At 36.6% G+C, this 72,089-nt stretch overlaps 1 protein-coding gene across 1 annotated transcript; it reads right to left on the bottom strand.

Moving 5' to 3' along the window:
• Window positions 1-38,497: 38,497 nt before the first annotated feature.
• Window positions 38,498-71,513, bottom strand: LOC128213975 (peptidyl-prolyl cis-trans isomerase E-like). The gene is made up of 12 exons (XM_052920123.1): window positions 71,447-71,513; window positions 63,084-63,182; window positions 61,793-61,836; window positions 59,992-60,018; window positions 59,176-59,257; window positions 57,525-57,625; window positions 52,856-52,982; window positions 51,192-51,271; window positions 50,434-50,539; window positions 49,865-49,940; window positions 39,892-39,958; window positions 38,498-39,394 (listed from the first exon to the last, which is right to left on the bottom strand). The coding sequence occupies exons 1-12, from the start codon at window positions 71,475-71,477 to the stop codon at window positions 39,326-39,328; spliced, it is 909 nt and encodes a 302-aa protein (XP_052776083.1). The 5' UTR covers window positions 71,478-71,513; the 3' UTR covers window positions 38,498-39,325.
• Window positions 71,514-72,089: the final 576 nt, after the last annotated feature.

The following is a 72,089-nucleotide window of genomic DNA, read 5'->3' as shown; positions in this document are numbered from 1 at the left end:
ATGTGGTGATTTAGGAGACTGTGTGTTAAGAAAAAGGACACTTAATGTGGTGATATAGGACACTTATTGTTGTGATGTAGGACACTCTATGTGGTGATATATGACACTTAATGTGGTGATATAGGGCACTTAATGTGGTGATATAGGAGACTCAATGTGGTGATATAGGAGACTCAATGTTGTGATATTGGACAGTTAATGTGGTGATATAGGACACTTGATGTGGTGATATAGGACACTTAATGTTGTGATATAGGACACTTAATGCGGTGATATAGGAGACTCAATGTTGTGATATAGGACACTCTATGTGGTGATATAGGACACTTAATGTGGTGATGTAGGACACTTAATGTGGTGATATAGGAGACTCAATGTGGTGATATATGAGACTCAATGTTGTGATATTGGACACTTAATGTGGTGATATAGGTCACTCAATGTGGTGATATAGGACACTGTATGTGGTGATATAGGACACTATATATGGTGATGTAGGACACTGTATGTGTTGATATAGGAGACTGTGTGTTAAGAAAAAGGACACTTAATGTGGTGATATAGGACACTTAATGTTGTGATATAGGACACTCTATGTGGTGATATAGGACACTTAATGTGGTGATATAGGGCACTTAATGTGGTGATATAGGAGACTCAATGTGGTGATATAGGAGACTCAATGTTGTGATATTGGACACTTAATGTGGTGGTATAGGACACTTGATGTGGTGATATGGGACACTTGGTGTGGTGATGTAGAACAATTAATGTTGTGATATAGGAGACTCAATGTGGTGATATAGGAGACTCAATGTTGTGATATTGGACACTTAATGTGGTGATATAGGACACTTGATGTGGTGATATAGGACGCTTGATGCCGTGATATAGAACACTTAATGTTGTGATATAGGACACTTAATGCCGTGATATAGAAGACTCAATGTTGTGATATAGGACCCTTAATGTGGTGAAATAAGACACTCAATGTGGTGATATTGGACACTTAATGTGGTGATATAGGACACTTAATATGGTGATATAGGAGACTCAATGTAGTGATATATGAGACTCAATGTTGTGATATTGGACACTTAATGTGGTGATATAGGACACTTAATGGGTTGATATAGAACACTCTATGTGGTGATAGAGGACACTTGATGTGGTGATATAGGACACTTAATGTTGTGATATAGGACACTTAATGCGGTGATATAGGAGACTCAATGTTGTGATATAAGACACTTAATGTGGTGATATAGGACACTTAATGTTGTGATATAGGACACTCTATGTGGTGATATAGGACACTTAATGTGGTGATGTAGGACACTTAATTTGGTGATATAGGAGACTCAATGTAGTGATATTGGACACTTAATGTGGTGATATAGGTCACTCAATGTGGTGATATAGGACACTGTATGTGGTGATATAGGACACTGTATATGGTGATGTAGGACACTGTATGTGTTGATATAGGAGACTGTGTGTTAAGAAAAAGGACACTTAATGTGGTGATATAGGACACTTAATGTTGTGATATAGGACACTCTATGTGGTGATATAGGACACTTAATGTGGTGATATAGGGCACTTAATGTGGTGATATAGGAGACTCAATGTGGTGATATAGGAGACTCAATGTTGTGATATTGGACACTTAATGTGGTGGTATAGGACACTTGATGTGGTGATATAGGAGACTCAATGTTGTGATATTGGACACTTAATGTGGTGATATAGGTCACTCAATGTGGTGATATAGGACACTGTATGTGGTGATATAGGACACCGTATATGGTGATGTAGGACACTGTATGTGTTGATATAGGAGACTGTGTGTTAAGAAAAAGGACACTTAATGTGGTGATATAGGACACTTAATGTTGTGATATAGGACACTCTATGTGGTGATATAGGACACTTAATGTGGTGATATAGGGCACTTTATGTGGTGATATAGGAGACTCAATGTGGTGATATAGGAGACTCAATGTTGTGATATTGGACACTTAATGTGGTGATATAGGACACTTAATGTGGTGATATAGGAGACTCAATGTTGTGATATTGGACACTTAATGTGGTGATATAGGACACTCAATGTGGTGATATAGGACACTGTATGTGGTGATATAGGACACTGTATATGGTGATGTAGGACACTGTATGTGTTGATATAGGAGACTGTGTGTTAAGAAAAAGGACACTTAATGTGGTGATATAGGACACATAGGACACTCTATGTGGTGATATAGGACACTTAATGTGGTGATATAGGGCACTTAATGTGGTGATATAGGAGACTCAATGTGGTGATATAGGAGACTCAATGTTGTGATATTGGACACTTAATGTGGTGGTATAGGACACTTGATGTGGTGATATAGGACACTTGGTGCGGTGATATAGGACACTTAATGTTGTGATATAGGACACTTAATGCGGTGATATAGGAGTCTCAATGTTTTGATATAGGACACTTAATGTGGTGATATAGGACACATAATGTTGTGATATAGGACACTCTATGTGGTGATATAGGACACTTAATGTGGTGATGTAGGACACTTAATGTGGTGATATAGGAGACTCAATGTGGTGATATAGGAGACTCAATGTTGTGATATTGGACACTTAATGTGGTGATATAGGACACTTGATGTGGTGATATAGGACGCTTGATGCCGTGATATAGAACACTTAATGTTGTGATATAGGACACTTAATGCCGTGATATAGGAGACTCAATGTTGTGATATAGGACACTTAATGTGGTGAAATAGGACACTCAATGTGGTGATATAGGACACTTAATGTGGTGATATAGGACACTTAATGTGGTGATATAGGAGACTCAATGTAGTGATATATGAGACTCAATGTTGTGATATTGGACACTTAATGTGGTGATATAGGACACTTAATGGGGTGATATAGAACACTCTATGTGGTGATAGAGGACACTTGATGTGGTGATATAGGACACTCTATGTGGTGATGTAGGACACTTAATGTGGTGATATAGGACACTTAATGTGGTGTTATAGGACACTTCATCAATTTATGCGGTGATATAAGACAATATGTTGTGATTTAGGACATATTAATTGTGTGATATAGATTCAGTATCACATTATGTGGTGATATAAGATAGTTTTCGGTTGATGTAGTGATATATGACACTAAATCAGTGTGTGTGGTGATATAGGACAGCTTATATGATAATATAGGACAGTTCATCCGTTTATGTAGGGATATAGGATACTTTATATGGTGATATAGGACAGTCTGTACGGTACACAAACGGCTTGCTACACGCAAACCACATATCATTCTTTAACCAGACGAATTTCCATTAGCTTTTTATCGGACAAAAAATAACACCCTGTAAAAATCATGCAAATAAGTCATTTTGTTAAATTTCAACTTTGAGAAATTTCCATTATTTTGTTAAAGCATTGAACCGTCGAAGACTTCGTTGTAATATAACATGTCCAATTTTAAAGTATTAGCTAGTAATTTTCATCCTAGTTCAAATTTATGACAAAAAGACGAGTTAATCTTGTTAATAATGGATTTCGGTAATACTAGTACCTTTAAGAGGCTTTCACATGTGGACATAGTGTTACGTTTACCCTTTACCCATACGAGTTCGACCCGGCCTATTAACAAGACATTAAAACTGTATACGACAGATTATTTGGTTAATTTGCAGCACCATATTCGAATCGGAGGAATTTCGTTAGTGCTTACTTTTGGAAAGATTAAAGAAAAACTGCATTCTCGTAATGGTTGTATATGCCACCGCAACATAAAATTAGTGTGTTTTGGCATTTTCTTGTTTGTCCATAAGCTGAAAATGGTTGATAATGATACATGATAGTTATAAAATAAGTAAAACATTGAGACTTTTTTAACAAACTCAAATGAACTTATTGAACAATACTACACTACGCTATATTAAATATAAATAAAGATATAAGATTAACAAACTATTTCTTGAAAAATGTACACCACAGAAGAGATGACTCTCCACCCCACAACCCCCCACCCACCCACGCCACCTTGCGGCATGATTCCCTTTGACTGACTCAGACATATTCTTAAATAAAAATCATATTTTATTATTATACCAAGGAAATTAATTCTTATTTCCCAAGAGATGAATCTAAAAACTCCGATGTAGCCAAAGTGTAAACATGGTGTTCAATTGGGTACGTAACTAAAGCACGAGTTGCCCGGGGTAAACAAAAATACTCTAGGCAATATTACCTATCATAATGGTAATGTGTACCAAGCACCATAGCGCTACTTCTAAAACTGTTGAGAGTAGTGTACTTCTTATACTACAGGTGGCAGAAACTGTAAAAAACACTATATTTAAAGGCATGTTCTCAATGACAAGATAACCATGAGTCACGAAAAATACGACAAGTTCTACAACCCATTATGTTGCTAATGTGTACCATACACCACAGCGATAACTCTAACTCTGTGGGATCTGTGGAAGTAGTCCAACAGACTGCCAGCCCAACCACCGGACTAACCTTCTGTGTGACTGGAATACAACCCCCTTCAACTTTGTGTGTGAGGTATAACAGACATGGTGAATACGAGTATCCTTTCATCACCGCAATTAACCAATTGAATACAACACATGGACCAAAATAAACTTTTAAAAAGTAAACCATGTAATATTGACAAAAATAACAACCATAGCTCCATTGCCAAAATAAATAATCCAGAAAATAAGTCTTAAGGCAACACAAACATAAGAATTACCACGATATATTACCATACTTACTGTTTGAAAAACTATATGCAATATAACACGCCCTGTTTTGGTTTTCGTAATAAGTGTATTGTTGTTTTGTACATCTGCCATGTATGATTAACTGCACTCACACTCTCAGTTGCTGTTTGACGAAAAACACACAACCACAAGAAATGTTTTGGTGTCCCAAAGGTGATATCAAACTCAGACATTCACCAATATCAACAGAAGAGGCAATACCATTAGCTTTCTCGCGTTGACATGTTGCGTCTTGCATGTGATTATGTAATCTGTAACAGTATAACTCAGACAATATTATACCTCCGACTAAGTGTGCAAGAACATAATTGGTCAAAGTATTCCCCCGACGCTAGTAAAGAGAAGTTATTTTTCCTCGTAAATTGCCTAAGAAACATTAGTTGAAAACAAACAATTTCGCCTGCTACAAATCGTATAAGGTGTGCCACAGGGATACATATTTGGTCCGGTGTTGGTTATATATATTTTTTTATTTTTTTTATTTTAATAATTATTATTCAATACTACACGGATCTTGTTGCAATATACTTAGCATTGACTGTCAGCTACAATGTATCCTGAACTTCGAGGTTGATTGTTGCGAAATATTTGACATGTCTTTACATCCTAATTTGAATGTTAATGTGCAGAAACTGTATGTTTTACAATCCGTAGATACGTCCATTATTTGATTATTGCTGTCATGTTTGGTGCAAATTGTCATATCAATACAGTCTTTGAGTGGTTGGCAAAAATGTACTTAAGAAACCAATGCCGTTGCCATCCAATGGATTTATATAAGAGTTTCCAATGCTTAAAGGGTGCACGACAAGGGCAAATGCACTACAAACCCCGCGTTTATGCAGTTTTTGCTCAACGCCGCGATTTTTCCGCGGACGTTGTTTTTTAATCATTTTTCACGATACCCCGCGATATAAGCATAATCACACGCCACGTTTATTTCTATGGTTTGCCCCCTCCCCCCGCCTCCCCAAGTCGAGTCAACGCTATACGCGGCGTTGCGAAGGGTTCATTAACGGTAATTAACGTTACTAGATGTTTTCACACAAAAGTCTAATTTTTTTTTGTTTCCGGTCGTCGTATAATTCAAGTCATTTATTTTAAACTCTTACGAGCTCTAATCCGTAATCTACAAATCAGTTGGTTCGTACTTAGTTTACTTTGTAACTGTGAAAGTTTTCAGACGCTATTGCCATCTTATTTGTACTAAGCTTAATTTCGAATGACTCGTTAAACTTGAAAGTAAATAAATAATAATTTAAAAAAAAAAACAGCGTATAAGTTTATGATATTTATTTTCGGTGGTTATTAGCAGCTAGTGGCGTTTAGGGGAACTTTCCACACGAAAACGAGACAAGTAGGCCTTCAATCAAGCGCTGTGAACTTGGGACGCGCCAAGTCAGTTTTAATCGGGATTTTCCGAAAATCTCTAAATAGTAACATACATAAACAAAAATCACAATTCAACAAAAACTTTGCGCAGTGATAACTTGTTAAATGAAAACCAAATTCAATTTTGTTTAGTAAGTTTTGACACTTAAAAAAACTTATAATAAACTCTGCTCTTCAAATAAAGACGCGCGAAAAAAGAACGGAGCTACTGTTGCAAACTCTTCCAAAAGGCGTGTAGGCCTTTTCGCAGATGTATTTCAGTATGAATTGACATATTACAAAAATGCTTTAACAAGTACTCAATATTCTAGCGACCTATTCATCAAATGTGGGGGATGAGATTGTTTATTCTCGAAATTGGGTGAACGCCACTCGGCGAGCACGGAACAATTTACAATCCTCTTTTTATACCCGCGGCACCTAATAAAATACCTGCATGTCGCGGTAAGCCGCATCGATACGCGTACCACTACGTTGGCTACCGCGGAATATATCCCCGCGATTTACGAGATGACACAATCCCGAAGGCAACGCCTTTTTTGCGTGAAGAATTTAATAAAGCAACATGAAAGTGTCAAAGAACATATCTAAAGCAGAGACAAAATAAAATACGAAGTTTGGTAAAGGAACATCAAAACAAAACTGTTGGAAGGAAAAAAAGACAAATAGTATGAGGAAACGACGTAAAAAAGAGAGTTCTAACTGAAGTAAACTTGATAATCGAAATAATATCTGTGAAACTTCAGAAGATTTAAATCTAGTTTTGAAAAATTGTTAAATCTAGTTATTGAAAATAGTGCGAACCATAGTGATTTTGACATTCAATCTAGCTATCCGGAATATCAGACAGCAGAATATATGAATGCAGAGTTTACCACAAAAGAAATTCAATTAAAGCCATGGAATTGTTAAAGCTGTTGGTATTGACAATATTGCCATTAAAGTACTAAAATTTGACAAGCTTTTAAGTGTTATGTATACACATTTTTATAAGATGTTTTAAATGTGTAATTACACCAACTGTAAAAATAGAGTATTAACCCTGTGCATAAATCTTCCACAACAGATTCAATAGACCCTTTAGAGTCCAGTGGAATAACGATAACTCCTGCTTTCTTTAAACTTTATTGTCAACTTTCAAGTTTAATATAGAAATAACGCTTGAATAAACAAAAACGATATTGAAGAAGCAGTGCTGATCATATTTCAGCTCGAACAAGCATCATTGAAACTCGAAAAAGGGAAAGCCAACCAACATTTGCTGCGTTTATTGACTTTAAAAACGCGTATGATGCAATCGCCCGAAAAATTCTTTTCCCCATACTACATCATCTTTGATTGAAGGAAAACATATATAATGCCATAACTTCACTATATTAAAAAGGTTATTCGCTGTTGTGTAAAACGGAAAATCATTTTCACAGGAACTGGTTCAAAGTAAATTATGGCCCTAAGCAAGGATGTAAATTATGAACGATACTTTTTAATCTTTACATAAATGATCTCGTTATAAAGATTAACATACCAATTGATAAAGAAGGAGAAAAGGTATCAATACTTTTGTATGCAGATGTCTTATGCTTTTATCAGAAAATGAGAAAGACTTGCAGTAATTATTGAATGGTTTAAATAGTAAGTGTATAACTAACTAAATGAACATAAACGAGAACACATATACTAGAATCCTTTCAATGCCTATAACTGTGTCTAAGTTTTATTGTGGGGAAAAGAAGATGGAAATAGTAAATGAATATACATACCTCAGACTTTTACTTACAAATACCAAACTACAGCAGAACAGCTAAACAAGTGGACAAATCAGCGAACATCGCATTGGGCGTTCTCATTTGAAAAAAAAACAAAGTCTTTTGATACTTTAATATTAACATTTTGAAATTATAGTATACCTTTGTTTGGAGTTCTATTAGTTATGGCGCCGGAATATGGGGATAAAGATATTTTATCTGTATCACCAGTATGCCGCTACGAGCTTAACGATAGTTCATGGGGGGAAGTATTCCCTAAAAATGGCTATTGAAGGAGATTGTGCTTGGACACTTGAATATATTTAACAGTGGTAATGTGTAACCAACCTATTTTGCCTTTTGAAATCGATGAATAATACACGTATCAATCGTATAAGTCATCGTGTATTCAAATGGGTTGAACATCAATCTGGAGGAAGTAGTAAAAACTTGATATTTAAAGTAAAAAAACTATTCTACAAACACATGAACTAAAAAACCAATTTGTATCACCGTCATTAAAGTCTACACAGAAAATTACAGACTGAATATACTGAAATGTGGGGAAATGGAATGGATGTTGTTATAAGTCGTCGAAGTGGACAAGGGCGTAATTGCACATATAGAACTTTTAAGAGACATTTTAACTTAAGAAAATTTAAAAAAGCAAGAAACAAAAACATATTTTTACTTTCAGACCATGAACTATAGTGTAAAAGTAGCATGTACTTTGGCTTGTGATTAATTAATGTAAAAATAATTGTTGCCAAAACCTGCGACGACATAATAACTTTGAGACACTAGAATGTATAAACATTTTAAATAAAATTTAGTGTTTTATAAGGTTTTAGCCTAGTCATTTTATGAATGGGAAGAGTTATCTCCACCACTCATCTAAATACTTTTAATGCACATATAATTTTAATACAAATATTGTTTAGCATGCGTCTGTTACAATTCTATATAAGAACGGCTCTTTGCTTAAAAGTTACAAATGTGTATGCTTATTATTATGATTCTATATACGTTTTGTTTAAACAATGTATATATGTAAAGAGGTAGACTAAATATTGTTTGATTGTTTAGTTTGTAAAAAGATTTATCATAAATGTTTCAACAATTATTTTGGCTTGGCCACACAGCAGATGTTTAAAGGTACTGCAATCATGCCAAACTTGTCAGATAGTACGTAGGGCTCATTTACAGCCTATTTAATGACCCTTTATTAAGATCATTATATACTGTGTTGGTTCTTTATCTAGATCCAAGTCTGGGTCTGAATAACTTATGACGTCATGTGTGCTTCAACACAGTTCCATAAAGCTATTCCTTTAATGAATATAAAAACCATTACTTGTCAAGGCTCTTATTAGTATTTCACATGTGTTGCTCTTAAAAAACCAGTTCAACCCGAGCAGGAGTCAAACTGTATGTCCAGAATTTTTCCAACAGGTCATGGACGAGTTAGGAATCAAACAATAAAGGTCATCAGCTTATCACCTGAAAGTCAGGGAAAGAATTCATCCGGCATGGAAAAATATAGATTACACCAGAAAATTATGATACGTTTAGCTGTTTTGACATTTGAAAAAGACGAGGACATCCATTTCCTAGTATTTTCAAGTTTCTAGTACAGGAGCCTATTGGTTACATCCCTTTCGAGTTAGTTAGTACGTTTAGGTCAAACTATTCGTATACAATTAAGACTTCTGAAAGTAATTTTGTTTCAGTTGTATATTTCTGGCTTCAGAAACAAGTTTACAAAGGCATATGAGGTTGCTCGGTCCAATATCAAAATCCCAAAATGCGAGATGAAACAAATGTATTAGAATGCTAAAGAGTGGAGTTTTAAACCTGAATAATCACTATCATTGCTCTTTTTTATACCTGAAAAACCATTCCAGGTTAATTTTGGTCCAAAAACTGTCTATAAGAAAGTCAGTGACCTTAACTATGTTGTAAACACTCCTGGCAGGAGTTAACAAAACGAATGTGTCATGGTAACATGTAAAAAGAATACATAGAGCTCTTTGAATAAACTAGTGTCAGTTGTAAACTCGCATAGGAAAAATATATGCTTGGATCAGAAAACAATTGTGATAATATTGGTCATTCTGATCCTGGTTCAGCTAAGCTGAAAACTCATTCTTAATAATCTAGACCAGAAACTTTATCAGCAAAAAGGGATGAGCTTGTACACTTGGTACTTGATTATGAGGACTTATTGTTTAGGACTGATAAAAAAATCAGGATGTCGTTGTGGAGTACATTAAACCAATAAGTTATTTAAATAGTTTTATGCCAAAACCAAATGAGACATACCGAATGTGCACAGACGGTAGTGAATTGTGTGACTAAAACGGACTCATTTCTCATACCGAGAATTGAGAGCATAGACAAAATGTAATAGCCAAAAATAAATAACTAAATTTGATCTTCTCATAAGATTCTGGCAAGTTCCACTTACAGACCCTGCTAAGGCGATATAAGTCTTTGTAACACCTGATGGCTTATACGGTATACCGGCACAATGTTAAGGCTTTGGGGGATGGAAATTCGCAAGCTTCTTTTCAGCGGCTTGTAAATGTGGTGATATCTGGTTTTGGAGGTGGTGACGCATACAGCGATGATGTTATCATTTACTCAAACATTTTGAATGAACTTCTGCCAAAAAAAGTACTTTGTTAATCAACATTTGTATGTTAATGTTTCATGTATATAATATTCATGTCAAATAATAAAATATTGTTGTATAAAACATCTGTTTTACTCATCCTTCAAACTCATTCTATAACATGTAATTTCCAAGGAAAGTTATTTCTCATAAAACTTTCTTTTTTAAGTGGGAAGTGTTGCATGCATATGCATGTTAAATGCAGAACTTCAGTGTTTAACTGTTTAGTTTCATTGTTAGGTGACCCAGATTCATTAAAGTAGCATATGTTAAACGGTCAACATATTTGTACCCAATGAGAAGGCAGTATCACGGGCCAATAAATGGTTTATAAGTCAGTGGCAGTATACTTCAAACAAGCCAATAAATTAATTTCAGTAAATCAGGATATTCAATTAAATCAGGTGATACATTATATATAAACAGTTGCTGACCCACTTGGTGGGTGGTTTTCACAATAGTATGTAGACCACAAAGAAGGTCAAATGTTATTCGTACGTGCTTACACAAAATTACATTTATTTTTGTAAGTATAAACTGAGGTCCTTTAACCATTACGCAATATGTCGTACCAACATATATATATTGCTTAATGTATTGGAAATAACCTCTCACATTCCAAAAAAGCAAACCCATTTGTAACACTAGAGAGTGTGCCATCATTTGTTAATTTCTTACTGAATTCAAATGGCACATTTCACAGCAATGTAAATAGCTTTATAGCGTGTTATGAAACATCAATACGTATTTACGTAACTTACCAATAGTTACATATATAAGCTTTATAGCTCCTTATATAATGGAAAAAGTGAAACTACTTAATCTGACTTAAGGCTACAAAAACGTAGCGATGTCATACTAATAAATTATATTGCAGTCACATAAAAACAAGACGAATTTTGATGCAAAAAAAATCAAAGTCGCTATTGAATAGATTTAAGTGTGAATATATATCTAACGAGTGATTGAAAATGAACTGATAAATAACATATTAATCCAAAAGAGTGACATGTTGTAACGTTAAGATTAAATAAAACACGTATCCCTCATGTGGCAGCCAATAAGTCATTTCGCAGTAAATGTCTGCGAGACAATTTTTAGGAGACATGTGAAAAATATTCTATACACGTAAGGTGAATATCTATTTGCACAATCGCCTTCTTTGAGTTTATGTGCAAGGCCTTTTTTACACTTTTTTGCCGTAGCCTGTTCCAGGCTACTTCCCACAAACGATGGACCCTGTTTTTTCTTCCCCAAAACAGCTTCTGAAATTTCCCATTTTGCAATATTACCATAGCTTGACTTATAACCATTTTCAAGAAAACCCCTGGAGGGAAATGGCATTTTAATCTTTTAAATGGCGACCAGAATAATGATGATTAACGTACTCAATTTAACAACAATGGCAAAGAAAACCTGACGTTGTCAAACAAACAACATTTGTACTACATTGTAAATATATTAATGATTGTATATATTATGAAATGAAATACTAGATGGAGTCCCTTAACATCAGCAAACGGAAACGTACAGTTTCTAGAGACATTATGCCGAAAGCAAAAACATATGTATTATTATCCATTTTCTACTGAACTTGAATTACGGAAATGCTTGGTTCAAAAAAGAGGTACTCTGCCTTGTCTAATACTTTATATGTGTGATCATATGTTCTTGTTCGGTTAACTCATCGGAAAACCTTAAAGCTGCACTCTCACAGATTGAGCGTTTTCACAACTTTTTTTTATTTTTTGTCTTGGAACGAGCCAATTTTTGCGAAAATCAATGCTGACAAAAAAATAGATCACAGATTTTTATATTTAACTTCGAAAATTGATGTTTTATGCATTTTTTCTTAACCGTTAGTAACGGTTTAAGCCATAAAACATTAATTTTCGAACGGAAATATGAACATCTGCGATCTGATCTTTTGTCAGCAGTCTTATATCATTGGTTTGCAGATATTTTTCGCAAAAAAATGCTCTTTCCGAGATAAAACATAACAAAGTTGTAAAAAAGGTAAATCTGTGAGAGTGCAGCTTTAAAGAGTGGAAGTGTTTGAATAATACTTGGCCAGTTACTTTGAATTTAAATGAAATAAAAAAAGTTTGTGTAATTATATTTTCTGTTTATAAGTCTTTTTGATGTGTTTGAAGTTTTTGGCGGACCCGATGAAGTTGCTGCAGGCATAAAGGTAAGTGAAATACTCATTTGCAACACAGTTTAAAAATCAACGCTAGTGTGATATACAAGTGTCCTTCTTAAATGATCACTATTTCAGAATTAAATATGTGGTGTTTCGTATTATTGTCACTAAGACACGCTAGCAAATAATAACTGGCTGGTTGTTCTGTTATCAGAGAGGCAACTCCTGGAACGATACTTAAATCTTAGATATCTCCAATCATAAGCTTAAGGTTGTAGGCTAAAACTCAACATTTCCATTTTTTTAAAGAAAATGAATGGTCATTTATTTGATTTCAAACTTTAAATTATAACAAAATCACATATTATTTTCTGATACATGTATACTAATAATGTTTGTACAGTTATTTTCATTCCATCAGTGATTACAATGTTCCCATCCATTTCTAAGAGTTGCTAATGACGTCAGTGTGAAATTCCGACCAATCAATTTCCTATGAAAGTCTTGACTACTTAATCGGTTTGTTAATTAAGCTTAGTCTTAATGACATTTCAATGAACATCAAGCACTTTATATATATTCATAAATGAAAATTCAGTTAAGAACAAACACATTTCCAATTCTTTAGTTAACGTAAAAATGAAATTTTCCCAATTTGCGACCGATTAACATTTGAGCAGGTGAAAGTCTCATTCCTACGGGTGTGTTTCTATGATCTTACATTGCCAAATGTGGTAATTGTAAAATATATTGAGAATAAGCCTACAGCCATAGACTTAACAGTTACAGGGATTTAAAAGTCAAGTAGCTTCCCAAGAGTTGCCATAGCAGACCAATCAAGATATAGCAAACCAGTTAGTTAGTAGTCAATAGAACGGCTTAGAGCATAGTCACGATACAACTGCTGATGAGAATATGAACTTGTTATTCTGTATTATTAGTGTTTTTATGACAATAATACGAAACTCAACAATTTAAAAAATGACATTCTTTGTTTGTTTTTGACTTGTAGTGTTTTTAGTCGGCTCTCCCTTCATTATGTAAATATTCAAACCAAATTAAGAAAAGACATGACAAGACAAGTGAACATCGACACATTACGTGGTTTGACGTTTTCAGGAGAAACGAGAGTTTCAAACCGTAATTACTTACTTTTGCTAATGAGAGTGCTTCCATAATCGTTTCCTCTGTCTGAATAATGTTATAACTTAATTACAGTGATTATGCTCCAGCCAAAAATGCATACGTGACAACTGAAGTCTTAAGCACGGATTTAGAAATAACAGCTTCCTTCGTTCAGTCAAATGGAAAAGAACTTTTCAAAAGGCATAAATTTCTAGTCTCTTGCACAAGTTGAGTACAGGTGGCGAATAAGACATATATCACAGGGAAGATTTATAAATGACTTTTTAGCCATGTTTAAATCTACACTGATGAGAACGTACAATTAAAGTGCACAAAGAAATAACATACAATACGATGTGATTATCTCATAAAAGTGAGCGTAATAAAACTGGGTATATGTCTGGGAGCGATTTCGAGAGAAAATGGAGGAGATAATTTTGTAGTACTTCTGAAAATCGATCCTAGGTGCGAAATCACTCCTATGATTCGTGATGGAATGGCCCCCAGTACACATTGTTTCTTGCTGTTTAATACAGTTTCAGTTCTGTTATTGATTTAGCTCGTCTAACTTGTCAAAGCAGGTATTATCGGGGTATTGAGGTAGTCTTGGTGTTGTCGGGCTATTGAGGTAGCATTGGTCTTGTCATCGTAGGGCTATTGACATAGTTTTGTTTTTATTTTTTATTTATTTATATATTTTTTATTTAATTTTTTTTTTTTATTTTTTTTTTTTATTTATTTTTTTTTTTTTTTTTTTTTTTTTTTTTGGGGGGGGGGGGGGGGGGGGGCTATTGAGATAGCCTTTGTGCTGTCGGGCTATTGAGATAGCCATGGTGTTGTCGGGTTATTGTGATGGCCTTGGTATTGTCGGGCTATGTCGGGCTATTGAGATAGCCTTGGTGATGTCAGGTTATTGAGATAGCCTTGGTGGTGTCGGGCTATGTCGGGCTATTGACATAGCCCTGGAGTTGTCGGGCTATTTAGATAACCTGGGTGCTGTCGGGCAATGGAGATAACCTTGGTGTTGTTGGGACATTGGGATAGCCTTGGTGTTGTTGGGCCATTTGGATAGCCCTGGTGTTGTCGGGTTATTGAGATAACCTTGGTGTTGTCGGGCTATTGAGATAGCCTTGGTGTTGTCGGGCTATTGAGTTAGCCTTGGTGTTGTCGGGCTATCGAGATAGCCTTGGTGTTGTCGGGCTATTGAGATAGCCTTGGTGCTGTCGGGCTATTGAGATAGCCTTGGTGTTGTCGGGCTATCGAGATAGCCTTGGTGTTGTCGGGCTATCGAGATAGCCTTGGTGTTGTCGGGCTATCGAGATAGCCTTGGTGTTGTCGGGCTATCGAGATAGCCTTGGTGTTGTCGGGCTATCGAGATAGCCTTGGTGTTGTCGGGCTATTGAGGTAGCCTTGGTGGTGTCGGGCTATTGAGATAGCCTTGGTGTTGTCGTGCTATTGAGGTAGCCTTGGTGTTGTCGGGCTATTGAGATAGCCTTGGTGTTGTCGGGCTATCGAGATAGCATTGGTGTTGTCGGGCTATCGAGATAGCCTTGGTGTTGTCGGGCTATTGAGATAGCCTTGGTGGTGTCGGGCTATTGAGATAGCCTTGGTGTTGTCGTGCTATTGAGATAGCCTTGGTGTTGTCGGGCTATTGAGATCGCTTTGGTGGTGTCGGGCTATTGAGATAGCCTTGGTGTTGTCGGGCTATTGAGATAGCCTTGATGTTGAACAAATGAGAGCACATGAAATAATCCAGTCAATTCCTTTAACTGTGTCTAAGTTTTATTGTGGTGAAATAGTAAAAGAATAAACATACCTTGTTCTGTTACTCACATATATCCACACTACAGCAGAACAGCTAAACAGGCGGACAAATCAGCGATCAGAGCATTCTCATTGGAAAAGACAAAGCCTATTAATATGAACATTTTAAAATTATATGATACCTTTGTTTGGAGTTATATCAGTTATGGCGCCGGAATATGGGGATTGAAATAATTTAACTGTATCACCACACTGGCTGTATCACCACAGCTTCGAGCTTAACGAAGTTTCATGGGTGTGGGAAAGTATTCCCCGAAATGGCTATTGAAGTAGATTGTTCGTGGACACCTGTATTCCAATATTAAACAGTGGAAATGTGTAACCAATTTATTTTGCCGTTTGAAATTGATGAATGCTCCACGTATAAATCGTACAAATCACCGTGTATTCAAATGGGTTGAACATAAATCTGGAAAATGTTGTAAACTGGGTAATTAAAGTAAAAAGTATTCTACAAAAACATGAATAAGAAAACCATTTTATATCACCAGGTAAATATGTCCGTAATTATACTCTACATAGACAATTACAGACGGAATGTACTAAAAAGTGGGGAAATGGAATGGATATTGTAATATAAGTCGTCGATGTGGACAAGTGCGTTATAACCTTCGCACATATAGAACTTTTAAAAGACATTTTAATCCAAGAAAAATATATATAAAAGATAGAAAGAAAAATTTCTACATATACTAACTTGCTATTGCTCAGACCATGAACAATAGTGTAAAAGTGTGATGTATCATGGCTTGTGAATCATTAATGAGACAATAATTGTTGCCACAACCTGACCGACATAATAACTTTGAGACACTAGAATGTATATACATTTGAAATGAAATTAAGTTTTTTACAAATAGGAAGAGTTATCTCCTCCTCTCATCTAAATACTTTTAATGTACATATAATTTTAATACAAATATTGTTTAACATGCGTCTGTTACAATTCTATATAAGAACGGCTCTTTGCTTAAAAGTAACAAAACAAAAACAAGATACAATAATCTTTAACGTCGGGCATATGTTAACAAGAAACACTAGCTGATTGAGCTATTTTCCGACATGAATAACAAACATACATAACATATCAAATCATTACAAAGAGCTTGTAACCTGGAAATAGAAGCATATAGTTTAAAATAGGTTCAAATATTGGAACAAGTATTTACAAGAGCTGTTCCTTATTGTATTCATGCATACAATTACAAAAAGTAAGATGAATTAGAGCATTGAAAACAGTTATTACATTAACAAGTTATGGAAAACAGCTACAAAAAAGTATACACATTATAACATATCAAGAAGTATATGTAACTTTAACTGTAGACAGATTTGCCTTAAATGGTTTCTGTAATAGAAAAAACAAATGTGTATGTTTATTGTTATGATACTGTATACGCTTTGTTTAATTATATGTAGAGAGGTGAGACTAAATTAAATTATTGTTTGTTTGTTTAGTTAGTAAAAAAAGAGTTAAAATCATAAAAAAAATCCAACAGGTCATGGACGAGTTAGGAATCAAACAATAAAGGTCATCAGCTTATCAGCTGAAAGTCAAGGAAAAAAATCATCCGGCATGGAAAAATATAGATTTCACCAGAAAATTATGATACAGTCAAACTGTTTTGACACTTGAAAAAGACGAGGACATCCATTTCCTAGTATTTTCAGGCTTTAAGTACAGGAGTCTCTTGGTTACATCCCTTTCGAGTTAGTTAGTACGTTTAGGTAAAATTATTCGTATACAATTAAGACTTCTGAAAGTAATTTTGCTTCAGTTGTATATGTCTGGCTTCAGAAACAAGTTTACAAAGGCATATGAGTGTGCACGGTCAAATATCAAAACCTGAAAATTCTATCATTGCATTTTTATACCTGAAACTATTCTAGGCTAGTTTTTGGTCCAAACACTGTCTATAAGAAAGTCAGTGATCTTAACAATGTTGCAAACGAATTTTTCATGTTAACATGTAAAAATAAAACATAGAGCTCTTTGAATAAACTAGTGACAGTTGTAAACTCGCATAGGGAAAGTATAAACTTGGATCAGAAAACAATTGTGATAATATTGATCATTCTGATTCTTGTTCAGCTAAGCTGACAACTCATTCTGAACAATCTAAACCCGAAACTTTATCAGCAAGAAGGGATGAATTTGGACACTTGGTACTTGATTATGAGGACTGATTTCCTGATTATGATTGATAAAATCAGGATGTCGTTCTGGAATAAATTAAACCAATGAGTTATTTACATAATTTTATGCCCAAACCAAATGAGACATACCGAATATGCACATACGGTAGTGAATTATGTGACAAAAACGGACTCATTTCTCATACCGAGAATTGATGAGTGATTAGACAAATAATAGTAGCAAAAAAGGTGACTTAGTTTGACCTTCTCAGAGGATTCTGGCAAGTCCCACTTACAGACTCAGCTAAAGAGATATCAATCTTTGTAACACCTGGTAGCTTATACGGTATACCGGTACAAGGTTAAGGCCATTTGGGATTGAAAACTCGCAAGCTTCATTTCAGCGGCTTGTAAATGTGGTGATATCTGGTCTTAGAGGTGGTGGCGCATACAGCGAACATTTTGAATGAACTTCTGCAGAAAATTTGGGGTTTTCGGTCGACTCACTGAAGCAAAGTTGACCACCAATCTAGAAAAAAGTGAATTAGGTCCCGTTTGTAGTGTGTTTAATCAACATTTTTTCGTTAACGTTTCATGTATATACTATTCATTGTCAAAAAATGAATTATTGCTGTTTAATGCATCTGTTATACTCATACTCTATACTCATTCTATAACATGTATTTTCAAAGGAAAGTTCTATCACATTATAAGTATCTTCCATGGCCGAGAGTGTAATATAGGTTCATTCCCACCCGAGCGTAGGGTGTTTTGCGGAAACGTGGTTTACCGAGTTTCCGCAAAACACCATGCGCGAGGGTTGGGATGAACATATCTTACACGAGCGGCTATGGTAGATGCCTTTTCTCCCACCTAAGTTGAACAAAATTAAGTAAAATTGTATTTTTTGCTGGAACTCATTTGTGCTTAGTGAAACTAATTGCGTATGGATATGCGATAATTCGTGGTTGATATGGATATGCGCGCAGTGATTCAGATTATGTTAATAGTCAAATCGGTCTTTTAATAGTTCTAAGGAGAGTGAAGCATTATTTCTTGAAAGGTGCATGAAAACTGTTTAATGGTGGCATTTGAAGCGATAAATAATTAATTATCGTTTTAAATATATCCACAAGACAAGATTTCCATGATGCTGTAAACGACAGTCTTCAACAAGGGAGGTTATTACAATGTGGTGACCATTAAAAAGGAGTTCCATACGGGCATTTTATCTTTGCCCGTGGGCAAGATAAGAATTTCTAGCATGGTTAAATTATTGGATCTGAGGTGGGAGAAACTTTCTTTATTAAGAGGGGAAGTGTTGCATGCATATATATGCATGTTAAATGCAGAACTTCGGTGTTTAATTGTCTAGTTTCATTGTTAGGTGACACAGACTCATTAAAGTAAATTATGTTAAATGGTCAACATATTTGTACCCAATGAGAAGGCAGTATCACGGACCTTTAAATGGTAAATAAGTTAGTGGCAGTATACCTCAAACATACATTAATTTCAGTAAATCAGGATATTCAATTAAATCAGGTGATACATTATATATAGACATTTGCTGGCCCACTTGGTGGGTGGTTTACACAATAGTATGTAGGCCACAAAGAAGATCAAATGTTATTCGTACGTACTTACACAAAATTACATTTAAAATACATAAGTATATTCTGAGGTCATTTAACCATTACGTAATATCTTGTATGGACATATATGTATTGCCTAATGTATTGGAATTAACCTCTCACACTAGCTTTATGGCGTGTTATGAAACATCAATACGTATTTACGTAACTTACCAATAGTTTCATATATAAGCTTTATAGCTCCTTATATAATGGAAAAAGTGAAACTACTTAATCTGACTTAAGGCTACAAAAACGTAGCGATGTCATACTAATAAATCATATTGCAGTTACATAAATACAAGACGAATATTGATGCAAAAAAAATCAAAGTCGATGCTGAATAGGTTAAAGTGTAAATATATATCTAACGAGTGATTATGAACTGATAAATAACATATAACCCCAAGAGAGTGCCATGTTGTAACGTTAAGAGTAAATAAAACACGTATTCCTCATGTGGGAGCCAATAAGTCATTTCGCAGTAAATGTCTGCGAGACAATTTTAAGGACATATAAAAATATTCTATATACGTAAGGTAAATATCTTTTTGCACAATCGCCTTCTTTGAGTTTATGTGCAAGGCCTTTTTACCCTTTTTTTGCCGTAGCCTGTTCCAGGCTACTTCCTCAAACGACGGACCCTGTTTTTTCTCCCCCCAAATGCTTTTGAAATTTCCCATTTTCAGAAAAAAAATCCCAACAAAAGCAAAATTAAAATATTTTTGAATAAATAAAAAAACAAACATACTCTGAACAATGTTCCAGCGCATTATGACATACCAAATTAGTCGCTACCTTACGAAACAGGAAAACAAATGTAATCAAAGTGCTGAAAGCACTGATGGACTAGGGCTTCATTTAGGGGAATGTTGACAACCATGTTCTAAGCATTGACAAAATCGGCTCACATCACAAGGGGTCACTGTTTGATGGGCTAGCTTAAACTTTAGACTAAAACTGCTTGCAAGCTGCAAAGGAAATTTGAAAAATCTAGTTAATAAGTGTGCGTAGAGTGAGGGTGTGTGTGTGTGGGGGGGGGGGCTAATGCGTTAAATCAGATAAAGTCATAGTTCTTTTGAATTTCTCAAAGTCGTTAAATCAGACTTGCAGTTTCAGAGAAGATTTTCAATGATGTAATAATATACTATATAGAAAACCTGTCACCTCTTTTTCAGGGGAGCTTTAAACCACAGGGCCATACTTTGTAAAAGACATCTACATTGTACACCTATGTCAGACTGCATACACAATGCTATTAAGAAGTAGTTTTTATTTAAAAAGTGAAGAATTATTTTCTACCTCTTAATTTGTGCTTGGTATTCAATTCATATAACATGTTACCATGATAACTTAGTGCTGTCTATGAATACTAAGCACTGCCTTCTGTCTAATGCTATTCATATTACTGCTGCAGACTTTTGTACATAGCAAAGCAAGTTGAGTAGACTAAGATGAGATGAATATCGTTTTTAAAGTATGAAATATTGAAATGTCTTTTAAATACTTTGACCATCAAATTTCATAACATGGTGTCAGCATTTCATCACACTGCTAGTGAGAATGGAATACCAAACATAATTTTATTCTTTGCTATATACCCATCATCAATCCACATGCAATACATATCACAAAATACTTTAACCTATATTCCGCTCCAGTGCAATACGGCCATATACCACTCTTGTGACGTCACGTCATAACAAAAATGTTGCGCAATATTAAATTGACGTCATTAAAGCAATGAGTGCATCCTTAAAATGAAATTTATTATGCAAAGATGTGGCTTCTAAGTGATCTAACCAGTAATGTATATAATAAAAGTGTTATTAGTACTGCGTTTTGATCCGGATATGGCCGAATGTCATATTTGATTCTGGTAGTTTTTTGTAGATTTTGATTTTACTCGGCTTGTGCCTTGTGAAATCCGAATCTGCAAAAATCCACTTGAGTCGAATACAACCTCCTGGATCAAAATGCAGTACTTATAACCCTATTATGTACAAAACCTGTTACCCCGTGGACATAGCATCTTTAACCCACAGGGCCATTGTAACTTTGAACAATCATTGTAAAAGACAACTACATACAAGATGCTTAAGGAAGTAGTTTGGAAAAATTAAGAATTATTTTCTTCGTCTTAATTTGTATGCATTAGATAACTCAATAAATGCAGCAGTTGGCCATTCTTGTATTGTCCTCTGTCACTGTCCTGATAGCTCCCTATCTCAATAGAAGCAAAAGGTTGTAGGTTCATGATTCTCCTGGTCCAATATGTCATACAGAAAGAAGATGTTGAATGTAGAATCAAGAAGCTTTCTTTTCATGGACTCCAAATTGAATAGTACTGTAACATTTGAAGTGCCAAGAATTTTTTGGATTCCTAGGCAATAGGTATTAGGTGTTGCAGTACATTTGGCAAATACTTTTCACCCGTCCTTGTAAATCTAAAAAGCTTTCATTTCGCAAAAGTAGGTCATATAACTATATTAAGGTTGCTAAATCAGAGTTTGAATAATTCTGAAAACTAGATGTGCCTTTAATTGCAGCAATTTGAACTCCAACTCATAATGTCAATTAAGCTGGTTAAGCAATACTGCAGTTCCTTAGTGTGGGCATTGCTTTATTTACTTGAATAAACAAGCAGTTCTTGCGTTGGAAAGTACAATGTATTAACATGCATTTTTCTTGCCCTGACTCCATCCAAGCCTTAAATCTTAGATCAACATGTACTTGGGGCTAGTGTAATATCAATGAGAACTATAAATTATGTTCAATTTAGTGCCACTTATGATATTTCATTCCACATACAAAAACACTAACATGTTCTTTAAAACCAATATCCTATGTTATGATAAAACCATTGCCAAGTTGGTAATTTGAAAAGACAAGAAAGTATATCTGGTCAGGGTTTGACATAGTCTTTCTAGACAGCTGGACTTGTTTTGCAGTTACTTTGAAAATCTTCAAAAGCTAAACTGAACAAGAGCAAAAAACTCACAATACCAAAAGGGTTTTTAAAGACTTACGAGATCATTCTCACATCACCTATACCATTAGTTCTTATCTTCAAACTTAAGTCAACATAATAATTAATGTTTTACATAAATATTGCAATGAATAAAACATATTGCAAGAAGTGCCAATAACATAGCAATCAAGTATGATCACTATAGGCCTAAACATGAGATTTCAACGTTTTCCTGATAAACAATAAATAATTTTACTTAACAATTTTCTCATTATTTACACAAGCTGAAGAAATGGTTTCTTTTTGAAAACTTCACATATTTCAAGGCTTTTATCATTCAAACTAACATTTTGCTTGTTATTTCAATATTCAATGATTTTGTAAACATTCATATTAAAATGATGGTTAAAATGAACATTCATGCTAATCATGCCTACCAAAAGCACCTGACTGACCAATCAGTATCCAATTTTGGCAGGGCTTATTGGTGGTTCATTGAAATCAACCAAGACTTCCCACAATCTGCACTGATCAACAGTAGTTAATGAATTGTTTCAATTGTTCTTATTTTCATAAACTTAGAAAACAACTGCAATGAATAAAATTTATTCCTCATCACTGAGAGAAAATTTAAAAAAAGAACGAAGCCGAGTCACATCTAGTAGGATATCAAATCCTACAAATGTATTCATCATTTTATAAAACCGTAATTAGTAAATGTTAAATTTTTGAAAGTCTAAAAAGTTTCATTCTTTTGTATATCAAAGAACATTTGTGTGTATTATTTTGATGATATTTTGTGATTCATTTAATTTCATTCTTGTTTCATTTAGTGTTCAATCAAAAGCTTTCTTGTTCACATTTAAGTGCAAGAAAAGTCACTTAATTATGATCTGAATAAATTCATTATAATGTAAGGTCACATAAAGGATATATTGTGCTTTTTAAAAATAACATTTTTTCATCTGTTTAAAATTATGTCAAATGCAGTGCATTGAAATTTTATTAAGAGTTTAAAGCTGCACTCTCTCACATTGAACGTTTTGACAACTTTTTTTATTTTTTGTCTTGGAACGAGCCAATTTTTGCGAAAATCCATGAAAACCAGTTATATAAGACTGCTGACCAAAATTTAGATGACAGATTTTTATATTAAAGTTAAAAAATTGATGTTTTAAGCATTATTCTTCAACTGTTAGTAACGGTTTAAGCCATATAACATTAATTTTCGAACGGAAATATGACAAACTATGAGCTGATTGTTTGTCAGCAATCTGATATCATTGTATGAAGATGTTAACGCAAAAATTTGCTCTTTCCAAGACAAAAAAAAGTTGTAAAAACGGTAAATCTTTGAGAGTGCAGCTTTAAACTATGACAGGAATAATTCAAGGGAATGATTTTTTGTGATTTCTAGCATTAAAATTGTCTGAATCGCATGAAATTTATAAATTATGTAAGGTATTCTTACATTAGTCACACTTTTTGAACTTTGTGCTGTCTTCTTTTTGTTTGTCTCAAATTAATACAGCATTGGCTTCACTTGTTGTTTATGAAAGGGACTGTACACCAGATTGGCACCAAAAAAGTTGTTGTTTTTTCTGTTTACTCTTTGATATCGTTATTGTAAATAAAATATCAAAATGAAAAAAAATTGCAGTGAAGTGTCGTATCTACTATGCTATGAAGACTTACTTTTACTGGGTGGAATTTTCCAGATGTATACCTAACTCGCTAATATCATGTAATAACATCAACGGCAGATCACACATAAGGAATGAATTCTACTCGGTAGACATACCTAGTAATCTTTTTTTAATGGAAAAACACGAAATAACTGCTATTAATAAATCATTTGTAAACTATGGGGATCATCAATTAGTAAGTTTCAATGCATTAATTGTACACATCGATACCAAGTTTATATCAATTTTCTACAATTTTGTTTAATTTTTTGCTTTTTCATCATTTACTGAGTACAGCCCCTTTAAACTGTACCTTATAATGTCTGTGACTTATCAAATATTTAATAGTAATGGTCTACAACCAAGATTTGTTTTAATTATCCAGGTTTCAAACTGCATTGTGTATGCGATTGGAAAGGTAATCTTGAAAGCTCACTAAGTATAATGTTTACAAATAACATTCACCCTGCAAGGTACTCATATTTGGATGATACATAAAGATTTGCACAGTCATTTATGTATACTTGCATTTATTGATACAGGATACCTTTTTCAAATCTTTGATTTAGATTGCAAAGTATAACTTAAATAAATATATATTCTTACCTTTATCTGAATACACAAGCTAAGCATCAGTCAATTGTAACCATGCCCCCCTCGGTCCCGAAATAGCGGGGACTTTTACTTTCGGTCCAGCCAACCCCAGCTAAAATCCCCGCCCTGCGAAGATAATATGATGGTAAAGTCCCCACCAAATGCCCGCGCACCCAATTGACATAAGGTTCAGCCCCATCCATACTGTATTTTCCGGGAAGACCCGGCACTGCGGGGCCACCTGAAAGGTAAAAACATGGCCCATTTCGCAGGCTATCCCCGGTATACCTACGGATATGGGAGCCGTGGTTACAATTGACTGGTGCATAATGATCCATAGTGATCCAATCTCATGCCAAGATGATTTCTGGTCTGAAATCGCGAGGTTAGTTATTCTTAAGCATAAAAAAGCCTGGACAGCATTTGAGAAAGACTGTTGTGAGGTTAAATCTTCATTACTTCACTATTCCACAACATTGGGTGATAAGGGAACTTATATTAAATATTTTAATTTTTTAATTTTGTTCCCTAAACGCCACAAGTCAACTGATTAATTAATACAAATTCTATCTCCACAATATTCGGCACTGCATTGTTAAATAAAACTCAAAAGTTACACTTGTAAATTATTTAACCAAATACCTTTCCCTCAAGTATTTCACAAATTTATATTGATCTATCAACAACAATGCATCACCATACTGTATCTCTGACTGATTTTTGATTTTCATTCTTGGCTAGAAAACAAAAAGTGAGCACAAAGTGTCTTCAGAAAAAGAACTTGTAAAGTATGCACCAGTCAATTTTAACCACGCCCCCCCCCCGCCCCCAAGGGAATAGCAGGTACTTTGACTTTCGGTCCAGCCAATCCCCGGTAAAATCCCTGCCCTGCGAGAACAAACTGGTGGTAAAATCCCGTGAATAACGTCCCCGCACCTCGGGGATCTAAGGTAAGAGGAATTTCCTGATATATTTTGAGGGAAGACAAAACCACCGCAATCACCCGGCATTGCGAGGACACTAGTTCTGGCTTCCATAACTTTAATGTTGATATTTATTTTTTTGATTTTTACAACACGTCCAAAAAGGTAATATATAATGTGTTCGCTGAAGTTCTTTAGCTACGAGGACAACTGAAAGGTAAAAACACAGCCCTTTCCCCCCGGTATATCCCCGAGGGGGCCGTGGTAACAATTGACTGGTGCATTATAAGAGAAGAAATCAAAATTGAGCATGCAATATTGTTTTATCAATGGCGATGGCTTATCACCATATCATTGAACAAAATGTATAAGGTAATTATGTACTTACACTGAGAGTGGCTCCAAGACTTTTCTATGCACATAGGTAAACAATCATCTTATTCACAGATGCTGTGCACATATTCATACATTTGGCTTCATTTAGAATGAAACTTCATAAATAAGTATGCGCATATTTGATATTTTTTATCTCCATTTTGCAAAATTGAAATCACATTATTTTTTCAAACGAGCTTGTATTGCTTGAAAATTTACGTGTCAAATTAAAAATGCTACCCACGGTAAGATGAAAATAAATCCGTTTGATGGTGGTAATCATTCAATGTCGGCTTTATTGATAAATTTCCTCAATAAAACACTATGAAATTCACATCATCAGCATCCGGAAGTAGTGATAGCATAAATGTCTGAATCATTCGGCCGCTCTGATCAGAGTAAATTTTGAGGTCAATAAGTAGACTGGTACCCTGATTTGCTTTTCCTCAAAAATATAAAGTTATACAGGTACGCGGCATATGGTTTTTAGTTAACATTAATAGTATTTGAACAATAAATACCAAAAATCATGTTGTATTTAAAAAAAGTGCTCAGTGCCATGCGATGATCAGTTAAAAAAACTTTTATCGAAAAGAAAATATCAACGGAAAAATGCAAATTATGTCGAAAAAAAGAACAGGGACCGATTTCGGAATACCAACATTCTATACAAAGGATAACACTACTTTTTTAAACCAACTTTCCTGGTTGTTTTCTACTTAGACCGCACGCTTTATTCGCTTTACGTATGAATTCACAAGACATTTCGAATGCGCGACGGGCACCGCGGTTAGCTGATACTGGTGTCATATCGGATAAAAGAGAAAGAGGGTACCAGTTTATCAATACAGAGCATTGAACGGAAAATTTTCGATGCGTACTTTTCTAATATGTTCATATTCTTATTGCATATAATCTGACCGTATGCAGGAACATGTAGTTAACCCGATTAACTCACTCGCTACGTATGAATGTCTTGTGCTTCAATAAAAGAACATACAGTTAGCTTGAATTGTTAGGAGAACTATTTTTATTGGATGTTTTCATTGTAATCAGTTCTGGTACTTCCTTGATTATTCAAATTCGCTAACCGCAATCCAATCAAAATACAGCGTATGAATACATTACGTCAGTGAACCCCCAGATGCGGCTTGAGAATGCAGATAGCGTGTTTATGACTATGAACTAGGCCACAAGTGCCCTAGTCCAAAAACAAAACAAACATTTTATCAACGTGTTCATGAAATGTTCATTAGTCGCTTTCTGGCAATGTTAAACGTATATGGAACAAAATCATACCCTCGCAAGGATATGAGGACCCTATATTTAGATATTTAAGAGTCAGATGAGGGTTAAGACGGAATTAATTTGACTGAGTTTAAGTTGATAGGCAATATTACCACAGCTTGACTTATAACCATTTTCAAGATAACCTCTGGAGGGAAATGGCATTTTACTTCGTATTATTGTCACACATGGATGCGAAACAATGGCTCCAGCTCTTTTAGGAGCTGTGTATAAAAAAGAGCCAATGACACTTCCGAACTAGAGCAAAAGAACGGATATCATCATAAAACGTAAGTAACACTCGTTATTTTATCTAGTATGCATGTGTTTGGTGGGAGAATCGGTTTTATAACTCCATAAACATTATGTTTACAAAATAACCGAAATACACGTGAAGATTATACATATTTATATGGCACTGCATTCCCCGATTTCTCAAATAAGCCCTCTTAATTGTGATATTAGATAAAATAACGAGTCATACTTACGTAAAAGAGCTGGAGCCACTGTTTCGCATCCGCGTGAGACATGCTAGCAAATAATAACTGACTGGTTGTTCTGCTATCAGAGAGGCAACTCCTGGAACGTTACTTGAATCTTAGATATCTCCAAGTCATAAGATTAAGGTTGTAGGCTAAAACTCAACATTTCCAAAAAAAAGAAAGAAAATAAATGATCATTTATTTGATTTCAAACTTTAAATTATAACAAAAACATATATTGTTTTCTGATACATGTCTACTAATCATGTGTATACAGTTATTCACTGTTCATCCGGGATAACAAGTTTCTCATCTATTTCTCAGGGTTGCTAATAGCGTCCGACCAAACAACTTCCTATGAAAGTCTTGACCACTTAATCAGTGTGTTAATTAAGTTTAGTCTTTATGACATTTCATTAAGTTTGGTTTGTGCTCACCAAGCCGGACAAGTGTTTTTTTTTTCCGGGACTTCTGTTTTTCCCCACAACACAAGATCACACTCTCGCGTAACATCGTGCCAACGAGAGTGATTAATATAATGTGGTAATAACTTGTTTCACAATCGTTGTAAAACAAATATGTTTAAACTAAACTAATGACATTTCAATGAACATCAAGCACATTGTATATACTCATAAATAAAAATTCAATTCAGAACAAACACATTTCAAATCCCTTTAGTTAACGTATAAATGAAATTTAAACTCATAAAGAAAAGTTTTAAATCTTAAACATTTCCTAAGGACACTAATTATTTATTAAGTTGCACACTGGTATGAATATCTGTCTGGTAGTTTCACCATTCTCCCTGAGCTCATACCATAAGATGCCCTTGTTAAACGGCTGTCCTGGTGAGAACTTTTCTGAATTTTCTGATTTTAGCAGCGTTTCGACAATTGGCATTTTCCCAATTTGCGACCGATTAACATTTGAGCAGGTGAAAGTCTCATTCCTACGGGTGTGTTTCTATAATCTTACATTGCCAAATGTGGTAAACGCAATAAGTTGAGTATTAGCCTACAGCCATAGGCTTAACAGTTACAGGGATTTAAAAGTCAAGCAGCTGCCCAAGAGTTGCCTAGCAGACCAATCAAGGTTAGTAGTCAATAGAACGGCTTAGAGCATAGTCACGGTATAACTGCTGATGAGAATATGAACTTGTTGTTCTGTATTGTTAGTGTTTTTATGACAATAATACAAAACTCCACAATTTAAAAAAATGTCATTCCTTGTTTGTTTTCGACTTGTAGTGTTTCTAGTCGGCTCTCCCTTCATTACGTGAATATTCTAAAAATCAAATGAAGAAAAGACAAGACAAGACAAGTGAACATCGACACATTAGTTGGTTTGACGTTTTCAGGAGAAACGCCAGTTTCAAACTGTAATTACTTTTGCTAATGAGAGTGCTTCCATAATCGTTTCCTCTGTCTGAATAATGTAATAACTTAATTACAGTGATTGTGCTCAAGCCAGAAATGCATACGTGACAACTGAAGTCTTAAGCGCGGATTTAGAAATAACCGCTACCTTCGTTCAGTCAAATGGACAAGATCTTTTCAAAAGGCATAAATTTCTAGTCTCTTGCACAAGTCGAGTACAGGTGGCGAATGAGACATATATCACAGGGAAGGTTTATAAATGCACTTTTAACCATGTTTGAATCTGCACTGATGAGAATGTACACGTAAAGTGCACAAAGAAATAACATACAATGCGATGTTATCTCATAAAAGTGAGCGTAATAAAACTGGGTATATGTCTGGGAGTGATTTCGAGAGAAAATGAAGATCATTTATATACTAGTAGTACTTCTGAAAATGTCTCCTAGGTGCGAAATCACTCCTATAATACGTGAAAAACACATATTGTTTCTTCCTGTTTATTTTGTTTCAGTTCTGTGTGTGATTAAGCTTGTCTGACTCGTCAAAGCAGTTATTGTCGGATGAGATAGCCTTGGTGTTGTCGGGTGTTGAGATAGCCTTGGTGTTGTCGGGCTATTGAGATAGCCTTGGTGGTGTCGGGCTATTGAGATAGCCTTGGTGGTGTCGGGCTGTTGAGATAGCCTTGGTGTTGTCGGGCTGTTGAGATAGCCGTGGTGGCGTCGGGCTGTTGAGATAGCCTTGGTGTTGTCGGGCTATTTAGATAGCCTTGGTGGTGTCGGGCTATTGAGATAGTCTTGGTGGTGTCGGGCTATTGAAATAACCTTGGTGGTGTCGGGCTATTGAGGTAGCCTTGGTGATGTCGGGCTATTGAGATAGTCTTGGTGGTGTCCGGCTATTGAGATAGCCTTGGAGGTGTCGGGCTATTTAGGTAGCCTTGGTGTTGTCGGGCTATTGAGATAGCCTTGGTGGTGTCCGGCTATTGAGATAGCCTTGGAGGTGTCGGGCTATTTAGGTAGCCTTGGTGTTGTCGGGCTATTGAGATAGCCTTGGTGGTGTCGGGCTATTGAGATAGCCTTGGTGGTGTCGGGCTATTGAGATAACCTTGGTGGTGTCGGGCTATTGAGGTAGCCTTGGTGATGTCGGGCTATTGAAATAGTCTTGGTGGTGTTGGGCTATTGAGATAGCCTTGGTGGTGTCGGGCTATTGAGATAACCTTGGTGGTGTCGGGCTATTGAGGTAGCCTTGGTGGTGTCGGGCTATTGAGGTAGCCTTGGTGATGTCGGGCTATTGAAATAGTCTTGGTGGTGTCGGGCTATTGAGATAGTCTTGGTGGTGTTGGGCTATTGAGATAGCCTTGGTGGTGTCGGGCTTTTGAGATAACCTTGGTGGTGTCGGGCTATTGAGGTAGCCTTGGTGATGTCGGGCTATTGAAATAGTCTTGGTGGTGTCGGGCTATTGATATAGCCTTGGTGTTGTTGTGCTATTGATATAACCTTGGTGGTGTCGGGCTATTGAGGTAGCCTTGGTGTTGTCGGGCTATTGAGATAGCCTTGGTGTTGTTGTGCTATTGAGATAGCCTTGGTGTTGTCGGGCTATTGAGATAGCCTTGGTGTTGTCGGGCTATTGAGATAGCCTTGGTGTTGTCGGGCTATTGAGATAGCCTTGGTGTTGTCGGGCTATTGAGATAGCCTTGGTGGTGTCGGGCTATTGAGATAGCCTTGGTGTTGTCGGGCTATTGAGATAGCCTTGGTGTTGTCGGGCTATTGAGATAGCCTTGGTGTTGTCGGGCTATTGAGATAGCCTTGGTGTTGTCGGGCTATTGAGATAGCCTTGGTTGTGTTGGGCTATTGAGATAGCCTTGGTGTTGTCGGGCTATTCAGATAACCTTGGTGGTGTCGGGCTATTGAGGTACCCTAGGTGTTGTGGGGCTATTGAGGTACCCTAGGCGTTGTGGGGCTATTGAAGTATCCTTGGTGGTGTCGGGCTATTGAAGTAGCCTTGGTGGTGTCGGGCTATTGAGGTAGCCTGGGTGATGTCGTGTTATTGAGATAGCCTTTGTGTTGTCGTGCTATTGAGATAGCCTGTGTGGTGTCGGGCTATTGAGATAGCCTTTGTGTTGTTGTGCTATTGAGATAGCCTTGGTGTTGTCGGGCTATTGAGATCGCTTTGGTGGTGTCGGGCTATTGAGATCGCTTTGGTGGTGTCGGGCTATTGACATAGCCTTGGTGTTGTCGGGCTATTGAGATAGCCTTGGTGATGTTGGGCTATTGAGATAGCATTGGTGGTGTCGGGCTATTGAGATAGCCTTGGTGGTGTCGGGCTATTGAGGTAGCCTAGGTGTTGTGGGGCTATTGAGATAGCCTTGGTGTTGTAGAGCTATTGAAGTAGCCTTGGTGGTGTCGGGCTATTGAGATAGCCTTGGTGTTGTCGGGCTATTGAGGTAGCCTTGGTGTTGTCGGGCTATTGAGATAACCTTGGTGGTGTCGGGCTATTGAGATAGCCTTGGTGGTGTCGGGCTATTGAGATAGCCTTGGTGGTGTCGGGCTATTGAGGTAGCCTATGTGTTGTGTTGGGCTATTGAGATAGCCTTGGTGTTGTAGAGCTATTGAAGAAGTCTTGGTGGTGTCGGGCTATTGAGATAGCCTTGGTGTTGTCGGGCTATTAAGGTAGCCTTGGTGTTGTCGGGCTATTGAGATAACCTTGGTGGTGTCGGGCTATTGAGATAACAACCTTGGTGGTGTCGGGCTATTGAGGTAGCCTAGGTGTTGTGGGGCTATTGAGGTAGCCTTGATGTTGTCGGGCTATTGAGATAGCCTTGGTGTTGTCGGGCTATTAAGATAGACTTGGTAGTGTCGGGTTATTGAGATAGCATTGGTGTTGTCGGGCTATTGAGATAGCCTTGGTGTTGTCGGGCTATTGAGATAGCCTTGGTGTTGTCGGGCTATTGAGATAGCCTTGGTGTTGTCGGGCTATTGAGATAGCCTTGGTGTTGTCGGGCTATTGACATAGCCTTGGTGGTGTCGTGCTATTGAGATCGCTTTGGTGGTGTCGGGCTATTGACATAGCCTTGGTGGTGTCGGGCTATTGAGATAGCCTTGGTGGTGTCGGGCTATTGAGATAGCCTTGGTGGTGTCGGGCTATTGAGATAGCCTTGGTGTTGTCGGGCTATTAAGATAGACTTGGTAGTGTCGGGTTATTGAGATAGCATTGGTGTTGTCGGGCTATTGAGATAGCCTTGGTGTTGTCGGGCTATTGAGATAGCCTTGGTGTTGTCGGGCTATTGAGATAGCCTTGGTGTTGTCGGGCTATTGAGATAGCCTTGGTGTTGTCGGGCTATTGACATAGCCTTGGTGGTGTCGGGCTATTGAGATCGCTTTGGTGGTGTCGGGCTATTGACATAGCCTTGGTGGTGTCGGGCTATTGAGATAGCCTTGGTGGTGTCGGGCTATTGAGATAGCCTTGGTGTTGTCGTGCTATTGAGATAGCCTTTGTGTTGTCGTGCTATTGAGATAGCCTTGGTGTTGTCGGGCTATTGAGATAGCCTTGGTGTTGTCGTGCTATTGAGGTAGCATTGGTGTTGTCGTGCTATTGAGGTAGCATTGGTGTTGTTGTGCTATTGAGATAGCCTTGGTGTTGTCGGGCTATTGAGATAGCCTTGGTGGTGTCGTGCTATTGAGATAGCCTTGGTGGTGTCGGGCTATTGAGATAGCCTTGGTGTTGTTGTGCTATTGAGATAGCCTTTGTGTTGTCGTGCTATTGAGATAGCCTTGGTGTTGTCGGGCTATTGAGATAGCCTTGGTGTTGTCGTGCTATTGAGGTAGCATTGGTGTTGTCGTGCTATTGAGGTAGCATTGGTGTTGTCGTGCTATTGAGGTAGCATTGGTGTTGTTGTGCTATTGAGATAGCCTTGGTGTTGTCGGGCTATTGAGGAAGCCTTGGTATTGTCGGGCAATTGAGATAGCCTTGGTGTTGTCGGGATATTGAGATAGCCTTGGTGGTGTCGTGCTATTGAGATGGCCTTTGTGTTGTTGTGCTATTGAGATAGCCTTGGTGTTGTCGGGCTATTGACATAGCCTTGGTGGTGTCGTGCTATTGAGATAGCCTTGGTGGTGTCGGGCTATTGAGATAGCCTTGGTGTTGTCGTGCTATTGAGATAGCCTTTGTGTTGTCGTGCTATTGAGATAGCCTTGGTGTTGTCGGGCTATTGAGATAGCCTTGGTGTTGTCGTGCTATTGAGATAGCCTTGGTGTTGTCGTGCTATTGAGATAGCCTTGGTGTTGTCGTGCTATTGAGATAGCCTTGGTGTTGTCGTGCTATTGAGATAGCCTTGGTGTTGTCGGGCTATTGATATAGCCTTTGTGGTGTTGTGCTATTGTGGTAGCATTGGTGTTGTCGGGCTATTGAGGTAGCATTGGTGTTGTCGTGCTATTGAGGTAGCATTGGTGTTGTCGTGCTATTGAGGTAGCATTGGTGTTGTCGTGCTATTGAGGTAGCATTGGTGTTGTCGTGCTATTGAGGTAGCATTGGTGTTGTCGTGCTATTGAGGTAGCATTGGTGTTGTCGTGCTATTGAGGTAGCATTGGTGTTGTCGGGCTATTGAGGTAGCATTGGTGTTGTCGTGCTATTGAGATAGCCTTGGTGTTGTCGGGCTATTGAGATAGCCTTGGTGTTGTCTTGCTATTGAGATAGCCTTTGTGTTGTCGGGCTATTGAGATATCCTTGGTGTTGTCGGGCTATTGAGATAGCCTTGGTGTTGTCGGGCTATTGAGATAGCCTTGGTGTTGTCGTGCTATTGAGATAGCCCTGGTGTTGTCGGGCTATTGAGATAGCCTAGGTGTTGTCGGGCTCTTAAGATAGCCTTGGTGTTGTCGGGCTCTTAAGATAGCCTTGGTGTTGTCGGGCTGTTGAGGTAGCCTTGGTGTTGTCGGGCTATTGAGATAGCCTTTGTGTTGTCTTGCTATTGAGATAGCCTTTGTGTTGTCGGGCTATTGAGATAGCCTTGGTGTTGTCGGGCTATTGAGATAGCCTTGGTGTTGTCGGGCTATTGAGATAGCCTAGGTGTTGTTGGGCTCTTAAGATAGCCTTGGTGTTGTCGGGCTCTTAAGATAGTCTTGGTGTTGTCCGGCTGTTGAGATAGCCTCGATGTTGTCGGGCTATTGAGAAAGCCTAGGTGTTGTCGGGCTCTTAAGATAGTCTTGGTGCTGTAGAGCTATTGAGGTAGCCTAGGTGTTGTCGGGCTATCGTCTGGAGTCGTAATACAATTCACTACTTTATTAAGAGGTCAGGAAATTTGTTTCAAGGCATATTGCTATTACTAAATTACACAGCTGAACAATTAATGTGCCAAGTCATTTCCTGATATATACGTTTGTTATGTCAGCAATTTGCTTATGTTTGTGGGTAAATCTTACTTAATCTTATATAAAACAAGTATTAGAACAAAAACGTCGAGTAGAAAGAAACGCCAGTCGTTTCTTGGTTTGATGGCACCAGGGAGACATCGACCTCAATCACAAGACAAATATTAAAGACGATAGAGCTTAACTTTATTTCCTACATACACTGAACAAAATAGTCTTCTCTTTATCCAAATTAAAGGGCGGTTATTTCATAAAAATAACGTCAGAAACCATATATATGCAAACTTAATAAGATGTTTAAAATCCTCCAAGAGGTCTGGGAGTCACGGTTTCGGCTTGATTGTTTTGTGTTGTTGTATGTGTAGAAATTCAATTATTGCACTAAAGAGTCAGGTACGATAACATGGACAGATTAAGATACCATTTGATAAGACGCGTTATACCTTTACATGTTACACATATATTGCCGGCGAGTACTATGACCATATTATTATTAATATGTAAAATTGTATTTAAAGTTGTTCGTGAATTGTGCATGTATAACAGCGAGCGAGTTCAATTGGGTAAATTAACTCTGGAAAGGTAACCATGGAAATTGGCATACTATACCATCAATTGTAACCACGTCACCCGCAGGTCCGGGAAATAGCGGGGACTTTGACTTTCGGTCCTGCCAAGCCCGTGTAAAATCCCAGTCCTACGGGAACAAACTGCTTGTAAAATCCCCGCCGAATGCCCCTGCACCTCAGGGACCCAAGGTAAGGCCAGTTCCCCGCTATGTTTGGCGCGCATTCGAAACCATTTTTTATCGAAAACAACCTCGGATATATGCCGAAACATCAGTTGAAGTAGTTCGTATTTTTTTGAATTATATCAATAATTAAATGTAGTGTTTTAGAGTTGTATTTATTGATCTAAGTTTAAATTGATTGCCAGTGAAGTGTACTATTGCAAACAAAGTTATGATTCTCAAGAGTTATGTAATAAAGTGTAACTGCTAAATAAAATTACTACGCGATCTACTTGCAGCGGACTTAAACGTATCACTTTTTGAGTATGTAAACCGTCCAAATACATCCGAGGTTGTTTTTGCTAAATTTGCCGAAGAGCTCCAAATGGTTTGGCGCGAAGACAAACCACCGCATTCACCGGGGGGGGGGGGGGGGTGGGGGGGTGGGGGGTGGTTACAATTGACTGGTGCATGATGTTCAGCAATATTGGTTGCGAGTCTTTAAATGCATTTTCTTCTTTGAAACAAGTTTCATATGCCTTTATGGCTCGAATTCGATTACCAGAAGCCGCTGATGGTCTGAAGCAAAGAAATGGACGTCACGTGTCATATCGAGTTATTACCAGACGATTCCAGAGATATAAAAGGAAGCCATGAGCAAGTAAAATTTAATTATTTGATTTTATTTATTCTAATTAGTTACTAAACTGTACCAGATAATGCAATAAGCACTATAAACTTGTATACTTTTTCTTCGTTGATTTGATTTAGAATCTCGAAGTAAATAATGAACAAAGTAGTCATTCAAAGGAGTGCTACCATACTATGCGTTTTACCACAAACGCATTTCTCAAAAATCGTTCAATATATTTTTTGTCATCTTTTTTACACGAACGTGTTTTATGGTACAAGCTCGTCAAGTTAAGCGCAGGTTTGTGTTGATTAACTTTCTTGCATTGCTTAAACGTTAAGTTTATATGACCAGGGGTGAAATTGCCATAGGAGTTCTGAATTATTTTGAATTTATTTATATGTTAATTAATATATGTATCTCGATCAGAGGAAATAAAGAGCATATATATAGGAAACTTTTCCACCATTTCTGACCGATACTGCCGCCTATGGGATATGCACTTTACATACAATAGAAGTTCTTTGCAAGTATAGTTTCCCGAAAGCGAACGAAAATAACACAACCAGGGTTAATGAATATATCACAAAAGCCCCGAAAATTGGAAATTTTATTAAACATAACAAACAATTAAAATTCAGTTGCTATTTGAATTATAACATCAAATCAATTTTTTTTCGCTCGTTTTTGCAATCTTTGAGTTTAAGTGTTTTTTTAACCTAAATCCTTCAGTTCATTTTCAGAGACCGGAAGTGGGGACAGCACCGGAAATGTTAACAAGCATCTTCAGCTGGAGTTCCCAGTCCTTTTGTTCACCATCTTTCATTGACTATCACAAATGCTATTGTTGAAATTGATGAAAAGTTTCCATAAAGGGTATTAATGGCAGCCTGTTTCAAAACTGAACGAAAACTATATCACCATCATCCATGCCTTTATTTTCAGTAAAAAAATCATTTTTACAAGATTATTGCCGAATACGAGGATAAACAAACGGTAAATGCGGCGTTTGTTTTTTTTCATTTTGGTTAATGCGATTTTGCAGCAGGATGAATGTGTATAGAAGAACAAGTAAAGGTGCTGACCCATATTCACATTGATCCGACTTAGGGGTTTATAACCAAGATGACCCATATTCACATTGATCCGACCTAGGGGTTTATAACCAAGATGACCCATATTCACATTGATCCGATCTAGGGGTTTATAACCAAGATGACCCATATTCACATTGATCCGACCTAGGGGTTTATAACCAAGATGACCCATATTCACATTGATCCGACCTAGGGGTTTATAACCAAGATGACCCATATTCACATTGATCCGACCTAGGGGTTTATAACCAAGATGACCCATATTCACACGGGTCCTACATAACTATCATGCTGAGAAATACTATTAAGTTTCTTGAATATTTGATTAACACTTTTGATTACCTCAACACAAACTTGTGCCGTAATATTTGTCTTAGTAACCTAGTTTATCATCTGTGATGACCTATATTTACGCTGGTCTGCAAAATCATGTTGACAAATATTCTGAGCGCGGTTCATTATGGTTGAATTTATGAACGCATAGCTTTCCTAGATTTGACCTAGTTTTATTCTTGAGCCGATCCTTATTCACACTGGTCCGAAGTATTATACCGACTGTCTTGAGGACTGGGTAAACATTTATGAATCTGCTGAGAAATATTACGACTGAGTTTCTTGAAACCCGATGGACATTGATTAATTTGTAAATGAATAAGAATCTTTAACATAACAAACTGTCGTGAATAATATTCACAATGGTCCGGCTGGAGCTGAGACATTTTCACACTGGTCTTAATTAAATAAAATTGCTTACAAACATTCTGACCGATTTTTATGATGATCGAATAAAACTGTTTATGACACGGAAAGAAACATTAATGCAAATTAATTGTTAACGCCCGTCCGGTGTTCGCCATTATAAAGGTAATCTGGATTTTTTTCAATACAAAATCCAGCTTAAAATGGTCAATAAAAATCAAGAAAATATAATAACAACAGCCGTTCCTATTCGGTCAGGATTGGCAGGAGTTGGATATCGAGTTTAACATGGCGTTCTTAACAGCGTCAGTAGTGATTAGCCTTTACGGATTCTGCTCATTTATGGTAAATCTTTCTGCTAGACTTGAGACTATGCCGTTTCCACTGAGCTTACTAATCATTCAGCCTTTGATTGCTGCATATGTATGATGATATCCGGTAAATGCACGATGTTTTAACAAGTTACATACAACTACATGTACAACAAAGTAACGTTTTCCATACTTGTAAATAATTAAAATTGCTTTTCTAAGGTGCCATGTCAGTTGGGTATTAAAGCGAGATTTGTCTGTGTTGGCAGATCCATGGTGTACTGGTTACAGACACCTGACTATCAACCAGACGGCTGTAAGCACATGCAATTTAAGATGATTATTAGGTTGTGATACGGCCATGATGGATAGCATATCTGACAGGAGGAGCAATTTGAAGGCATGTTAAGGATCAAGTCGGGTGGTAACTATGGCCTTGGGAGTTAAAATAATGTTCACAGATCACGAACAATTTCTCGGAAATATTTTATTTTTGTATATTTTTTTATTTCATTAATTTACATACAACTCATTTATGTCCAATAAACTACATATTCAATCAAAGGGAGATGCTTACTAATAAAAGAAAAATCAACACAAATACAGTTTCTTCATTAAGCCCTTACTTAAGTTTAGCAAGCTCAAACATAAATATCAAAGGGATTTAACGACTGAACATATGGATTAAAGTATTATGGCTCTTGAGATTGGTAAATCAAACATTTCTTGCCAAGGGAGGCTTACAGGTCAAAGAGTTACTCTATGTTTAGTTACAGTGATCCCAACAACCCTAAAAGCAATCTGAAGGCATTGGGCAGAAACCATCTTTTTTAGTAATTGGAACCTTGACCCCGTGAAGTTTCATGGTACTGGGTCAAACTGTTCTCCAGTTACTGTGTGTTTATGCTTAAATAAAGAAAATATCAAAATATCATTAGAAATGCATGGAGGAATGGAAAGTCATATGTGTTATGTTCCATAGTTTTTTATATGTAAACAGTAATGTTATAGTATAAACATCTACTTCATATAAAAAACTTTCTATACAATAGATTAAAAAATGTAAAGAGCTTAAGTTGGCATTGTCTGTCTAACCATGTTTGGTCTGCCTTGCGAAAGTTCAGCACATTACTTTGGTACTTAATGAACACGCGTTCTTCAAGACCAAACTGCTCTGATTTATAATCCATCACTGGTGCACAATGTTCCGGTAGATGACATCATTGCACCTTCTAACAGCGACACACACACTACTCCACCAACTGCCCGTGTCTTGGTGGTCCAAGATATTCTATCTCTTTCAAACAAGTTCTCCACAATTCGCTATTGTTATTTTCTCTGTTGGTTTTCCAGACTTACTGCCACATTTCTGAAAAGCATAATCACAAGTTTATATAAAATATTATTTTCATTAACTTAAACTGCATCAAAATTTGTCATCAGACGTGCCATTTGGCATTACAATTGCACATACATGACATGATGACGGTTTCAAAATAAGCTACATAGAGGATAATACACAAGAGCTCATTGAGAAAGGAATTTATTATACAAGTTTTCTTAAATTGATCACAATGAGCCTTTGCAAGTTTTAATCAATTTTTAATGAATAAATAAATTAAATCCATATTGAATGAGTAGGAATGTGCTATTCTATTTATATCATTAATAAAAACGATGATTTCCATTGCTCAATACATCAAAAATTAATGTCCCTATATACAAAACATTTTTAGCACTATTCATTTATGACGTCATGTTCAGAGTTATCACACTAGTTATATATCTAAAACACATAATGATGTTATTTCATGCTGGTGCCGTAATTCATGATACAAATGCAAAAACAAAACTGGACTTGCTGACCTCCATTCTCCTGACAACATCCATGCCTTCAATGACTTTACCAAACACCACATGCTTGTTGTCTAACCTGAAAAGTAGAAAATCACACATATTAGCCAAATCAGCCATGGTGTTTTTTTTTAATAAAAAAAGAATATTTCGCCATTACATGCTTCTGTAAAAAGTAATTTAACCAGTATCTTGGTATTTTATTTCTGAATTCTGAAATGGGTATCAGTGTAAAAAGTTTATAATACAAATTGGTTACATTGTTTATGAACCAACATGGTAGCATTAAGACTAAAAAGGAGAAGTTATCTGGTTGTGTTTGTTCTGTTTTGATCTGTACATCATCTGATTAGCACAACAACATGATGCACTGTCAATAACGCATTTGTATAAAACTTCAGGTCTGCAGAATGGGATTTCTCACTTGATGGCTACTCTAATGCACCAATCAATTGTAACCACGCTTGCCCCTCCCCAAAGGGAGGGTATATTGGGGATAGGAGGGGAAATGAGCCGTGTTTAAACCTTCCAGGTGGCTCCGCAGTGCTGAGTGAATGCGGTTTGGAATGGGCCTTATTCTAACATTTACTGGTTAAAATGCATTGTAACTTGAGAATTTTGTGCGATATTTTAATGACAAGAGGGCCATGATGGCCCTAAATTGCTCACCTGAGTAAAAGAGTTTAACCTTTGTAATCAATATAGTTGATATTTGTTCTCAAAGAATATTGAAAAACATACTGGTCAAATATGTTGCCTGGATAATCACTGACAGGACTTGTCACAGTTGCCTGCACACTGACAGGACTTGTCACAGTTTCCTGCACACTGACAGGACTTTGTTCAGTTGCCTGCACACTGACAGGAATTGATGATTGCCTGCACACTGACAGAATTTGATTCTCATACCTGCACACTGACAGGAATTTATTCAGTTGCCTGCACACTGACAGGACTTGATAATTAACTGCACACAGACAGCACTTGATACAGATATCTGCACACTGACAGGACTTTTTTCAGTTGCCTGCACACTGACAGGACTTTGTTCAATTTCCTGCACACTGACAGGACTTCATTCAATTGCCTGCACACTGACACAACTATGTTAAATTGCTTGCACACTAAAAGAACTTTTAGTATAGATACACAAACAACAAACAGTGCACCATCCAATAAAATCAATAACTGCTTTAAGCTCTAAAAATCAAATCTCAGTACACATTCTGCACCTGCAACTTATATTAACTCTTCTTTCATCTAGGACAACATCACCTTCCTTCAAAGGTATAGAATCAAATTCTTTTTTCTAAAAGGCTTATTCACTATCCACACAAAAGATAAGATTGTAGCTTAGAATAATGTACATGAAGTTCAATGAAAAAGTCTGATTATTAAATTTATCATTAAGTAAAAATGTAATTTTTTCTAAAGAATAAAGTGTATAACAATTATTTCAATCTATGAACCTAAAAAAGAACAATAATTACCTTAAAAGTGACTATGTTGAAGACTTAATAAAATTAAGCGGTTTAGGAGAAGATGATGATTATAACCAATTGTTGATGCTTTTCCTTCAGGTTGCCATGGCAACCAGAGTTCTACATGGAATTCATTTTTTTGAACAATTCTGAAAAAGCACCAACCAAGGATCATTCCTATGAAGTTTCATTAAAATTGTCCAAGCAGTTTAGGAGAAGATGATGATTATAACCAATTGTTGACACTTTTGCTTTAGGTTGTCATGGCAACCAGAGTTCTGCATGGAATTATTTTCTTTGCACAAATTTGAAAAAGCACCAACCAAGGATCATTCCTATGAGGTTTCATTAAAATTGTCCAAGTGGTTTAGGAGAAGATGATGATTATAACCAATTGTTGATGCCTACGATGGACGCCTGACATAGACCGAGGTGAGCTTAAAAGGGGCATAACACAGGGAAATAATGAATTTATCTGACTTTCAATCATACTAAACCTAGACATTTTGACCTTGAACACTGTCATCAAATTTCATGATCAACTTTGTATTTATATATTTTGTTATTTTTTTTAGGTTTTCTCTCCGAATCAGCTGACTTTTGGTACATGTATCAATGTCTTCAATTCTGTCAAACAAGATAACTAATAAAAGCTGTCTTAGGACAGCAAGCTTGACTTTATGCTGCTTTGTCATAGAAATCAATAAAATAATGATGTTATATCTGCCTGTAAAAAGCAATAAAAAAGACAAATTAAAAATTAAACAATGATTGACAGAAGAACTCTAACCTTTGTTGTAAGATTTAGTTTCAATTGAATGTTCTATTATTATTTAGAGTGAACTTGATATTGACCCTAATAGCCCCTAATTACCAAGATTGGTTGTAATATGTCAACCCTAACTTAAGTTATTCACTACCAACTATTTTCAATTTTAAGTTACAGTGACCTTGACCCCAGAGGCCCCAAATGCAACGCAATGAAAGGTCTCCATAAACTCTTCCTATATACCAAATTTGGTCACAATAAGTAAACCCTGACTAAAGTTATTCAGTAGTGACTATTTTTCTAATTTTAGTAACAGTACTCCATAAATTCATCCTAAATAGCCAAGCTTGGTCAAGATATGTCAACCCTATTTAAAGTAATTCAGTACCAAACGGTTATCTTTTTTTAGTAAAAGTGACCTTCATCATAAATCTCGGAGCCTGTAACACAATCCCATGAAATTTCTCTATAAACTCTTCCTATATGTATATACCAAATTTGGTTGCAATGTGTCAACCCTAACTAAAGGTATTCAGAACCCAGCAATTTTAGTAACAGTGGCCTTGACCTTAATCCTAGGGGGCCCCAAATGCAATCTCATGAAAAGTCTCTCTTAACTCTTCAAATATATTTTGGTCACCATATGTCAAAGCTGCCCTAGCTTAAACTAGAGATTGCTTTTTTGAAAAAGCGCTTGTCTCCCCTATTGTGTGGTCGTAGCTGAGAAAAAATAAATGATGGACATGAAATTTGTAACTTTGGACTGGAGACAAACCAACAGTGAAGTTTGGTTTATTCGATTATATTAAATAGTGAAGAGAAGAAAGTGTTGTTGATTAATCATGGAAAATGTAAACGAAGTTTGCATTGTATGAAGTTCCTGGGCGCAAGCGTTATTCAATTATTGATCGGAAACCATTTTTCAGCTCACAGTCATCGTGACCAAGACCTTTTACCTACTGATCACAACATCAATAGGGATCATCTACATAACCAACTTGCATACCAAGTATTAAGTTCTTGGGTGCAAGTGTTCTTTAGTTACTGAGCGGTAACCATTTCTTCAACTCAAGGTCATGGCAACCTTGACCTTTGACCTACTGATCTCAAAATCAATAGGGGTCATCTACTAGTCATGACCGACTAGCGTACCAAGAATGAAGTTCCTGGGTACAAGCGTTCTTAAGTTATTGAGCAGAAACCATTTTTAAGCTTAAGGTCACCGCCAACGTATCATTTTTTACCTGAAGGTAACCTTGACCTTTGACCTTTTGATCTGAAAATCAATAGGGGTCATCTTCTAGTCATGAACAACTAGCTTACCAAGTATGAAGTTCCTGAAACCAAAGGATCTTTAGTTATTGAGCGGAAACTTTTTCTTCACTTCAAGGTCATGGCAACCTTGACCTTTGACCTAGTGATCTCAAAATCAATATGGGTCATCTTCTAGTCATGACCAACTAGCATACCAAGTATGAAATTCCTGGTTGCAAGCGTTCTCTAGTTATTGAGCGGAAACAGTTTCTTCACCTCAAGGTCACGGTGACCTTGACCATTGACCTACTGATCTCAAAATCAATAGGAGTCATCTACTAGTCATGAACAACTATGAAGTTCCTGGGTACAAGCTTTCTTTAGTTATTGAGCAGAAACCATTTTTAAGCTTAAGGTCACTGCCAACATAACATTTTTTACCTGAAGGTAACCTTGACCTTTGACCTTTTGATCTCAAAATCAATAGGAGTCATCTAATAGTCATGAACAACTAGCATACCAAGTATGAAGTTCCTGGACCCAAAGGATCTTTAGTTATTGAGTGGAAACCGTTTCTTCACCTCAAGGTCACGTTGACCCTGATCTTTGACCTAGTGACCCCAAATTCAATAGGGGTCATCTACTAGTCATGACCAACTAGCATACCAAGTATGAAGTTCCTGGGTCTAAGAGTTCTATAGTTATTGGGCGGAAACGAAGTGTGACGTACTGACTGACTGACTGACAGACTGATGGACTGACTGACGGACAGGGCAAAAACAATATGTCTCCACATGAATGGGGGAGACATAAAGATATTACATGCAAATGATTTTTACATGGAAGGTCACCACGACCTTGACTATTGACCTTGTTACCCCCAAAACAATTGGGATCATCTAGACATCATGACCAACCTCACTTCAAAGTTTGGTGAACCTAGATCAAAGCATTCTCCTGATATTGCACGGAAATATTTTTTTACATTAGAGGTCACAGCGACGTTGACCTTTGACCTTGTGACCCCCCAAAATATAGGAGTTTTCTAAACCTCATGATCAACCTCCCTACCAAGTTTGGTGAACCTAGGTCAAACCATTCTCAAGATATTGAGCGGAAATGTTTTTTACATTGGGGGTCGCCGCGACCTTGACCTTTGACCTAGTGACCCCAAAAACAATAGGGATCTTCTACACCTCATGACCAACCTCCCTACCAAGTTTGGTGAACCTAGGTCAAACCGTTCTCAAGATTTTGAGCAGAAATGTTTTTTATATTGGGGGTCGCCGCGACCTTGACCTTTGACCTAGTGACCCCAAAAACAATAGGGATCCTCTACACCTCACGACCAACCTCCCTACCAAGTTTGGTGATCCTAGGTCATGCGGTTTTCCAGTTATCGATCGGAAACGAAGTGTGACGTATGGACGGACTGACGGACTACCGGACTGACGGACAGGGCAAAAACAATATGTCTCCCCCAGAGAGGGGGAGACATAAAAAACAATATGTCTCCCCCAGAGAGGGGGAGACATAATTACTCGATACCATAGGTTGAGTTTGACGCCCCCCAAACAACAACGTAAGTCATTCAAATAACCGTGTTTCACTTCGAGAAAACCTTATTAAAAAATAAACATGAGCCTGTCAAAAGCAATTAAAAAAGGAGAAATAAAAGCAAAAAGTCAATCAACAGCAATAATTTGTATTTAGGGTTAATATGGAGTTATGTAACCTAATTTGTGTGATGGCTATTGTGTAAAGTATCAAGGCCATTGAAAGAACAGTATTTGAGATCTGAGTTAAAACCTCAAGTTGCCCCAAAACTTGAAACAAACTTTTTAAGTCAATCAAGTGCCATAATTTGTATTAAGGATAATATGGAGTTATTTAACCTAATTGTGTGATGGCCGTAAACAAATGTTATGTATTAAATCAATTGAATGAAGGGATAAGAAGTAATTGGTGAAAATCCCAACTTGCCCTAAAAGTTTAAACTGGACACAATGTGCCCTAAACTTAAACATTAGTTTCTAAGTCATTCAGGGGTCATAATTTGTATCTAGGATAAAATGGTGTAATGTAACCTACTTATAAAATGAATGTCAATAATTGTGTGAAGTATAAAGTCAATTAAATGAAGGGTATAGTATTAATCCCAACTTGCCCTAAAACATTTACCTCCAACAATGTGCTCTAGTACTTTAATATATCTTCCTAAATCAACCAGGGGCCATAATTAGTATTTATGATAATACAAAGTTATGTTACCTCATTGTGTGACAGCCCTGGACAACTGTGTGGAGTGTTAGGTGAATTGAATGAAGGATATTGGAGTTATAAGTGAAAATGCCAAATTGCCCTTAAAGTTTAACTGGACGCCTGGGCGAGTTTTAAGTAAAACCTCTTTATTCTTCAAATAGTCGAGCTAAAAACAAATAAAGTAAAATAAAAAAAGCCTACCTACCCCACCTGTTTTTGGACAAGGTGTAACCCTAAACAAACATTTTTTAGGCCCAATTAAACTGGCGCCGCTGACTGGTGCCAACAAAAGTATATATTGCCTTGTAAAGGTTACGCAAAAACACCACTCTGTTTTTTGAATTACTTGTTCAAAAACCCTGACCCATCTATCTTATTTAAGCAAGGAATCCTTCATTATAAATGTTAATATCGGTGACATAAGATAAGGATTCATTTCAAGACCTTTATCCAGTGGAAAATTACACTAATGCCGCTTTTAGCCCTTGAAGGGCTTCAGTGAAAATACACTCATTTACTGTGACATTAAGCTATGCAGATATCTAAAAGTGAGAAGCTTAACAAAGGCTACCTTAAATGTGACAAGACAGAATGGCATTACTTGTCAGTACAATTCAAAGTACAATATTAAAAAAGAAATAAACAAGAGGGCCAAATGGCCCTGAATCGTTCACCTGTCATAGATTGCACATTCTTCCATTATATACAAATATTGAAAACCTAAGTCTATGAACACGGGGCGTGGCCAATTTTGACCCCAGGGCTAAAGTTTGAACAATCTTAATAGTGGTCCGATAAACGATGCTTCATACCAAATATCTAAGGCCTTTGCCTTTTGGTTTCGGAGAAGAAGATTTTTTAAGTTTTCATCATATACATATATAAGGAAACCCATGACCGCCCGGGTGGGGCCATTTTTTGACCCCAGGGCCAAAGATTGAACAATATTGGTACAAGTCAACTAGATGATATATCATGCCAAATATCTAAGCTCTTGTCACTACTTGATTTTACGTGTGTATCTATATATTTATATTTGTTATTAATTGTTGTATGTGGCCCATATTGAAAATTGGTATGTCAGGGCTTTTTCTGCCCATTTTGGGAAAAAGACCCTAGACATTTTGGGAAATTTTGCGTCGTGAAAATGCGGAAATTGGGAAATATTACATTGAAAAGAAAAAGCTGTCTAGTCTCCTGTGAATAAGGAAATGATTTAATATTAGTTTATTTTCCCTTTAAAAGACCCACAATGGCTGAAATATCAATCCTTGGGGTGTAAATATCTATTGCAATAAATCATGACATATAATAGTTCATATGTCTGAATGTAATGAAAATCAATGATTTCTGAGTTCAATTACCAAAAAAACTTACAATCACATAATTTATTAGGATGTTGAAAATGAACCAGTACAGGTAAAAAGAATTTCTAAAAAAAAAAAAAAAAAAAATATATTTTTTTTTTTTTTTTGGATTGGGATTTTTTTCTGAAGAATGGGAAAAATATCTTATATTTTGCTTTGGGAATGAGTCCGATAGTCGGACCCGTGGGTACTATAGAAAAAGCCCTGTATGTGTACTAAATATGTTATCCAGTTTAAATTAAGACGTTACATGTCTTTGTGAGTTCGGAGAAGATTTTTTAAGTTTTCACTAGAACACATATAGAGAAAACCCATCAGCCCCGGGGTGTGGCCAATTTTGACCCCAGGGCCATAATTTGAACAAACTTTGTAGAGGTCCACTAGACGATGAATCATGCCAAATATCTAAGCTCTAAGCAACGTAAGTTCAGAGGAGATGATTTTTGAAGTTTTCACTATAAACATATAGAGAAAACCCATGACCCCCCGGGGCGGGGCCATAATTTGAACAAACTTTGTAGAGGTCCACTAGACGATGAATCATGCCAAATATCTAAGCTCTAGGCCAAGTAAGTTCAGAGGAGAAGATTTTTGATGTTTTCACTATAAACATATAGAGAAAACCCATGACCCCCGGGGCGGGGCCAATTTTGACCCCAGGGCCATAATTTAAATAATCTTTGTAAAGGTCCACTAGACGATGAATCATGCCAAATATCTAAGCTCTAGTCCAAGTAAGTTCAGAGGAGAAGATTTTTTAAGTTTTAACTATAAACATATAGAGAATACCCATGACCCCCCGGGGCGGGGCTAATTTTGACCCCAGGGCCATAATTTGAACAAACTTTGTAGAGGTCCACTAGACGATGAATCATGCCAAATATCTAAGCTCTAGGCCAAGTAAGTTCAGAGGAGAAGATTTTTTAAGTTTTAACTATAAACATATAGAGAATACCCATGACACCCCCGGGGCGGGGCCAATTTTGACCCCAGGGCCATAATTTGAATAAACTTTGTAGAGGTCCACTAGACGATGAATCATGCCAAATATCTAAGCTCTAGGCAAAGTTAGTTCAGAGGAGAAGATTTTTTAAGTTTTCACTATAAACATATAGAGAAAACCCATGACCCCCCGGGGCGGGGCCAATTTTGACCCAAGGGCCATAATTTGAACAAACTTTGTAGAGGTCCACTAGACGATGAATCATGCCATATATCTAAGCTCTAGGCCAAGTAAGTTCAGAGAAGAAGATTTTTTAAGGTTTTCACTATAAACTTATAGAGAAACCCATGACCCCCCGGGGCAGGGCCAATTTTGACCCCAGGGCCATAATTTGAACAAACTTTGTAGAGGTACACTAGACGATGAATCATGCCAAATATCTAAGCTCTAGGCCAAGTAAGTTCAGAGGAGAAGATTTTTTAAGTTTTCACTATAAACATATAGAGAAAACCCATGACCCCCCGGGGCGGGGCCAATTTTGACCCCAGGGCCATAATTTGAACAAACTTTGTAGAGGTCCACTTAACGATGAATCATGCCAAATATCTAAGCTCTAGGCCAAGTAAGTTCAGAGGAGAAGATTTTTTAAGTTTTCACTATAAACATATTGAGAAAACCCATGACCCCCCGGGGCGGGGCCAATTTTGACCCCAGGGCCATAATTTGAACAATCTTGGTAGAGGACCATTTGGTGATCCTACCTACCATATATCAACGGCCTAAGCCTTGTGGTTTGGGAGAAGAAGATTTTTAAAGTTTTTCCTTTTGTTTGCCATGGCAACCAGAGTTCTGCATGGAATTGAATTCTTTGAACAACTTTGATAGAAGACCACCCAAGGAACATCCCTATGAAGTTTTATTAATATTGGCCCAGCGGTTAAGAAGGAGATGTCTTTTAAGTAAATGGTTGACGGACGACGCACGACGGACAAAAGGCGATCACAAAAGCTCACCATGTCACAAAGTGACAGGTGAGCTAAAAACTATGTGGCCTTCATCTGTGCCATTTTCATGAGGATATAGATCAAACAAAAGAACACGAGCCAAAGCCAATGCTCAGATCTTTTATTTCAATCAAAATTGAAATAGCATATTGCCTCTTGTGTATCAAGATTCATGTGAATATCTTAACTGCCTTTTAGTTTTCAAGGTTAGTGTTTGTAAGAAGCCCACTATCACAATACCTATGCCTTGTATCTTTGTGCTAATAGTGCACTGGACTCAATTGAGGCCATGACTCTGTCAGACCAAATTTTCCCTATCAAATACGATGATATAGTTTTTATTTGGCAGTTTGTTTTTAGAGTTTCTTGAAGGTCTGCCTTTATGTGATATAGCCTTAATCTAGCTAGAGTGTTTTTATAGCAGAAACCATTTTAAAAAACAAATCTTTTCATTGGTTACAAAGGTTACATTAGAAGTTAGAAAACTGAGTGTAATAAATGGCAGTAATGAGACATTATAATGGAGCAGACGACATAGAACGGCTGAAGGTAGGCTTTAATATGCGCTCTGTATCTCAGGTTTATGTGGTGAATATTTGTGGCTAGGTATTTCAAAATCCTACTTACTTGTTGAGGAATCGGGAGCAAACACAAAATGGGGATAGTTTTTAGACACAGAATCTTAACTGAAATTTTACAGTCTTCATGCAATTAAATATGAACTTTTATTGTAACATAATTATATTGTCAAAAACTGACTGAGAGGAACTTAATGTTCCATTTCTGGTATAATTAAATTAATGTGAACAAATTACTTCTTTGATCCTGTTAACACTATTTTCTTCTTTAACTGACTTTAATTATCATCAGCCAATTAAAAAACCCTCTTCATCAAGGCTACCCACCAGTCCGTTTTCTCGGTACATATGAAGAACTGAGATCCATTTGTGTTCGGTCCTGAATTGGCCATAGACATTGTACCTGTAACAAAGGAAGAGTTGCAATATAGATAACATTTGTGTCCATGAAATATAACATTAAAGGAAATGGTTACACTGTATATCTTAAATATGTAAAACAAAGAAAAGTTGCAATTGCAATTTGAAAGCGTAAAAATTCCAAAGAAAATGTCAAGGTCCTTTTTTTAATCTGGTAGTCTCATAGGGTGTGGTTGCTTCATAGAAAAGAGGCAATTCAAGCCTCCCCTGGTAAATACCTTTATTTCATCACTATTTATGTAGCATAAAAAAGCTCATATAGCAGGTAATAGATAGGAGTAAAAATGCTTATGTATGTATTGATTATCATATCTGCCTTAATTCAAAATAGAACTTTTACATAGACTTCTGTGTTCTTCTAAGCTTCAGAAAATCTTTTTTTTGATTGCATCTTAGCCAATCACTGAAGAATTGACAAATAAAAAATAATGAATTTGTGTCCCGGTCTGTTTCACTTCTCTTGCCTAACTGCCTACCTGGTCCAGTGTGTGTCAATGTGAAGTTTTCATCCTCAAACTTTTTGCCATAGATGGATTTGCCACCAGTGCCGTTATGGTTTGTAAAGTCACCTCCCTGACACATCTGAACATTCAGTCAAGGAAATCAGAATTTACAAATTTAGCTGCAGTTGGATCATAAATGATATGAAACATAAACAACATGACCAGTTTGTCAAAGGGCTACCACACCAAAACCTTCACTGATGAAAACTGAGCACATCTCCGATTCAAAGACTACTGGAAACTCAACCTTTCATTCTGGCTAAATGACGGGAAAATCTTTACAGTTAATTGTTATCAACTTAAGGTTATAACCTACATTTAAATCCAATGAAATATCCTTTAAGCTTTCAATAAGTTAGTACCTAATTGCAATTTTACAACTAAACACACATGACAGCATTATTTTGTTCCTCTAATGAAAACAGGTTAAAATCCTCGTCAGTTAAAATATATATTTTATTTCTATAATAAGAACAATTCTGGCCTAGGGGAAACTCGGTGGCACTCTATGCCAAGGTACCCTTGCAATGGGCTAACACATTAACCCAATTTCAATCTTTAATAATCGAAATAGAAATAATTTTGTCTGATTCACAGCACTAGTGAATCTTATAACCTGTAGCCCACCTCATTTGCTTTCCTTGTGTGTATAAACATACATGAATACATGTTTAGATGTTTTTCAAAAGATTAATTAAATAAAACTCTAATAGCACTTAAATGAAGGATACAAATGAAGGTATGACTCGGTGGAAAGAACTGCCCTTGTATCCAAATCCCTTCTCATGAGTGCACAGGCACCTGAAATTCTCTGAAATCACACATCTTCAATTACTGAATTATAATTACAAATCTCTTGTTGTGTCCATATCCAATACCAGCTAATGTTTGAACAAAGAACTGAAGAGCAGTCTGTCAAAAACTACATTATTTTGGTCTAAAGGTCGTCAGCGCTTTTCCAATGGGATATTTACTTCCCTGCTTCTCTACTACATCTATACATTAATAATTGTATCAAATTTGTTCCGAGAGACACACACGGCGGGAGTCAATTTGCAGATGCTCTAGAACTAACAATCTATTTCAAATTTGCCAGCAAAGCAACAAATAGTTGTGTGTAACCTATAATTATGCAAATGTGCATGTTTAAGGACAAATACAAGTTGTAATTTATTTTTTCATTTATCTGACATAGTCTTAACATACTATTTAACTATATCGGTGATAAAAGAAATTTGGGTTTTGCTCCTCTTTTAAAACCAAATTAAAACTGTATATCAATGCGCCACAAAATCCACAAACCTAAATTAATGTGTGTGTCAACTATTGATAAAAGATCAGAATATAACAACATGTAGACATTATTGTTGGAAAGTTATGCAACCAAAAAATATGATTAACTACATTTTATCAAGGTTTCTTATTTGTTGAAATTTACATTTGTAGTTTAACTCACGGCAGTTACTTATTGTGTTATTCTTTCAGAAAAAGGCTTGGATTCATATAATATCAAATGTAAAACTTTAACTTATTTTCTTGGATTGTCAAATTAAAAGAGATGTACATTATAAAAAAAATCATCTCAAAGTGCATATTTTAAATAGATGACCTTAAAATCACTCACATGCGTTAAAGTTTTTGACCTTTGTTACCACTATACAATGTTACACAACAAAAAATAACATCTTAGTTTTTTTCCCTTTATATCTCTAAGTTACACAGGTGATCCTAGTGGTGGGGTCAATTTTGAATCCAACAATCTTGGTAGTGAAACATCTGACAATGCTACACAACAAATTCGTAAGCTTGATATTTGTTCTTAAAACTGTACACATGGTCCAAATTTCAAAGCTATAGCTTCAAGAAAGTAGGTCAAAAGGTCACCTGTCACTGTCAATATTGATATTGTTTGCTAAACTGTACTCATGGTCCAAATTTCATTGCAGTGGCTTCAAAATATGAAAGTAGGTAAAAAGGTCACAATCAAGGTCATCCAAGCACAGCATTAATATTTGTTTTCACAACTGTACACATGGTCCAAATTTCATTACTGTATCTTCAAAGATAAGAATGTAAGTCAAAAGGTCAAATTCAAGGTCATCCAAGGATAACATTGATATCAGTTTACAAACTTGTACACATGGTCCAAATTTCATAGCTTGAGCTTCAAAAATAAGAATGTAGGTCAAAATGTCAAGGTCATCTAAGGATGTCGTTAATATCTAATAACAAACTTTACTGTATACAAAACCATGGTCCAAATTTCATTGCAGTAGCTTCAAAAATAAGAAAGTATGTCAAAAGGTGACAGTCAAGTTCATCAGAGCACAACCATAGGTGGTGATAAATTCATTTAACATTACGCCAATTTTAAACAAAATAAATCCATACAAACCTGCAGTTTTGGGGACAACATCTGGCCTGAGTTGTATGACGATTCTGCCACTCTGCTTGCTTCCAATCTTTATATCAAGGAAAACCTGTGAACTACCCTTTGACCTCTTTGGGGCTGGCTCTGATGTCTTTGAAATGAAACAATAGAAATGGCATAAATAAATCATAACTTACAAATATCAACAGAACATATTGGTAACTATATTTTTGTACCATTAAACACATAAGGACAAGAATCCTGGTGCCAGTATTACAAAATTTACGATGGGAAAATATGCTTTCTGGCCTGAAATTTTATAAATTGATTATACAGTTATAATAACAGCCAAATCTGGTGGCCAACGAGGCTTTGTATTCTAGTCCTAAGGCAACTATGATTTTATTGCTAGATTTGTATCCCTGCCCGCCCCCTCTTTTTGTGCTGCCCCTTATATTTTATTTACTAGGGCCTGAATTTGCTTATCATTTTGGTACTGGCGCACAAGGACGTTTATTCATACCAGCTGGTGTTGATGTAAACATTCACATGTATAAAAGGATAATTGTTACGATGGTGTTCGTAGTTTGTCTAGAAACACATGTGGTCACTTATACAATAAGAAAGACCATGAACACATATTCAACAAAGAAACAGTCATCTAAGAAAAATATAATGTTATGTACGCCCTCATTTAAACAAATAAATTTGGATGAAAATCAAGCAATTAAGTTATATTGGCCTAAGGGCATATAACTCCATTTCAAAATTGATTACTCAGGGTTACATGCTGTTAGATAATAAACACCAATGAAGAGCAACCACAAGCAGAGCAACCACAAGCAGAGCAACCACAAGCAGAGCACCACAAGCAGAGCACCACAAGCAGAGCAACCACAAGCAGAGCAAAACAAGCAGTGCAACCACAAGCAGAGCAACCACAAACAGAGCAACCACAAGCAGAGCAACCAAAAGCCAGCAACCACAAGCGGAGCAACCACAAGCGGAGCACCACAAGCAGAGCAACCACAAGCAGAGCAACCACAAGCAGAGCACAACAAGCAGAGCAACTACAAGCAGAGCACCACAAGCAGAGCAACCACAAGCAGAGCACCACAAGCAGAGCAACCACAAGCAGAGCACCACAAGCAGAGCAACCACAAGCAGAGCACAACAAGCAGAGCCCCACAAGCAGAGCAACCACAAGCAGAGCTACCACAAGCAGAGCACCACAATCAGAGCACCCGCAAGCAGAGCAACCACAAGCAGAGCACCACAAGCAGAGCAACTACAAGCAGAGCAACACAAGGAAAATACAACAAGCAACCACAAGCAGAGCAACCTCAAGCAAAGCACCAAAAGCAGTGCACCACAAGCAGAGCAACCACAAGCAGAGCACCACAAGCAGAGCACCACAAGCAGAGCAACCACAAGCAGAGCACCACTAGTAGAGCAACTACAAACAGAGCACCACAAGCAGAGCTACCACAAGCAGAGCAACCAAAAGCAGAGCACCACAAGCAGAGCAACCATAAGCAGAGCACCACAAGCAGAGCACAACAAGCAGAGCAACCACAAGGAAAAAACAACAAGCAACCACAAGCAGAGCAACCACAAGCAAAGCACCACAAGCAGAGCACCACATGCAAAGCAACCACATTCAGAGCACCACAAGCAGAGCAACCACACGCAGAGCAACCACAAGCAGAGCAACCACATTCAGAGCACCACAAGCAGAGCAACCACACACAGAGCAACCACAAGCAAAGCACCACAAGCAGAGCACCCGCAAGCAGAGCACCACAAGCAGAGCAACCACAAGCAGAGCACCACTAGTAGAGCAACTACAAGCGGAGCACCACAAGCAGAGCAACCACAAGCAGAGTACCACAAGCAGAGCAACCACAAGCAGAGCAACCACAAGCAGAGAACCACAAGCAGAGCACCACAAGCAGAGCAACCACAAGCAGAGCACCACAAGCACAGCACCAAAATCAGAGCAACCACAAGCAGAGCAACACAAGGAAAATACAACAAGCAACCACAAGCAGAGCAACCTCAAGCAAAGCACCAAAAGCAGTGCACCACAAGCAGAGCAACCACAAGCACAGCACTACAAGCAGAGCAACCACAAGCATGGCAACACAAGCAGAGCAACTGCAAGCAGAGCACCACAAGCAGAGCAACCACAAGCAGTAAACCTACACGGAGTAAATGACACAGGGGCAGTAAAACAATACACCAGTACCAACATGGAGTAAATGACACAAGGGCAGTATAACAATACCCCAGTACCAACATCCGGTAAATGACACAAGGGCCGTATAACAATATCCCAGTACCAACATCTGGTAAATGACACAAGGGCCGTATCACAATACCCCAGTACCAACATCCGGTAAATGACACAAAAGCCGTATAACAATATCCCAGTACCAACATCCGGTAAATGGCACAAGGGCAGTATAACAATACCCCAGTACCAACATAGAGTAAATGACACAAGGGCCGTATAACAATACCCCACCCCAGTACCAACATGGAGTAAATGACGCAAGGGCAGTATAACGATACCCCAGTACCAACATGGAGTAAATGACGCAAGGGCAGTATAACAATACCCCAGTACCAACACGGAGTAAATGGCACAAGGGCAGTATAACAATACCCCAGTACCTACACGGAGTAAATGGCACAAGGGCAGTATAACAATACCCCAGTACCAACACGGAGTAAATGGCACAAGGGCAGTATAACAATACCCCAGTACCTACACGGAGTAAATGGCACAATGGCAGTATAACAATACCCCAGTACCAACACGGAGTAAATGGCACAAGGGCAGTATAACAATACCCCAGTACCAACACGGAGTAAATGGCACAAGGGCAGTATAACAATACCCCAGTACCAACACGGAGTAAATGGCACAAGGGCAGTATAACAATACCCCAGTACCAACACGGAGTAAATGGCACAAGGGCAGTATAACAATACCCCAGTACCAACACGGAGTAATTGACACAAGGGCAGTATAACAATACCCCAGTACCTACACGGAGTAAATGGCACAAGGGCAGTATAACAATACCCCAGTACCAACACGGAGTAAATGGCACAAGGGCGGTATAACAATACCCCAGTACCAACACGGAGTAAATGGCACAAGGGCGGTATAACAATACCCCAGTACCTACACGGAGTAAATGGCACAAGGGCGGTATAACAATACCCCAGTACCAACACGGAGTAAATGGCACAAGGGCAGTATAACAATACCCCAGTACCAACACGGAGTAAATGGCACAAGGGCAGTATAACAATACCCCAGTACCAACACGGAGTAAATGGCACAAGGGCAGTATAACAATACCCCAGTACCTACACGGAGTAAATGGCACAAGGGCAGTATAACAATACCCCAGTACCAACACGGAGTAAATGGCACAAGGGCAGTATAACAATACCCCAGTACCAACACGGAGTAAATGACACAAGGGCGGTATAACAATACCCCAGTACCAACACGGAGTAAATGACACAAGGGCGGTATAACAATACCCCAGTACCTACACGGAGTAAATGGCACAAGGGCAGTATAACGATACCCCAGTACCTACATGGAGTAAATGACACAAGGGCGGTAAAATAATATGATTCTAATAAAAACAGACAAGCTTAATATAATTCAGACCATTTCTTTAAGATCACATAAATATCTCAGCAATATCAATTAACATTTATACTTAAAACCTACCACCTTGCAAAGAATGCCTCAGTTAATGGAAGGTATGATATTCAAAGAAATGATTTACAACATAATGAAATGGACTAATAGGAAATATTGACAATTCTCCAAGGCTTTATAGCAATCAAGCAGAAAATATCTTTCTGAAGCAAGCTGAGAAATACATTACAAAAACAATTATCACTTGAATCCAACAGTAAATGAATAATTTACCATCGCCACACTACACGATCACCCAACTCTTTCCCCATTATCTCTGTAAAAATTATCCGTATAATGAATAATGACCTAACTCATTTCTGTTCCAGTATGCAAATATTGCCCCTTGAGGATATTACATTACTGAAATTTTCTGCAAACATTATTCAACAAGCGAATTTCATTCCGTAATGTGTCTTCTGTCTTATGTGATGCAGTGCCTACTTCTCAGAAATTCAAAAACCATAAGGAAGGGGATTAAATCCCCCCTCCCATGTTTTTAAAACAAAAATAGTGTTCTGAGCCTGTAATAAAGGCTCCAAAGATTGCTCGAGAATTTGGTCTCAGTATTACAGTGTTGACTATCTGATTATGAAATGTGCAAAGAAATCAGAATTTTAGTGAACTGGTTGAAGTATGTAATATAAGCTCCTAGATCTGTATAGATGGTAATATCCAACTTCAAATGTTTGTCAGATTCAATGGTCATAGGTAAACACTGGTCTCTGCTTACCAATATAAGTACAACAAGTTGTTTATTAAGTGTGCAACATTACTATAGTTCCAAACTATGGTTAAATAAGGAGCACTGTATAGGACAAACAGTTTATGTAATGAAACTATCAGTATTTTGATGGTAAATTGTCCTCAGCTCTTATGGTTCCAGAAAAATCCCAGAAACTATGGACCTGATATGAGCAAATATGGAACTTCAAAATTCATTGGAAAAGATGTCCATGTGCTCACCGTGTCCGTGTCAGCGGCACGTTTCTCACCCGTGTCCTCCGCCTCGACCTCCTTCACCGTTTCCCCAGCGTGTTGCTGCAACCAGGTATCATCTGACCACACTGTAACACAGTTTAACATAGTTAAGATATCATCTGACCTATATGTATGCACATGGGCAAACTGCAACACTTGTCAGTGTTCGTTTGGTTCCACTTAAACATTTTTAAGGCTAAAACTTGTTACCTATTTAAGCCAGCGATGGGACAACACACCTGTAAACTGGCTAAAACTTGTTACCTATTTAAGCCAGCGATGGGACAACACACCTGTAAACTGGCTAAAACTTGTTACCTATTTAAGCCAGCGATGGGACAACACACCTGTAAACTGGCTAAAACTTGTTACCTATTTAAGCCAGCGATGGGACAACACACCTGTAAACTGGCTAAAACTTGTTACCTATTTAAGCCAGCGATGGGACAACACACCTGTAAACTGGCTAAAACTTGTTACCTATTTAAGCCAGCGATGGGACAACACACCTGTAAACTGGCTAAAACTTGTTACCTATTTAAGCCAGCGATGGGACAACACACCTGTAAACTGGCTAAAACTTGTTACCTATTTAAGCCAGCGATGGGACAACACACCTGTAAACTGGCTAAAACTTGTTACCTATTTAAGCCAGCGATGGGACAACACACCTGTAAACTGGCTAAAACTTGTTACCTATTTAAGCCAGCGATGGGACAACACACCTGTAAACTGGCTAAAACTTGTTACCTATTTAAGCCAGCGATGGGACAACACACCTGTAAACTGGCTAAAACTTGTTACCTATTTAAGCCAGCGATGGGACAACACACCTGTAAACTGGCTAAAACTTGTTACCTATTTAAGCCAGCGATGGGACAACACACCTGTAAACTGGCTAAAACTTGTTACCTATTTAAGCCAGCGATGGGACAACACACCTGTAAACTGGCTAAAACTTGTTACCTATTTAAGCCAGCGATGGGACAACACACCTGTAAACTGGCTAAAACTTGTTACCTATTTAAGCCAGCGATGGGACAACACACCTGTAAACTGGAAATGTGTAGCAAATTTCATGTGAAAATCTTGGATGTAAGGCCAAGGTTTTGCAAGACATTGTCCCCATATTCCTGTCTTATTCATTCATTATTGTCAATAATGTGGTGATTTTTCAATATAAGTGTTAACCTGTAAATAACTGCATTGGCACAACCACTCAAATGTAAGAGCAGCCAGTACTTGATCAAGGGGCTTTTCTGTTTTGTTGAAAGAACACACACTATTAAACAGCCATTATTAATTACATAACATAACAGTACAAATTAAAAGTATCCACTAGCCAATTATGTAAAGTTTGGATGTCTGGTGAACCCATATCTTTAAGGAATATTTTGAAAGAATTCTATTCTATTCAAATACAAACCGCAATTACTTTCCCTATGATGTTTTTTTAGTCGTTTAACAGTCAACATATTAGTAATCAGCAAACAATACCTTCCAAATGATACCAACATTATATGGGCTCACCAGGCATCAATATTCAACATTTTTGCCAATAGCTAAATATAATGACAACCTCGTTTGTACAGTGAACAATTTAAGTCAGAAATTGTTCATAATTCACACTCCTTACCAGCTTTGGCATGTCCCTCCTTTACTTTCATCGGCTTTGCAAGGTTGCATCTGACAGTTTTACCAAACAGCTCTGCATCATTCTAAAAGTGCATTCAACCTTAGTATCAGAAGGCCTAACAATAAATGCCTTTCTGCGTAACAATGTGCAATCTATCATTGTAAAAACAACAACAAAATGAAATTAGCTTATCTCAAATGGTGATTCAATGTGATTAAAAATGCTTTTATTTTTAAATTAGCAAGCCATCTTACAGCCTAGAATTGATCCTGTAAGAAAATTACAGAAGACCATTTCCCAACATGCAATGCTTTCCTTACAGCATTTCTTTTATCAGATATGATACGCTCCTGTCTATAAATTATTTATAAAAGACATCCATTGCTTTGTCGTTTTTGTTTTCCTCATTTTTTCACCAAACATTAATGGCTGGATTGCTCAGAACTTTGTTAATGTCAACCTGATTGATGACATTGTTGTCAACATTTAAGGTGAAATATTTTATTACATATTCATATATTTAAATAAAACTTGTAAAGCTGAAACAGGTGTCTCAAACTTTGTTAGAAATATTGCAGATGTGCCCACCTTAATTCCAGAATAATAAAGATTTGAAAGTTAACAATGACGACGTAACAAGGTTGTTAACTTTAACAAAGTTCTGAACAAATAGCCCCATGATTAATGAATAAGTTAAGTATTTACACTGATTTATAAAATACAAGATGCCAGTTAAGTCTAACATATTTATCAATAAATTTATCTTGGAGCATTGAAATTCAATTCTCCAAAAATAAGGATTGGAAAGAACTTTACCATGTTGTCAATAGCAGCTGCCGCATCCTGAAACAAGGTGAAATTTTGCTAAGTATAAAATGCAAAAAATGACTGTAGAATTCTTTTGACAAAAGTAAGCCCAATGTCATATTCAACTTTTGATACATTTTCACAACATATATTTAACAAACATGTCATGTGCAATTCTCTTAGGTTAATATTCCAGACCTCAGGTCAGGCCAGGAGTGATCAGCTTGTTTTACATTTTTCCCAATGGATAAACATTAAATAAACTGGAAACTGTTAAACATGTTCTTTTTTGACATTTTAAAGGCCAAGCTGGTAAAGTATTTAGAACTTTAAACTCCAGATGCAAAATCATAGGTGGTTTTCACAAGACAAAGTGCAATTTGTAACAAAATGTTCGAACTAAATCATATTGACTGTGACCTTGATCTTTGACCTACTGACTGAAGAATATATATGGTAACCAACTGGAAAACTATGTATAGATAAACTTTTATTTTCCTCCAATACATGAAGAGCAGAACATACATGATACACAAGTATGGTATATAACACAATATATATCAAGACTAGTATTCATATACACGGACCAACATAATTGAATAACTTCAGGTCAAAAGCAACTATTACATGAATTGCTAATTTGACATAAAGAACAAAAGCTGAAAGCCGCAGAGCAATTGAGAAAACTAGAACATTATGTTGTACAAAAATCATAGAAAGAGAATGGGTAATCTTTAAAACAGTACAATCATAGACTGGAAAGCTATTCAAATTCGAAACACCAGACTTCAATCTGCATCTTTACTTATTCCTCCCAAATAAGATTTAACAAATTTAATACAATTGTTTCAATATTACCAAAAAGGATAAAAAAAATGTCAAAAACAATGATGCCCATGAAGAATACCAAATTTGATTTAAATGAAATGTGCATACAACACAGTATTGCTACCTTATGAGACCACAGTTAATTGCAGTAAATCTTTTAGCATTCACCAATTATTTAATATTTTTTCGTTTTCAGCTATTTAATACACAGTTATAATATTGTTAATAGTGCTTAATATTTTCCATAAATGCATTATTTAGTAAGTAGTTGAGGGTGTATCACTAAAAATTGATGTTTGCTATACATGTGTATGTATTGATTTTGAATAAGAGTGTCACTAAGTTATATGACCCAAACGGAATCTGTTCTCTTGTCAATGTGAGGGCCCAGATGTGTTCAACTGTCACCAACTATCTGACCAGCCCACAGACCAGCAAGCTACCAAATGACCTTACTGATATGTACAAAGCAATCATGCCACCTCTTTGTTAAAGGCACTAGACTCTAGATGAAACATTTGCAAGAAAAAAAGAAAAATGTCAAAAACTTACATGAAATTGATATCAAAATGCTTCCAAGGGAACAAATGTATATTTCGCAGTTTGTGTGTATTTTTCCAATTCACAATTGAGTGGGTTTTCTAGCACATAAATTCCAAAATTTAAAAATAACGTCATTATATGCATCTGAACTAATCACATGACTTTCACATGCTTAATTTGCACACTATAAACAGGAAAACTCAGCTGAGACAGTGACAAAATAGTCTTTTAATCGTGTAAAGTGATGTTTTATTTGCCTCATATGTATGTATGAACAATTTTAGGAATGTTTTCTGGAAATACTGTATTTGCCAATTTTGTGACCATCTGGTGTCTATTCCCTTTAAAGGAGGCATAAAAGGAACTGGTCTGTAATACAGCTTTAATTAAAAAGTGAGAGTAACTGAATAAATCTTGCCTAAAAGATATTAGACATTACCTCTGCCAGCTCAAATTCCACAAATGCAAATCCCCTGTGTTTTTCTGCAAAATAAAAGCAAATATATATGACACTTTAAAAGCTGGTTTTAGCCTACAAGATAATATAAATAACAATATAAGACAGCTCAACTTGGTTAAAAAAACTCCAGATGATATGTTCTCAAGCTGTTTTTGTCAAGATTACATTTGTACATATGTTCTTTGGTACTTTGCAATTACATTAGAACACCACACACATGCAATACACAATCTAACTGAATACTATACCCTACATTTTTTTTTTATTTATACATCAATTGTAGTAAAAAGGTGAGGGTATATACATTAAACATCATACAAACACAAGAGGTGAGGGTATATACATTAAACATCATACAAACACAAGAGGTGAGGGTATATACATTGAACATCATACAAACACAAGAGGTGAGGGTATATACATTAAACATCATACAAACACAAGAGGTGAGGGTATATACATTAAACATCATACAAACACAAGAGGTGAGGGTATATACATTAAACATCGTACAAACACAAGAGGTGAGGGTATATACATTAAACATCATACAAACACAAGAGGTGAGGGTATATACATTAAACATCATACAAACACAAGAGGTGAGGGTATATACATTAAACATCGTACAAACACAAGAGGTGAGGGTATATACATTAAACATCATACAAACACAAAATGTACGGTGACTGATGCTGAACTGAAGTGTACAGTGCAACGGAACACTTCAAAACACGGCAATTAAACATGACATTTCAAGATAATTTCTGAAAGAGGATGTCCACCATTAAAGCAGTATCCAGTATCGGACTGACAGACACTTTAATTAGACACTTTTACCAAAACCATCTAAGACATCCACTCTAAAAAGTAAGGCACTGTATGCCAGAAGTACAAATCGATTGTCAAATCCATTTTAACAGAAAAGTTAACAGGCTCAGAGCAAGTAGTGCCAAAGGACATAAGACCCAATGAACTGTTTTGATGGTACTTGCTTCATGTGTGCATATGGTCATGAATGTTTTTTAGTTAAAGCTTACAATTATGACATAAATTTGAAGTAAAATCACATAAGCTATGACTAAATTTCTATGTTTATATATTTCTTTAAAAAATAGACAAGATAAAAATGATCTATCAAGGAAAAATAATTTATAAACGGAAGTGAATCAGTATTTTAAATTATATATGTTTTATGAGTATAAAAGTGATATCAAATGTGAATTGGGAAAGGGAGAACTAATCATGGTTTCATTTGAAGGAGACCAACCAGTTTCGTAGTCAAGGGGAATATTGATGTCCGTGATGTCCCCAAATGGTATGAAGGCTGCATGTAAAACCTTCTCACCAACTTCTTCAGATATGCCTCCTATAAGTACAAATAACAAAGGGAGGTTACTTCACAAATTGTCAGTAAATGATATTATTAATTATGGTTCTTTTATTGAGCACAATTCTTATATTTTCGTCATATTCAGTTTTCTTCCAATAATTTCTCGACAACATTTCTGCCATTGTTCATGAAAAACATCATGGACTTTAACTCTGAAACCATACATAAAGGAGTTATTGTTATTGTACTGTAATCAACAATAAATTGTTATATAAATTGTAATTAATTGTATGGAAAAAAAGACATGGTGAAGAATCCAGGGTGTGATTTGGTATCTAGGAAGATTTTCAACAGTAGTACTGCAGTGTTGAAAATTTCTCCTATCAGCTTGCTCCTGGGATAATTGTTGAAATGACCACCAGAAACATTCCAGTAGAGCAATGCAATCAAATGTCTCTAAAAAAGCCTCGTCTTATAAGGCTTAACTTAATAACTCACACCAGTGCAATGACGTAAAATCCTTTATTTCGAATTTATACCAAGACTGTTCAAATTAACCCGATTTTATTTCTCATTCTGTAGCATAATGAAACCAGCAAATGACCCAAATAAATGTCTCCTTTCAAAATGCCAATTGATGCCTAAAGCTAATTGCAAAGACAAATAGACACGTAAAAGGCAGTAAGTAAAATAATGGTTTTCCTGTGGACTGATTTAGACTAATCTTTGTCATATTAATCAGCCATATCTTCCAGGCAGAATTATACTGCTTGCAGCTAAATATGTTTTGGACAGGAACAGATAAATCAGAACAGCCTATCAGTATGTACTTAGATCAAGGCTACAACAATACGCCAAAAACCCTAATGTACTTATACATATATTGTCAATTGCAGAGACTGCAGAGCTGATTTTGATTCTATGTCTTTTTTTCCAGAACTTTAATCCTAATCTAAATCAAACCTAAACACTAACAAAAAATACCACCCTTTAACCACGCTTCCTACTAATTTGCTATTCTATAAAAGCTGAGATTGTTTTTATCTACCCTAAAACATGGTCAACTTGCAAAAATTGCAACACATCAGATGGTAAAAGTTCAAATTTTCAGTGCCCGGTACCCAGTAAGCCCAGAAAAAAAAACAAAAAAAAACATTTAATAGAACACGTTTCTCAATTATTTTGCCAAGAGATCAACTAGGTGACCGGATCACTCAACTCAATTTTTATTTTTATCACGGAAATAAATAGAAAATCAAATGATACTTTAATAGTATCTAATGTGTCATGCTGCGAACTGTTGATGTGTGTATGGTAACAATGTCCAATAAATACTATGCAATGCTGAGATTGGAGAAAATAACATATTGTACCAGTAAGTACTAAATTCTTTCAAAAGGCAACTTATACAATTTGGGTGGGCCCCTATATGTTTGAGGTAAGGTGCAATAGTTAGGGATAAACAATTTCATACCTATGAGTGAATCAATTCATTTGATTTTAAAGGAACTCGGTCTTGTTTTTGTAAAATTCATTTTTTTGTTTGATGAAATAAAGTGTGGCAAATCATTAGGAGTGTTAAAAATAAGATACCAAAGGTTGGAAACCTTCCGCAAATGTTGATATTTGCTCAAATATAATCTTTAAAGACCCCAATTTTCTTTAGCTTTAGTTGCATGATTGGTTGATTGACATTAGCATGTGGTGTTATCAATGTATTGCTAAGAGGTCAAATTATCCATCACTTTTATAAGTCCCGGTGGCCTATAAATGGTTAAGTTGTTTATTTTTTTTGTCTTCACTTAACCGGTGTGGGTTCACCCCCCCCCCCCCCCCCCCCCAACTAAAACCAGATTACTTTTTTATACTGTAGTTGTATTTTTTCTGCAGTACATTTGATAAATCGTCGCTAACAATGTCATGTCTGCGACAAGAAAGCGATCATAGTGGTTTTCACTTTTCTTTCATGTAAATAGTCATTGAGTTCATTTTAAGAAAGGTGGTCCCTCTCTTACACAATTAACCTTCAGACAAAATCTCCCAAAATTACAAATGGTGTCTAATTGTTTATTTATTTCATTAAACCTTTTAAAATAATTGTCTAGTGGATTCACTCTGACCTCCAAATCTCAATGCATTCTGCTTGATAAACGTTTTTAAATATTGTTTGCATTATTAACTTGTTTGTGAACAGTTCATAAATTGAAGATACTGAGATTGTTAAACTCATTGTTTTGGTCGCTTCCAGCAGTGCATTCAGTATGGCGAGCGTTTACAAAATGCTCGCAAACTTTTTGTTTTGTATCCCTGTTGCAACTTCTCTTTGATGTAATAAAACAGTGAAGGCAATTAACAGTTATTGCCTGAATCACCCTCATGAATGTCCCCTGGGCCAGAGCCTTACAGATCAGAAAAAAGACATTTTGACTAAAATTGGGAGTTCAAATTATTCTTTAAGATGAGCAGTAATGCTTTAAAAATAGAAATATAAAATATGAGGATGTTATTAAGTTTTTTAAATACACTTAAATCTTTTTTTTTACACTTTTAAATCTACCACAAAAATCTGCTTGGGGTCCAATTTCTGTATTTAAAACAAGAGGGCCATGATGGCCCTAAATTGCTCACCTGATTAAGAGTTTAACGTTTGTAATCAATATAGCTTGATATTTGTTCTCAAAGCTGTACATATGATACAAATTTCAAAACTGTTGCTTTAAAAATAAGATGTCAAAAAGGTACAATAAAGGTAATCCACAGCATTGATATTTGTTTTCAAAACTGTACACATGGTCAATATGTTATTGCTGCACCTTAAAAAAAAGGAAGTAGGTCAAAAAGTCACAGTCAAGGTCATCCGAAGACAATATCGATATTTGTTTTCAAAACTCTACACACGATCCAAATATCATTGCTTATTCATAAATAAGAAAGTAGGCAGTCACAGTCAAGGTCATCTAACAACAACATTTGGCAGTTTAAGTTTGGTTTCAATGGTTTCAGCAGATTCGAAACCGGTTTTGATAATTTTGCTTGATGTAACAAAATTAATACATGTTTTTGTGAACAGTTTCAACAACTTGTTTGGAGCATACAAACTGATATATCAACACACACTTAATAATAGTACCTTTTTCATTTAACGTATTATATCATGCAATTAGGACGCACTTTTTTACCCCCAATTATCGTCTTAAAACTAGTTTTCGGATGGAATGAGTTGATGAACCCGATGAAACAACAAATACACAGTTTGTTAAACCGAAATAAAACCGAAACCAGTTTATCACCAACAAAAACGCCCATTGTTATTTGTTTACAGAATTGTGAACATGGTCAAAATTTCTTCGCTGTAGTTTCAAAAATAAGACAGTAGGTCAAAAAGGGTGGGACCGAATTTGACCCAAGGGGCGTAATTTGCACAATCTTGGTAGAGGACCACTATATGATGCTCATAACAAATTATTAAAGGTTCGGCCTAGGGGTGTAAAACAAGAAGATTTTCGAGTCCACAGAAAACCGCATAGCGAGTTTTGACCCCAGAGGCATAATTTGATTTTTCACAAGCAATTGTGTAAGACACAGGAACGAAGAACAGCGCACCATCTAATAAAATATATAACTACTATAAATTATGCGGATTTGATATACTTATGAAGAGCCTACAGTAACATTGTCTCAATTTTAATCCAACACAGCATGGCTTCCCATCTATGTGAGTGGGTTACAGTATTGTTTATATAAGGTGTATTCACTAACCAGGAAAAAGATAAGATTCTACAATAAATGGTCTACATGACTTGTACAATGTAATTCAATGGAAAAGTCTGATCATTTAATTCATCATTGAGTAGTTATGAAATTCTTCTAGAAAATAAAGAGATATAATATTTTCTAACATATAAACCTATGAAAAAACACACAATTATTACCTTAAAAGTGACTAATTTGAAGAATTAAATAAAAGAGATGTTTGTCAAACACTATGCCCCCCGATCGCCATGTTCACGGTGCATATCAATATCGGTACCCTCTTTGCGAAATCTACTGAAATGGTACCCTCTTTGCACATGCCCCGGTTATTCTCTGCTGAAAACAAATCGGCGATGGACAACAAGCCAGTAAATGCTCATTCAACTGATGAAAGGAGGTATGTCATGTGCAAAAGAAGTATACCACGGAACACTAGAATGTTATAGCTATGCCTTATTTAGTAATGTGTCCATTTTTCAATTACTGCAACTCCACAATAAGCTACACATTATTGATATGTCTTGCCTCGCCCACCGCCTCTGCATGTTCTGCGGGCTTAAATGAACCACTGGTTTGATTATGTACACCCTATACATATTACATGTATTCATTTATATATCATATTCATACAAATGGCAATTAACAGTCTAAAATATGTGGTAAATTCATAAAAACACCCTACTTTCTGTTTTGCAGCTGCACGGGATACCTCTTTGCTATTGATGGTTTATATCACAGGTACCCTCTCTCTCATTTTGTAAAGCAATGGAGAATGTTTGACTTTTTAATTTTGATCCTATTTATATATATATATATATATATATATATATATATATATATATATATATATATATATATATATATATATGTATATATATATATATATATATACATATATATATATATATCGGTGTTCCCTGTCACATATTAAACGATCAACGCAAAAAAACGATAACAAAGTAAAAACATGTTACTTAACTCGATACATTGCTACAAGGGTACCCGGGAGAGAGGGTACCTGTGATATAAACAATCAATAGCAAAGAATAGCATATCAATATTGTGTAGCTTATTGTGGAGTTGCAGTAATTATAAATGGACACATTACTAAATAAGGCATAGCTATAACATTCTAGTGTTCCGTGGTATACTTCTTTTGCACATGACATACCTCCTTTCATCAGTTGCATGAACATTTACAGGCTTGTTGTCCATCGCCGATTTGTTTTCAGCAGAGAATGACCAGGGCATGTGCAAAGAGGGTACCGTTTCAGTAGATTTCGCAAAGAGGGTACCGATATGGATATGCACCCTGATGTTGTCAGGATTATATGGACAACTGAATGAAATATGCATGGACCGAAATGACAGTTGATTTGTCACTGACATTGGATGCCGTTGAGGCAGTTTTAAGATTATGACCATTCAAAGTGTGAGGAGAGTGTGTTATGACCATGACCTTAGACTTTATGACCTCAAAAACCATAGGAGACATCAGCTCGTCACCAAAAACCTAATTGTCATGTTTGAGGGCCATGGGTGCAGGCATTGTCAATTTATCAAACAGACGAGCTTTTTTTCAATCAAGGTCACTGTGACCTTGACCAGATGACCCCTAAAATCATAAGGGGTCATCTACAGGTCAGGCGCAACCCTAAGTCAAGTTTGAGGGCCATGGGTGCAGGCATTGTCGAGTTATCACACAAACAAGCTTTTTTACTATCAAGGTCACTGTGACCTTGACCAGATGACCCCTAAAATCATAAGGGGTCATCTACAGGTCAGGCGCAACCCCAAGTCAAGTTTGAGGGCCATGGGTGCAGACATTGTCAAGTTATCACTCGAACAACATTTTCACATTCAAGGTCACTGTGACCTTGACTTTTGACCGTACCTAAAATCAATATGGGTCATCTACTAGTCAGGCACAAATTCCATGTCAAGTTTGATGACCATAGGTCCAGGAATTGTCGAGTTTGCTTTCAAGGTCTATGTGACCTTGACCTTTGACCCCTAAGATCAATAGGGGTCATCTACTGGTCAGGCCCAACATCCAAGTGAAGTTTGAGGGCCATGGGTGCAGGCATTGTTGAGTTATCACTCCGACAACATTTTATCATTCAAGGTCACTGTGACCTTGACCTTTGGCCCAAAGACCCTTAAAATCAATAGGGGTCATCTACAGGTCAGGCCCAGCCTCCAAGTGAAGTTTGAGAGCCATGGGTGCAGGCATTGTCGAGTTATCACTCAGACAACCTTTTACCTTTCAAGGTCACTGTGACCTTTGGCTTGATGACCCCCAAAAACAATAGGGGTCACCTACTGGTCAGGGCCAACTTCCATATCAAGTTTGATGACCATAGGTCTAGGCAATTTTTATCGAGTTATCACTCGGACAAGCTTTAAAATTCTTTTACCATTAAAGGTCACTGTGACCTTTACCTTTGACCTGATGAGCCCTAAAATCAATAGGGGTCATCTACTGGTCAGGCCCAACCTTCATGTCAAGTTTGATGACCATACGTCAAGGAATTGTTGAGTTATCACTCGGACAAGCTAAATGGTCTACCGACAGACGGACCGACCTACTGACTGACAGACCGACATGTGCAAAACAATATACTTCCTGTTGCATAAAAATATAACATATAATCCCTTGTTACTAAAAATAGAAAAAACTAAAAATAGACAATGCACTGTTCAACAGAAAGGGAGACCATAGAGCAAGACTTGCTGCCCTTACTTCAAGAGTAAACTTTACACAACTATCAAGATTTTAACACCAGATTGTTGTTGTTGTTGTTGTTGATCAATCTTGACCCCTTGTTGTATTTTTGTACAAGGTTACCCAAGGAAGCTTCCTGTAAAGTTTCATTGAATTTGGTCAGGCATTTTTAGAGGAGATGTTTTTTTTAAACATTTTTTGAAGCAAAACAGGAAGTTGGCCATTTTGTTGTTGTTGTTGTTGTTGTTGATCAATCGTGACCCCTTGTTGTATTTTCGTAGAGGGTCATCCAAAGAAGCTTCCTGTAAAGTTTCATTGAATTTGGAATGGTAGTTTCAGAAGAGATGTTTTTTTAAAGCAAAACAGGAAGTAAGCCATTTTGTTGTTGTTGCTGTTGTTGTTGATCAATCGTGACCCCTTGTTGTATTTTTGTAGAGGGTCACCCAAGAAAGATTCCTGAAAGTTTCATTAAATTAAGACTGGTAGTTTCAGAGGAGATGTTTCTTAAAGCAAAACAGGAAGACGGTCATAACCCCTTGTTGTATTTTTGTAGAGGGACACCCAAGGAAGCTTCCTGTGAAGTTTCATTGAATTTGGCCAGGTAGTTTCAGAGGAGATGTTTTTTAAGCAATTGTTGACGGACGGACGGAAGGACAGATGGACGGACGGACGGACGGACAGACGGGCGCCAGAAAAGACCGATCACAATAGCTCACCTTGAGCACTTTGTGGTGAGCTAAAAATCAGAAAATGATTCATGCTACATAATCGAGAAATCTATTTTCACATCTGTAAAAAAAGTGTTCTGGTTGACGGTACATTGCCAAAAAGGGCACAAATTCCTTACACCTGTTAAAACACACGTTTGTTTACAGTGATCAAATATTCAATGATCTAGATTAATACAGTGGCTTGCCTTGGTCACACTTGCAAAGTTTCATCATGTTTCATAGATTTTTTTTATAAAAATGCCATTCGATGTTCTAATAAGCTTAAAGATCAAAATGTAGCACTAAGGGGAATGATGTCAGAGAGTGCATGCGCATCTTTGAGGTCTTGCAGTTATGTTGACCTACATTCAAGATATTAATAAATTGAATTCACGCTTTACATTTAAATTGCATGTTTTGAAAAACAGCCAAAATAATAAATAACTTTGCAGCTAAGTGTTTATTTAATAAAGCATACTTATTAATTATATTTTTTCTAACTGAATGACCATGTATTTTTCGCATTTGAAGTGTTCAGTAATTGTGCCTTCCATAACACAAATTGACGGGTGATTAACTGTCAATAAAATGAACGATTTTCTACATAAAATTGATAAGGTTGTGAATCTGTACTTTGACAGATGTTGTCACATTAACCAAAGATGTTTCATACGAAATTTTAACTTTCTACAACAAAAACTCCCCAAGATAATTGTAAAAAACTTTCTTTATAGTGTTCGGATTTGTGACTTTAACCAGTATGTTTTAGTTAAAGAGCAGATGTACTCGGTTAGTCCAATTGGACTGACATTCGTATGAAATTTGGCTATAATATTTCTACCAATTTAGCAGGATAACACTTGAAAAGCCATCATCTTACACTGCGTATTCGGATCATATTGTGATAAATTGGCCAGAGTTGGTGGTCTGTAACCACAAAACGCAAAACAATATTTGCGAAAATATGTTACATCTTCAACTCATTTTAACAACATTATGTATATAATAGTGACAATAATTTCAACATGTAACTCTATTAACAATTACTTCATGCAAGTTGTTTAAATCTCCGAAACGGAGATTAAAACCCATATTTAACAAAATGCCATTACCTACGTAAACCATTCGCTTCGAGTTGGCCATTTTTAATCACTGGTTCTCTGTGCAGGTAATAGCCGAGTGACAAATGAGCAAGAAGTTTCAGGATGGAAATATTGAGTCATCTCCATTCCAAAATCAAAATAATTAACGTACCCCATTAAAATATTTGATTGTATTGTTTATACGAACACATTTTTTAAACTGTTAAAAATGTAACTCATTGATAGCACAAACATAGATATTCACAGAGAAACTTAGGTCACATTTATGTTATTGACTAGTCTATATGTGATTGTATAATAATGAAATGTTCAGCTTAATAAGTCTATTAAGTGACAAGGCCTTTATATATGTGTATCTATATATATATAATTTTGCAATACATCTGGGAGTAGGATTACTGGTCCCAGAATACATTGTACTGGCTGTACATGTAGGCCAAACAACTTCAGGGAAACGACCAGGCTAAAATGTATCTAAATTCAACGAAAATGTATTATTGGTCCCAGATGTCACGAATACATAATTAAAAGAGCATGCGCACACACTGTATAACATTTCGTATAATATTGAAACCAAACTCTTTATAACTGACTCAAAATATGTTTAATCCCTACTGTACTGCTGTAGTAACCACGGACCTAAAAACCCATG

This window comes from Mya arenaria, chromosome 13, assembly GCF_026914265.1.
Source record: "Mya arenaria isolate MELC-2E11 chromosome 13, ASM2691426v1".
NCBI lineage: Eukaryota > Metazoa > Mollusca > Bivalvia > Myida > Myidae > Mya > Mya arenaria.
This window is presented reverse-complemented; position numbering and strand designations above follow the sequence as displayed.

Excerpts from the sequence above, each read along its gene's own strand:
- LOC128213975 (XM_052920123.1), bottom strand. The coding sequence starts at position 71,477 with ATGGCCAACTCGAAGCGAATGGTTTACGTAG. Across the intron at positions 52,983-57,524 it reads GTGCCGCTGACACGGACACG|ACATCAGAGCCAGCCCCAAA; the intron begins GTGAGCACATGG and ends TTCATTTCAAAG. Across the intron at positions 50,540-51,191 it reads ACCGAGTCATACCTTCATTT|ATGTGTCAGGGAGGTGACTT; the intron begins GTATCCTTCATT and ends CTGAATGTTCAG.